Raw genomic sequence first — 72,089 nt, 5'->3', positions numbered from 1 at the left:
TGCCATACAGAGCTCAGATAAATAGTGTATACAGTGCCTAGATAGTGCCATACAGAGCTCAGATAAATAGTGTATACAGTGCCTAGATAGTGCCATACAGAGCTCAGATAAATAGTGTATACAGTGCCTAGATAGCGCCATACAGATTCCAGATAAATAGTGTATACAGTGCCTAGATAGTGCCATACAGAGCTCAGATATATAGTGTATACAGTGCCTAGATAGCGCCATACAGAGCTCAGATAAATAGTGTATACAGTGCCTAGATAGCGCCATACAGATCCCAGATAAATAGTGTATACAGTGCCTAGATAGCGCCATACTAAGCTCAGATAAATAGTGTATACAGTGTCTAGATAGTGCCATACAGAGCTCTGATAAATAGTGTATACAGTGCCTAGATAGCGCCATACAGATCCCAGATAAATAGTGTATACAGTGCCTAGATAGCGCCATACAGAGCTCAGATAAATAGTGTATACAGTGCCTAGATAGCGCCATACAGAGCTCAGATAAATAGTGTATACAGTGCCTAGATAGCGCCATACAGAGCTCAGATATATAGTGTATGCAGTGCCTAGATAGTGCCATACAGATCCCAGATAAATAGTGTATACAGTGCCTAGATAGCGCCATACCAAGCTCAGATAAATAGTGTATACAGTGCCTAGATAGTACCATAGAGAGCCCGTATAAATTGTGTATACAATACCTAGATAGTGTTATACAGAGCTCAGATAAATTGTGTACAGAATACCAAGATAGCACCATACAGATTCCAGATAAATAGTGTATACAGTGCCTATATAGCGCCATACCAAGCTCAGATATATAGTGTATACAGTGCCTAGATAGCGCCATACCAAGCTCAGATATATAGTGTATACAGTGCCTAGATAGTGCCATACAGATCCCAGATAAATAGTGTATACAGTGCCTTGATAGCGCCATACAGAGCTCAGATAAATAGTGTATACAGTGCCTAGATAGCGCCATACAGAGCTCAGATAAATAGTGTATACAGTGCCTAGATAGCGCCATACCAAGCTCAGATAAATAGTGTATACAGTGCCTAGATAGCGCCATACAGAGCTCAGATAAATAGTGTATACAGTGCCTAGATAGCGCCATACCAAGCTCAGATAAATAGTGTATACAGTGCCTATATAGTGCCATACAGATCCCAGATAAATAGTGTATACAGTGCCTAGATAGTGCCATACAGAGCTCAGATAAATAGTGTATACAATGCCTAGATAGTGTCATACAGAGCTCAGATAAATAGTGTATACAGTGCCTAGATAGTACCATACAGAGCTCAGATAAATAGTGTATACAATGCCTAGATAGTGTCATACAGAGCTCAGATAAATAGTGTATACAGTGCCTAGATAGTACCATACAGAGCTCAGATAAATAGTGTATACAGTGCCTAGATAGCGCCATACAGAGCTCAGATAAATAGTGTATACAGTGCCTAGATAGTGCCATACAGAGCTCAGATAAATAGTGTATACAGTGCCTAGATAGCGCCATACAGAGCTCAGATAAATAGTGTATACAGTGCCTAGATAGTGCCATACAGAGCTCAGATAAATAGTGTATACAGTGCCTAGATAGCGCCATGCAGAGCTCAGATAAATAGTGTATACAGTGCCTAGATAGCGCCATGCAGAGCTCAGATAAATAGTGTATACAGTGCCTAGATAGTGCCATACAGAGCTCAGATAAATAGTGTATACAGTGCCTAGATAGTACCATGCAGATCCCAGATAAATAGTGTATACAGTGCCTAGATAGTGCCATACAGAGCTCAGATATATAGTGTATACAGTGCCTAGATAGCGCCATACAGAGCTCAGATAAATAGTGTATACAGTGCCTAGATAGTGCCATACAGAGCTCAGATAAATAGTGTATACAGTGCCTAGATAGCGCCATACAGAGCTCAGATAAATAGTGTATACAGTGCCTAGATAGTGCCATACAGAGCTCAGATAAATAGTGTATACAGTGCCTAGATAGTGCCATACAGAGCTCAGATATATAGTGTATACAGTGCCTAGATAGTGCCATACAGAGCTCAGATAAATAGTGTATACAGTACCTAGATAGCGCCATACAGAGCTCAGATAAATAGTGTATACAGTGCCTAGATAGTGCCATACAGATCCCAGATAAATAGTGTATACAGTGCCTAGATAGCGCCATACAGAGCTCAGATAAATAGTGCATACAGTGCCTAGATAGTGCCATACAGAGCTCAGATAAATAGTGTATACAGTGCCTAGATAGTGCCATACAGAGCTCAGATAAATAGTGTATACAGTGCCTAGATAGTGCCATACAGAGCTCAGATAAATAGTGTATACAGTGCCTAGATAGCGCCATACAGATTCCAGATAAATAGTGTATACAGTGCCTAGATAGTGCCATACAGAGCTCAGATAAATAGTGTATACAGTGCCTAGATAGTGCCATACAGAGCTCAGATATATAGTATATACAGTGCCTAGATAGTGCCATACCAAGCTCAGATAAATAGTGTATACAGTGCCTAGATAGTGCCATACAGAGCTCAGATAAATAGTGTATACAGTGCCTAGATAGTGCCATACCAAGCTCAGATAAATAGTGTATACAGTGCCTAGATAGTGCCATACAGATCCCAGATAAATAGTGTATACAGTGCCTAGATAGTACCATACAGAGCTCAGATATATAGTGTATACAGTGCCTAGATAGCGCCATACAGAGCTCAGATAAATAGTGTATACAGTGCCTAGATAGTGCCATACAGAGCTCAGATAAATAGTGTATACAGTGCCTAGATAGCGCCATACAGAGCTCAGATAAATAGTGTATACAGTGCCTAGATAGTGCCATACAGAGCTCAGATAAATAGTGTATACAGTGCCTAGATAGTGCCATACAGAGCTCAGAGAAATAGTATATACAGTGCCTAGATAGTGCCATACAGAGCTCAGATAAATAGTGTATACAGTGCCTAGATAGCGCCATACCAAGCTCAGATAAATAGTATATACAGTGCCTAGATAGTGCCATACAGAGCTCAGATAAATAGTGTATACAGTGCCTAGATAGCGCCATACAGAGCTCAGATAAATAGTGTATACAGTGCCTAGATAGCGCCATACAGAGCCCAGATAAATAGTGTATACAGTGCCTAGATAGTGCCATACAGAGCTCAGATAAATAGTGTATACAGTGCCTAGATAGCGCCATACAGAGCTCAGATAAATAGTGTATACAGTGCCTAGATAGCGCCATACAGAGCTCAGATAAATAGTGTATACAGTGCCTAGATAGCGCCATACAGAGCTCAGATATATAGTGTATACAGTGCCTAGATAGTGCCATACAGATCCCAGGTAAATAGTGTATACAGTGCCTAGATAGTGCCATACAGAGCTCAGATAAATAGTGTATACAATGCCTAGATAGTGTCATACAGAGCTCAGATAAATAGTGTATACAGTGCCTAGATAGCGCCATACAGAGCTCAGATAAATAGTGTATACAGTGCCTAGATAGTGCCATACAGAGCTCAGATAAATAGTGTATACAGTGCCTAGATAGTGCCATACAGAGCTCAGATAAATAGTGTATACAGTGCCTAGATAGTGCCATGCAGAGCTCAGATATATAGTGTATACAGTGCCTAGATAGTGCCATACAGATTCCAGATAAATAGTGTATACAGTGCCTAGATAGTGCCATGCAGAGCTCAGATATATAGTGTATACAGTGCCTAGATAGTGCCATACAGAGCTCAGATAAATAGTGTATACAGTGCCTAGATAGCGCCATACAGAGCTCAGATAAATAGTGTATACAGTGCCTAGATAGCGCCATACCAAGCTCAGATAAATAGTGTATACAGTGCCTAGATAGTGCCATACAGAGCTCAGATAAATAGTGTATACAGTGCCTAGATAGTGCCATGCAGAGCTCAGATATATAGTGTATACAGTGCCTAGATAGTGCCATACAGATTCCAGATAAATAGTGTATACAGTGCCTAGATAGTGCCATACAGAGCTCAGATAAATAGTGTATACAGTGCCTAGATAGCGCCATGCAGAGCTCAGATAAATAGTGTATACAGTGCCTAGATAGTGCCATACAGATCCCAGATAAAGTGTATACAGTGCCTAGATAGTGCCATACAGATCCCAGATAAATAGTGTATACAGTGCCTAGATAGTGCCATACAGATCCCAGATAAATAGTGTATACAGTGCCTAGATAGTGCCATACAGATCCCAGATAAATAGTGTATACAGTGCCTAGATAGTGCCATACAGAGCTCAGATAAATAGTGTATACAGTGCCTAGATAGTGCCATACAGAGCTCAGATATATAGTGTATACAGTGCCTAGATAGTACCATACAGATTCCAGATAAATAGTGTATACAGTGCCTAGATAGTGCCATACAGAGCTCAGATAAATAGTGTATACAGTGCCTAGATAGCGCCATACAGAGCTCAGATAAATAGTGTATACAGTGCCTAGATAGCGCCATACAGAGCTCAGATAAATAGTGTATACAGTGCCTAGATAGCGCCATACAGAGCTCAGATAAATAGTGTATACAATGCCTAGATAGCGCCATACAGAGCTCAGATAAATAGTGTATACAGTGCCTAGATAGCGCCATACAGAGCTCAGATAAATAGTGTATACAGTGCCTAGATAGCGCCATACAGAGCTCAGATAAATAGTGTATACAGTGCCTAGACAGCGCCATACAGAGCTCAGATAAATAGTGTATACAATGCCTAGATAGCGCCATACAGAGCTCAGATAAATAGTGTATACAATGCCTAGATAGCGCCATACAGATCCCAGATAAATAGTGTATACAGTGCCTAGATAGCGCCATACAGAGCTCAGATATATAGTGTATGCAGTGCCTAGATAGTGTCATACAGATCCCAGATAAATAGTGTATACAGTGCCTAGATAGTGCCATACAGAGCTCAGATAAATAGTGTATACAATGCCTAGATAGTGTCATACAGAGCTCAGATAAATAGTGTATACAGTGCCTAGATAGCGCCATACAGAGCTCAGATAAATAGTGTATACAGTGCCTAGATAGTGCCATACAGATCCCAGATAAATAGTGTATACAGTGCCTAGATAGTGCCATACAGAGCTCAGATAAATAGTGTATACAGTGCCTAGATAGTGCCATACCAAGCTCAGATAAATAGTGTATAAAGTGCCTAGATAGCGCCATGCAGAGCTCAGATAAATAGTGTATACAGTGCCTAGATAGTGCCATACAGAGCTCAGATAAATAGTGTATACAGTGCCTAGATAGTGCCATACAGAGCTCAGATAAATAGTGTATACAGTGCCTAGATAGCGCCATGCAGAGCTCAGATAAATAGTGTATACAGTGCCTAGATAGTGCCATGCAGAGCTCAGATAAATAGTGTATACAGTGCCTAGATAGTGCCATACAGAGCTCAGATAAATAGTGTATACAGTGCCTAGATAGCGCCATGCAGAGCTCAGATAAATAGTGTATACAGTGCCTAGATAGCGCCATGCAGAGCTCAGATAAATAGTGTATACAGTGCCTAGATAGCGCCATGCAGAGCTCAGATAAATAGTGTATACAGTGCCTAGATAGTGCCATACAGATCCCAGATATATAGTGTATACAGTGCCTAGATAGCACCATACAGAGCCCAGATAAATAGTGTATACAGTGCCTAGATAGTGCCATACAGATTCCAGATAAATAGTGTATACAGTGCCTAGATAGTACCATACAGAGCTCAGATAAATAGTGTATACAGTGCCTAGATAGCGCCATACCAAGCTCAGATAAATAGTGTATACAGTGCCTAGATAGTGCCATACAGAGCTCAGATAAATAGTGTATACAGTGCCTAGATAGTGCCATACAGAGCTCAGATAAATAGTATATACAGTGCCTAGATAGTACCATACAGAGCTCAGATAAATAGTGTATACAGTGCCTAGATAGCGCCATACAGAGCTCAGATATATAGTGTATACAGTGCCTAGATAGCGCCATACAGATCCCAGATAAATAGTGTATACAGTGCCTAGATAGTGCCATACAGATCCCAGATAAATAGTGTATACAGTGCCTAGATAGTGCCATACAGAGCTCAGATAAATAGTGTATACAGTGCCTAGATAGCGCCATACAGATCCCAGATAAATAGTGTATACAGTGCCTAGATAGTGCCATACAGATCCCAGATAAATAGTGTATACAGTGCCTAGATAGTGCCATACAGAGCTCAGATAAATAGTGTATACAGTGCCTAGATAGTGCCATACAGAGCTCAGATAAATAGTGTATACAGTGCCTAGATAGCGCCATACAGAGCTCAGATAAATAGTGTATACAGTGCCTAGATAGTACCATACAGAGCTCAGATAAATAGTGTATACAGTGCCTAGATAGTGCCATACAGATCCCAGATAAATAGTGTATACAGTGCCTAGATAGTACCATACAGAGCTCAGATAAATAGTGTATACAGTGCCTAGATAGTGCCATACAGATCCCAGATAAATAGTGTATACAATACCTAGATAGTGTTATACAGAGCTCAGATAAATAGTGTATACAGTGCCTAGATAGTGCCATACAGAGCTCAGATAAATAGTGTATACAGTGCCTAGATAGTGCCATACAGAGCTCAGATAAATAGTGTATACAGTGCCTAGATAGTGCCATACAGATCCCAGATAAATAGTGTATACAGTGCCTAGATAGTGCCATACAGAGCTCAGATAAATAGTGTATACAGTGCCTAGATAGTGCCATACAGAGCTCAGATAAATAGTGTATACAGTGCCTAGATAGCGCCATACAGAGCTCAGATAAATAGTGTATACAGTGCCTAGATAGTACCATACAGAGCTCAGATAAATAGTGTATACAGTGCCTAGATAGTGCCATACAGATCCCAGATAAATAGTGTATACAGTGCCTAGATAGTACCATACAGAGCTCAGATAGTGTATACAGTGCCTAGATAGTGCCATACAGATCCCAGATAAATAGTGTATACAATACCTAGATAGTGTTATACAGAGCTCAGATAAATAGTGTATACAGTGCCTAGATAGTGCCATACAGAGCTCAGATAAATAGTGTATACAGTGCCTAGATAGTGCCATACAGAGCTCAGATAAATAGTGTATACAGTGCCTAGATAGTGCCATACAGATCCCAGATAAATAGTGTATACAGTGCCTAGATAGTGCCATACAGATTCCAGATAAATAGTGTATACAGTGCCTAGATAGTACCATACAGAGCTCAGATAAATAGTGTATACAGTGCCTAGATAGCGCCATACCAAGCTCAGATAAATAGTGTATACAGTGCCTAGATAGTGCCATACAGAGCTCAGATAAATAGTGTATATAGTGCCTAGATAGTGCCATACAGAGCTCAGATAAATAGTGTATACAGTGCCTAGATAGTGCCATACAGAGCCCAGATAAATAGTGTATACAGTGCCTAGATAGCGCCATACAGAGCTCAGATATATAGTGTATACAGTGCCTAGATAGCGCCATACAGAGCTCAGATAAATAGTGTATACAGTGCCTAGATAGTGCCATACAGAGCTCAGATAAATAGTGTATACAGTGCCTAGATAGCGCCATACAGAGCTCAGATAAATAGTGTATACAGTGCCTAGATAGTGCCATACAGAGCTCAGATAAATAGTGTATACAGTGCCTAGATAGTGCCATACAGAGCTCAGATATATAGTATATACAGTGCCTAGATAGTGCCATACAGATCCCAGATAAATAGTGTATACAGTGCCTAGATAGTGCCATACAGAGCCCAGATAAATAGTGTATACAGTGCCTAGATAGCGCCATACCAAGCTCAGATAAATAGTGTATACAGTGCCTAGATAGCGCCATACCAAGCTCAGATATATAGTATATACAGTGCCTAGATAGTGCCATACAGAGCTCAGATAAATAGTGTATACAGTGCCTAGATAGTGCCATACAGAGCTCAGATATATAGTGTATACAGTGCCTAGATAGTGCCATACAGATCCCAGATAAATAGTGTATACAGTGCCTAGATAGTGCCATACAGATCCCAGATAAATAGTGTATACAGTGCCTAGATAGTGCCATACAGAGCCCAGATAAATAGTGTATACAGTGCCTAGATAGCGCCATACCAAGCTCAGATAAATAGTGTATACAGTGCCTAGATAGTGCCATACAGAGCTCAGATATATAGTGTATACAGTGCCTAGATAGTGCCATACAGAGCTCAGATAAATAGTGTATACAGTGCCTAGATAGTGCCATACAGAGCTCAGATAAATAGTGTATACAGTGCCTAGATAGTGCCATACAGAGCTCAGATAAATAGTGTATACAGTGCCTAGATAGCGCCATACAGAGCTCAGATAAATAGTGTATACAGTGCCTAGATAGCGCCATACAGATCCCAGATAAATATTTCATACATTTATTTAAATAAATATTTATGAAAAAAAAATATATAGAACAATTAGTAAAGAATATGTGCAGGCCAAGCACGAGTCTTGCTCTGCCTGCATTGTTTGTGAATCCCTTCTGGCAGCGCGCCCACATAGTTTGATGAAAACCACAATTTCAAGTTTGATTTCTATATAATAACAAACTTCTCTTTCAGCAAAAGCAATTACTCACAGCGAGCTCTGCCACATTGGCTACAAAGCGATCAGAGAGCACCTTTAATTGGCATGAATATTTGCCTTGCAGCTGTTTATTCAGTAATTACAGTAACTATCTGTTCACTTTTTATTGTATTTCTAAAAAGTAACAAAATGCTTTTCACATTCTAAATAATATCAATCAATATTTTAGTACATTGTTATTTTTTTTTCCCAAATCAGTTTATTGTTTTTCCAATATATCAATAAACAAATACAATACAGCATAACCAGTAACAAAATGGTATATACTGAAGTACAAGCATCGGTATACATAAAAGTAAAAAAAAAAAAAAATGTCAGACAGCACTTCGAGAATTCGTGAATATTTAGAATATAATGATATACAGTGGATATAAAAAGTCTACACACCGCTGTTAAAATGTCAGATTTCTGTGCTGTAAAAAAATGAGACAAAGATAAATAATTTCAGAACTTTTTCTACCAATTGAAAAACAAACTAAAATCTTTTAGGTGGAGGGAAGAAAACAAAAAAAAAAAAAAAAATAATGTGGTTGCATAAGTGTGCACAACCTCTTATAACTGGGGATGTAGCTGTGTTCAGAATTAGGCCTATTGCACACGACCGTATGGCTTTTTCAGTGTTTTGCAGTCCGTTTCTCATGGATCCGTTGTTCCGTTTTTTGTTTCCGTTGTGTTTCCGTTTCTGTTCCGTTTTTCCGTTCCGTTTTTCCGTATGGCATATTTAGTATACAGTAATTACATAGATAAAATTGGGCTGGGCATAACATTTTCAATAGATGGTTCAGGAAAAAACGGAACGGAAACGGAAGACATACGGATGCATTTCCGTATGTGTTCCGTTTTTTTTGCGGATCCATTGACTTGAATGGAGCCACGGACTGTGATTTGCGGGCAATAATAGGACATGTTCTATGTTAAAACGGAACGGAAAAACGGAAATACGGAAACGGAATGCATACGGAGTACATTCCGTTTTTTTTGCGGAACCATTGAAATGAATGGTTCCGTATACGGACCGTATACGGAACGCAAAAAACGGCCAGTAAACTGGAAAAAAAAACGGCCGTGTGCAATAGGCCTTAAGCAATCACATTCAGGATCCTGTTAGATAGGAGTCGGCATACACCGGCCTTCATGTAAAGTGCCTCTGATTAACCCCAAATAAAGCTCAGCTGCTCTAGTTGGTCTTTCCTAAAATGTTCTTAGTCGCATCCCACAGCAGAAGCCGTGGTCCACAGAGAGCTTCCAAAGCATCAGAGGGATCCCATTGTTAGAAGGTATCAGCCAGGTGAAGGGGACAAAAGAATGTCCAAGGCATTAGATCTACCATGGAACACAGTGGAGACCGTCATCATCAAGTGGAGAAAATATGGCACTACAGTGACATTACCAAGAACTGGACGTCCCTCCAAAAGTGATGAAAAGACGAGAAGAAAACTGGTCTGGGAGGCGACCAAGAGGCCTACAGCAACATTAAAGGAGCTGCAGGAATATCTGGCAAGTCCTGGCTGTGTGGTACATGTGACAACAATCTCCCGTATTCTTCATATGTCTGGGCTATGGGGTAGAGGGGCAAGACGAAAGCCTTTTCTTACCAAGAAAAACATCCAAGCCAGGCTACATTTTGAAAAAACACATCTGAAGTCTCCCAAAAGCATGTGGGAAAAGGTGTTATGGCCTGATGAAACCGAGGTTGAACTTTTTGGCCATAATTCCAAAAGATATGTTTGGCGCCAAAACAACACTGCACATCACCAAAAGAACCCCATCCCCGCAGTGAAGCATGGTGGTGGCAGCATCATGCCAAGGGGCTGTTCTTCTTCAGCTGGAACTGGGGCCTTAGTTAAGCTAGAGGGAATTATGAACAGTTCCAAATACCAGTCAATATTGGCCCAAAACCTTCAGGCTTCTCCTAGAAAGCTGAACATGAAGAGGAACTTCATCTTTCAGCATGACAACGACCCAAAGCAACATCCAAATCAACCAAGGAATGGCTTCACCAGAAGAAGATTAAAGTTTTGGAATGGCCCAGCCAGAGCCCAGACCTGAATCCGATTGAAAATGTGTGGGGTGATCTGAAGAGGGCTGTGCCCAGGAGATGCCCTCACAATCTGACAGATTTGGAGTGTTTTTGCAAAGAAGAGTCAAAATGTGCCATGCTGATAGACTCAGACTCAAAAAGACTGAGCGCTGGAATAAAATCAAAAGGTGCTTCAACAAAGTATTAGTTTAAGGGTGTGCACACTTATGCAACCATATTATTATTTTTTTCATATTTTTTCTTCCCTCTACCTAAAAGATTTCAGTTTGTTTTTCAATTGAGTTGTACAGTTTATAGGTCACATTAAAGGTGGAAAAAGTTCTGAAATGATTTATATTTGTCTCATTTTTTACATCACAGAAACCTGACATTTTAACAGGGGTGTGTAGACTTTTTATATCCACTGTACATTCATAATTTCGAATATTCTAGATATTTTTTCATCTGAACCCATGATCCCTCCCTGCTTCTTGCTTGTGGGCCAATAAGAAGGCTGCAATGTCTTTGTCAGAGCTTAGCAACATCCCTAGCAACCAATAGGAAAGCTGCCCCTTACTATATAAGAACCTCCCCAGCGGCCCTTGTATGCAGTATTTTGCAGTTCTGAGCAGTGTCATTGCTGTGCTCTGTGCTTTCATCTGGATCCTATTCCTACACTGACTATCTGTATTATATATATATTAGTTAGTCAGTTATCTTATATATAATACAGATAGTCAGTGTAGGTTATTTCCTGATATAGTGGAGCTGAGAGGTTCCAGTGCAGGGTGTTAGGTAGTGTGATAGGGATTAGTGTCCATACATACAGACATAGTGCTGTGATGTCACAAGTTCACAACAATACTTGTGCACAAATCATTAATAAGTAGTCAGACCTGTTAAAATGTGAAGTTCCACGTTTTGCGACAAAATATTTGCATCATTAGTACCAATTAGCGCAATTGTGAATATATTGGAGCACTCTAACTGCATATAGAGCTATTGTAATGTTCTGCCGTGCCGACCATGTTCTCCAGTCTCAGGGAACTTCTAGCAGCTTAGAAAATGTAGCTATAGTGACCCACGCCTGTATTTCGCACGCATTACGCGAATATTACGTTGCCGATTTTTCGGAATCAAGAAAATAATCTTGAATTCCCGAATATATGACGAATATTCGCCCAAATATTAGTGAAATTTCGCAAATTCGAATATAGCCCCTGCCGCTCATCACTAGGATAGAGGGTATTTATGAATTTAGACATTGACGTAAAAGGCTTTTTCTAGCAGCCGCCGCCCAAACGTGTAATAAAGCTTAATCTCTACAGGACCTTGTTGTTCCTCAGATAATATGTTAACAATAGCCGATTGAGGATAGCAGTGAAGGTTATATTATATGTGAGATCGGACACGTGTGCAGCCCCACAGATGATGGTGTAGATCTGTGTCGGGTAGATTACATTTAGAGCAAAGTGTCACATAAGCTCTATGGAATATCATCCGAGCCTTATCTGTATATATGGCTTCTAGTAATGTTTTCACTTCTAGATTAGGGAAGTCTTTGATCCAATTCCTCGGACCTGTGGTGACTACATCCCGATCTATTGGTGGCCTGAGAGATCTGTATCTGGTACTAGCGGAAGAAATCTGGGTTCGGACTCTTTTAAGACATATGTTTAAGCAGGCCCCTCTCGAGTCTCCCGGAATATTGTTCAAACAACGTTGAACAAAACTACGGGCTTGTAGGTATATAAATTGGTTTTGATTAACCCCTGATCACCCCCCTGTAAGTCTCCATTTAGACGTCCGTATGTGTTTTGCGGATCCGCGGTGTCCGCGTTTTGCGGATCCAATCCGTGGATCCGCAAAACACATACGGACCTCGGAACGGAGCCAGCCTTACAGGGGGGTGATCAATGACAGGGGGGTGATCAGGGAGTCTATATGGGGTGATCACCCCCCTGTAAGGCTCCATTCAGATGTGTGTATGTGTTTTGCGGATCCGATCCATGGATCCGTGGATCCGCAAAACACATACGGACCTCTGAATGGAGCCAGCCTTACAGGGGGGTGATCAATGACAGGGGGGTGATCAGGGAGTCTATATGGGCTATATGTCATTGATCACCCCTCTGTAAGGCTCCATTCAGACATCCGTATGTGGTTTGCGGATCAGCGGATCCGCAAAACACAGACACTGTGGATCCGCAAAACACATACGGACGTCTGAATGGAGCCTTACAGGGGGTGATCAATGACAGGGGGGTGATCAGGGAGTCTATATGGGGTGATCAGGGGGTTAATAAGGGGTTAATAAGTGACAGGGGGGGTGTAGTGTAGTGTAGTGGTGTTTGGTGCGACTTTACTGAGCTGCCTGTGTCCTCTGGTGGTCGATCCAAGCAAAAGGGACCACCAGAGGACCAGGTAGCAGGTATATTAGACACTGTTATCAAAACAGCGTCTAATATACCTTTTAGGGGTTAAAAAAATCTCATCTACAGCCTGCCAGCGAACGATCGCCGCTGGCAGGCTGGAGATCCACTCGCTTACCTGCAATTCCTGTGAGCGCGCGCGCCTGTGAGCGCGCGTTCACAGGAAATCTCGCGTCTCGCGAGATGACGCGCCGGCGCGTCAAGGAGGAATGAATCGACCACCCCTGGAACGCAATCCTGCGTTAGGCGGTCCGAAGGCGGTTAAGGACCCTGGGATTTTCCATTTTTGCGTTTTCGTTTTTCGCTCCCCGCCTTCCCATAGTCCTAACTTTTTTTTTTTTCCATTCACATAGCCCATTGGGGGTCATTTTTTGATGGACAGGATGTACTTTCTAATGGCACCATTCCATACCATGTAGTAGGGAGCGGGAAAAAAATTCCAAATGGGGTAAAATTGGGAAAAAACGCAATTCTAATAAAGTTTTTATTTCATTTTTACACTACACTATGCGGTAAAATTGACCTGTTATCTTCATTCTTCAGGTCAGTACGGTTCCAACGATACCACACTTGAATAATTTTTCTTGCGTTTTAATACTGAAATCTTTTTTTAAACCTTTGAGGAACAATTAATTTTTCTTCATAACCATATTCTGACCCCTATAACTTGTTTGTGTACAGGGCTGTGTGAGGGCTCATTCTTTTCTTGACGATCTGTTCTATTCAGTGATACCAATTTTCAGTGTGTGCGACTTTTTGATTGCTTTTTCCAAAAAAAAAAATGGGTAGTTGAATTAACAAAAAATGGCAAATTGGCAGATTTTTTTTTCTCGCTACGCCATTTGCCGTATGCCATTAATATTGTTATATTTTAATAGTATGGGCATTTTCGCATGCGGCGATGCCCATGATGTTTATTTTTTTTTTTGTTTAAGTCGTTTTAAGGAAAGGGGGGTGATTAGAACTTTTTTTATTTATTTTTTTATTTATATTTGTAAAAACTTTTTTTACTCTTTTTTTTTTTTGTACTTTTTTTAAGTCACCTTAGTTGACAATAACTGGCAATCATTAGATTGCCCATAGTATTCAGCCCATGGGGCTTCGGTCAATTAGATCGAGGTAACAGGTTCCCCGATCTCTGCCGGGGAACGCTGTTACCGGAAGCGCGCGGCTTCGAGTTCCGGTCTGCGCAGATGCCGCGGTCACATTTGACCACGGCATCTGAAAGGTAAGATGTATGCGATCAGCCTTATGGATCTAACATATCGAGAATCCAAATACATCCCTGTGACTCTAGGGTGGTATATATCCTGGGCGTTCTGCCCCCCAAAAACCCCAAGTGACCCAGAAAGGGCTGAAATAAATTGTGTGCGCTATCTAATTTACTGAGTTTCCTTACTTTATGCCAGGCCTGAATAGTATTCCAAAGAACAGGGAAATCTCTTATGTTCGGAGGGAGCGTAGCTTTCTGTATCTGCAAGAGTGCTACAAGGGAGATGTGAGGGGAAAATAGTTTTTCGATATCTACGTTAGCAAAATGGGATTTCCTTCGCATCCAGTCAATAACATCCCAAAAAGTTTATATAGTGAAATGTCAGGGAAATTAAGACCTCCCAATATTCGAGGTTGCTGTAGTTTATAAAAACTAATACGACTCCTCCGTGAGGAGCTCCAAATGAATCGTCTAAAAGTCCTCTGAAGAAGTTTAATGTCCGATGAGTGGAGCAGTGGAGTAATTTAGGGAAGGCCACCATTTTAAGGAGGGGACATCGGCCAAAAAAGGACGGTGTAAAATGTTGCCAAGATCGGATTAGAGAAACGGTTGAGGCAATGAGGGGACGGTAGTTCAGCTTATACAACTGGGCCGGGTTGGCAGCCAATTTAACCCCTAAATAAGTGATGGATTTGGGAAGCCATTGAAATGGTAACGAAGCACCCCAGTGGTTTATGGCCGTTCGGAAAATGGGAAGTAACTTTGATTTATGAAAATTGACCTTAAATCCGGAGATAGCGCCAAAAGAGGCTAAAATTGACATTATCTCTGGGACAGCCTGACATGGGTTCGAGATGAATAACAATATATCGTCAGCAAAGGCTAGTAATTTAGTCTCAACTAGTGATGAGCGGGAGGTGCCATATTCGATTTCACAAATATTCGATTGAATATTCGTCTTATATTCATCGAAATCGAATATTCGTCATTATTCTATTTATCGCAAATAATCTGCGATTTAATTATTTGCGTATTGCGTTTTTTTTTTTTTTTTTTACTTTCCTATCGGTTGGCTATGGCTATATCTAATATGTGTATTTTAGGAATGTTCGCTATATTGCTATATATATTTTAGTTTTACAATATGACGAATATTCTAAAAAACAAAGTTATGGCAATATAGTGAATATTCGTAAAATACACATATAGACTGCAATTTAGCTAATATAGTGCCATAGTATTTTTTTTATAGTCAAATTTTTTTTGTCTCTTCTGAACTTCAGATTTAGAAAAAATGTACACTATTAAAAAAAAATACTATAGCGCTATATTAGCTAAATTGCAGTCTATATGTGTATTTCCCGAATATTCGCTATATTGCTATAACTTTGTGTTTTAGAATATAACGAATATTCTAAAAAACAAATATATAGCAATATAGGGAATATATTCGTTATTTTGAATATTCATTTAATTATTTTTTTCAATCTGTACGGTTGTTCACATACTGCTCCCCGACAAGCGTCCCCGTCACCATGGGAACGCCTGTGGGTTACAATATACCATCGGATCTGAGTTTTCACGATCTCAGGGAAAACTCAGATCCAATGGTATTTTCTAACCCACAGGCGTTCCCATGGTGACGGGGACGCTTGTCGGGGAGGAGTATGTGAACAACCGTACAGATTGGAAAAAAAAATACGAATATTCTAAATAACGAATATATTCCCTATATTGCTATATATTCGTTTTTTAGAATATTCGTCATTTTATTTTCCAATGACCCACAAGAAAGAAGCAGGGAGGAATCATGTTTTCAGATGTAAAAAAATGACGAATATTCGATATGGCGAATATATAGCACTATATTCGTAATATTCGCAAATTAGCGAAGTTGCGATTTTCGCAATTAATATTCGCTATTCGAATATTCACGCTCAACACTAGTGTCAACTAGTCCTGTATGAATACCCTGAAATGAAGGGAGAGATTGTAAGACTCTAATCTAGGGCTAAATTAAATAGCAGTGGGGATAATGGGCACGTCTGTCTTGTTCCTCTGCCCAGTTCAAATGAAGAGGAGCAAATAGAGTTAACCCATATTATGGAGCGGGGATTATAGTACATCACCTGGACAGCAGTACAGAACATGGGGCCAAAGTGTCTCAATCAAAGGATTTCCTGGAGATATCTCCATGAAGCTCCATCGAAAGCTTTGTCGGCATCTAGACTAACTGGGATGTTCTTAGTTTGTCGATGTTCTCTGCTTGATGATTTCGCCCCAATCGCTGTTCGGATATTGTAAGTAATAGATCTCCCTGAAATAAAACCTGTTTGTGAAGGGTGTATAATATCTGAGACAATTTTTTGAAGTCTGTTTGCCAATATTTTAGTGAATATTAGAACATTTAGAAGCGGGATGGGACGGTAAGACTCCACCAGTTGGTGGTCTTTACCTGGTTTTGGGAGAACTGATATGCAGGCATCATTAAGTCCATCAGGAATAGTGTTAGAGTCTGTGGGGCCCCAAAGACGTGTCCTCTGAGGGTGCAGTGTATAAGGGTTCAAAGAAGGATTTAAATTGCTCTCCAATCTCCATAGGGTGAGATATGAAAGACCCCGTCTGTAGCTTCAATTTGGAGATTTTTGTAGCAGTAAGAAAAGGTTTGGTCAGGGAAGCTAACAGTCTGCCCGGTTTATTACCCCAACGGAAGAATCTATGTTTTTGATCATTCATATCTCATGAGCAACTGCCTCGGCCTCCATTTTGGCATTCAAATATTGTTGTTTCAGGAGTACTGCAGAGCTTACATTTCTTCTATGCCTGAGTAAGGGTCCTCTGGGTGGAGGTTAAGGAGGCCGTTCATTTTTTCAGTTTATCAGAGACATAGGAAATGATCCGACCTCGGATAACTGCCTTAGAGGGGGCCCAAAAAAGGTTAATGTCTTCCCTATGTCCCTCATTGTCAGAGATATAATCCATCCAGAACCCGGAGCGCATGGTTTTAAATTCTTCAGAGTGGAATAAGTATGAGGGGAAACGCCATATTTTGAAAAGCGGTATAGGCGTAGTGACAGGTGCATGGTCCGAAATATAATCATCCATAATTTAGGACGATTTCAAAAGGTGAATGGATGTATGTGGGATCAGCCAGTAGTCGATTCTCGCATGAGGGTTATGGACGTGTGAATAATGCGTATAATCAGAATCTGTGGGATGTAGCAATCGCCAAGGATCTACCAGGTCTAAATGATCCATAAGCGTTTGAATAGCGTTAGCAGTAGATGTGGGAGAAGATATACGCTGGTGAGATCTATCTAGTAATATATTATGAACATCATTAAAGTCCCCCCCCCCCCACATCCCAGCTGAATATAGCCGTCAGCAGCGATGCAAAGAAGGCCCCACTGGAGGCATTAGGAGCATCTACATTAACCAAACAACAGACTGTACCTTCAACAATAACCTTTACCAGGAGATACCTGCTCGCCGGGTCCTCAATAGTCTCCAGTATTTCATGTTGGATCAAAGAACTGAATAGGATATCTACGCCCCTCACTGTCCTAGAAAAGGAAGCTTCGATGCAAGTTGGGAACCTTACGTAAAGGAGTATGATTCCCTTTGACCCGATGGGTTTCCGGTAAAAATACAGTGTGTGATTTAAGCTTATGCAGGTGGTTTAACAGTTTTTTAACTGGAGTATTAAGGGAATTAACAATCCAGGTACACCAGGCCAAGGCGGAGATGGTGGACGCAGTAACATCGGTAGTACTCGCCATTTAACCTATACCAAGAAGCGGCCAAAATTGATGTAGACATGAGGAAAAGGAGAGGGGAGAAAACCCGTCCCAGCGAGCAGGCATTAGTATCTTACGAGGTCCCCCAAAATAGTGCGCACAGGATTTCCCTTTATGTGAACAATCAAAAAGTAACAAGTCACCACCATACTGCCCGTCAGCCTGTGAGAGCACAAAGAACGAAACATACTGTAACACGGACCCCATGACCGGAGTTCAGATTAGGCAAACTAATCGAAATAGGCAAAGTATTAACTTTACACCAGAAGTTATATGTGCCCCGCATTCAAGTAGGTGAGGCGGGCGAAGCATGAAGATGGGCTAAAGCCTTCTGGGGGTCGTTGAACACCCACATTTTGTCACCCATGGAGAAACGGAGAGTGGTAGGATATAGAAGAACATTAAATCGGATTGATTTGTCCAGTAAAAGCTTGCAGACCGGGGTGCATTGTTATTTATTTATTATTATTACTTTTTATTTGACCCAACCCTTAGCAGCAAATGATGTTTACTCTATCGCGGGGAATAAAAATTCAATAAAAATGATCAAAAAGTCATGTGCATAGCAATAAAAACTACAGCTTCCTTGCAAAAAAAAAAAAGAGCCCTCACATGATGTAAAATAAAACAGGTATGGATGTCAGAACATGGTGACACAAAGCAAATAGTTTTTTTAATGTTTTACATTTTCTTATAGTGCAACATAACAAAAAACAATAAAAAAACACAGAATAAAGTAATAACATCATTTTTCTTACACTGTGTATGCCCAAAAAAATTAACCCTCCCCAAAAAATAAAAAAATAAAATGGTGGAATTTAGTTTTTCCCCCCAATATTTCACCCCACAATAATTATGTTAAAAGGGTTTTTTTAGAGACTAATACTGATGACCCATCTTCTGGACGGGTCCGACACCCAGGACCTCCGCCAATCAACTGTTTGTGAAGGCAGCGGCTCTCGCAGTAGTCTACTGGCCTTCTCTCAGCTTTTCCTAGGCCAGTGATGTCACGTTTATCGATCACGTGGCCTAGGAGCAGCTCAGCCACATAAAAGAGAATGTACAATGTACAGCGCTGTGCTTGGTGAGCACGGAGAAGGCCGCATTGCTCACAGGAGCGTCGGGGCCTTCTCCCATGTGTTGGATCCTCACTAATCAGATAGTGATGACCTATCCAGAGGATAATAAAGTCTTGAAAAAACCCTTTTAGGTTCTCAAAACATTAAATGGCGCCATTAAAAATACAGTTTGCTCAGCACAAAACAAGCCCCATGTCAACATAAAAAAAAATAATTATGGCTTTTTGAAGGCGGGAAGAAAAAAAAAATGAAAATGAAGAAATTAAAACTGGTTGCAGTACCAAGAGGGGTTGGAGTTGTTCTCTGGTTTGGAAAATGCCTACTTGTTAGAGGGATCCTTTGACAATAAGAAATTCTCCTTGCTGGGACCTCTAGCAATCATTAGAATCAGTGGGGAAATCTGGTGATACGAGACGGCACTCACCATGAAGGTCCAATCTTTGCTTTATTGGTGTCTGTGTGGCGCACTAACCTTTGATTACCTATTATACCTTAATAAAGTAAAGATTGGACCTTCATGGTGAGTGCCGTCTCGTATCTTCTTACTTTGTGCCGAACTGTCTGTGTGGAGACTGAGCACCACGAAGTCGATTGTGGGTCCCGGTGTCACAGCTGAGAGGGGGCAGTGTCCTCCCGGAATTTGAGGAGAAGCTGAAGCAGTGCCGTCCTGTCTGTTTGTCTCCTTGTGATGTTTACTTTACTCACAGTGCCTCCGTTGGGGAAATTAAGCATTACACAGTGTTTATATATATATGGGCTGTCTGTGTAATATGGACAGGTCCTCCAGAGCGAGACTCCATACTGAGAGATAGATGATGATCCTGAACAGCACACTCCACTCTAATAACTATGAATTCCCTGATAGGTTGTAAGATAGGGTGTTTTGAAGAAACGGACAACCCCTTTAAATTATCTAAGGTCTGTGTTACATATGCAGCTTCAAACTTTGATCACTAGGGAGATGTTGCAGCTGTAATCTACACCAAAATACACCCTGTTACGACTGTAGGTAGAGACACACAAGGACAGTAAGCCCTAAGGCTAGAACCCAGCATGCTAATTAGATAGACCTCAACTGGTTGACGGTCCCTACGCTATTTAAGTGCAGAGACTGACTAACAAACGAAGACAGACAAATGCAATGCTAGAGTCGTACATAAATGAGTTAGAATCAGACAAGCTATGCAGTACCAAACAAGAGACAGAGAGTGGTCATAAGACAAGCCGAGATCAAAACCACATGGACAACACAGTGTACCAAACGAGAGACTGTCACAACCAGACAGCTGAGAAGCTCTGACAGAGGCCTTTCAGAACCTCCTCTTTGAGTTTCTGTGTTGTGGTATTCAGCTCCTCCTCTCCTTAGCCTCTCTCAGCTGTCATGTGTTGGACTAATTGCTTCCCTTTAAATTCTTCCCCAGAAGGCTTTTCTGGGCGGCTTATATTTCTTCCTGGAGTATGTGTGCATGCCAATCTGGTTCTCCTCTCCTCTACAAAGTTAAGTGTTAAACTGTTATCTGTTATTTTCTGTTTGCTGGATCCCAGGTGACCCTGACTCCCTCCGTGTCTGGTGTAGGGAGCCGGTGGTCGTGTCCCCTCACTATTGTAGGGTGCTCAGGGGTTATATAGTCAAGGTACGTGGATATGCATACCTCCACCATTCGGATCTATGCATAGGCTAAGCAGCCAGGGAAAGTGCCAGGTCTTCTGCAGGGGTCTCCCTTTTGTTCCTTAGCTGTTGGATCCAGCGAGTCATTTATGCATGTTGTTTTGCCTTGTTTCCTGTACACCGTCCGTGACATTATAAGCCGCCATAACCGTCTTAAGCTGTGATCCGGTTTCACTTTTGGCTGAACGCTTCCAGGGTCTTTCATTGGAGGTAGCTGACCTCCGTAAGACTTTTTCTCAGCTTCAAGTGACCGGTTCAGCTTGCGTTCATGGAGCTTGTTCTGAGCCTAAGATCTCGCTCCCGGATACGTTCTCCGGGGGTAGTGAGAATTTTGTGCGTTTTAGAGAGGCTTGCAAACTCCATTTTCGCCTTCTTCCCCTTTCCTCTGGAGATGAGGAACGGAGGGTGGGGATCATTATATCGCTGCTCAGAGGTAACGCTCAGTCCTGGGCCTTTTCGCTGCCAGAGGGGGCACGGCCTCTCCGTTCAGTGGATGAATTCTTTTTAGCCCTGGGTCAGATATATGATGATCCGGATCGTATTGCTCTGGCGGAGTCTAGACTACGTCTCTTATGCCAGGGTAAACAATCCACAGAAATATACTGCTCAGAATTTCGGAGATGGGCAGCTGATACTGGTTGGAATGATGCTGCACTCCGAAGTCAATTTTGCCATGGTCTTTCAGAGGGATTGAAAGATGCATTTGCCTTTCATGAAAGGCCTATTTCTTTGGACTCTGCTATGTCTCAGGCCGTTCGTATTGACAGGCGTCTTAGAGAGAGAGGAGAGATCTCTCCTTCATGTCATACTCGGTCCCAGGACTGTGCAGCGGTCCCATTCTGTGCGCAGGGGTCTCAGTCGCTGTCAGCCCCTTCTGAGCAGGAGCCCATGCAGCTGGGGTTGATTGCTTCTGACAATAGAAGATTCAGCCCGCATGGGACGGTTTGTTTTTGTTGTGGAGGTATTAATCATTTGGCAAATATTTGTCCCTCTAGGAGATTCAGGCAGTTCTCTGGGTATAATAAAGAAACAAAGAGGAAAAAATCTTTGAAAAATGTTCCGTCTGTTACTATTGGCAGGGTTGAGGCGGAAATTGAATGTTTTCCGTTTGCTTGTAGTTCCCGTTTTGTCCTGCCGGCTAGGGTGGCGCTAGAGAGCAAGAACATTTTTTGTGAGATTTTTGTGGATAGTGGAGCAGCGGTCAATCTCATTGATAATCAATTTGCGATAACTCATGGTTTCCAGGTGTGCGCTTTGAGAAAGGATATTCCTGTTTTTGCTATCGATTCCGCTCCACTTTCTCAGAAATCATTAAAGGGCATAGTTCACAATATCCGTTTGATTGTGAGTGATGCTCATGTCGAGGATGTGTCATGTTTCGTCCTTAGCGGTTTGCCCACCCCTCTGGTGTTGGGGCTGCCCTGGCTCACTAAGCATAACCCCACCATTGATTGGCAAGCGAGGCAAATAAATGGTTGGAGTGACTTTTGCAGAGAGAATTGCCTCATGACATCTGTTTCTGAGGTTGCTACTAAGACTATACCATCTTTTCTCTCTGAATTTTCGGATGTCTTCTCTGAGAGTGGAGTTCAGGATTTGCCCCCGCACAGGGAGTACGATTGCCCTATTAATCTCATCCCAGATGCCAAGCTGCCTAAATCTCGTTTATACAATCTTTCCCAACCTGAGAGGATCGCTATGCGTGCTTATATCTCTGAGAGTCTGAGAAAGGGACACATACGACCCTCGAAGTCACCTGTTGCCGCTGGTTTTTTCTTTGTTAAGAAAAAAGATGGTTCTTTAAGACCTTGTCTGGATTTCAGGGAGCTGAACAATATCACAATTCGTGACCCTTATCCGCTTCCTCTGATCCCGGACCTATTTAACCAGGTTGTTGGGGCTAAAGTCTTTTCCAAATTAGATTTAAGAGGGGCATACAACCTGGTCAGGGTCAGAGAAGGGGACGAATGGAAGACGGCCTTCAATACCCCTGAGGGCCATTTTGAAAACTTGGTTATGCCTTTTGGTTTGATGAATGCCCCAGCCGTTTTTCAGCATTTCGTGAACAGCATTTTTTATCATTTGATGGGAAAATTTGTATTGGTGTATTTGGATGACATTTAGATTTTTTCTCCCGATTTCAAAACTCATAAGGAACATTTACGTCAGGTCTTGCTCATTCTGCGGGAGAATAAATTATATGCGAAACTGGAAAAATGTGTGTTTGCGGTTCCAGAAATTCAATTTCTGGGGTTTCTTCTCTCCGCTTCTGGTTTTCGCATGGACCCCGAGAAGGTCCGCTCTGTGCTTGAGTGGGAGCTTCCTGAGAATCAAAAGGCGCTGATGCGTTTTTTGGGCTTTGCCAATTATTACAGGAAGTTCATTTTGAATTATTCTTCTATTGTTAAACCACTCACTGATATGACCAGAAAGGGGGTAGATTTTTCTTCCTGGTCGGTAGAGGCGCGTAAGGCTTTTGCTAATATCAAGGAGAGTTTTGCTTCCGCTCCCATCTTGGTGCAACCTGATGTTTCTTTACCCTTCATAGTTGAGGTTGATGCTTCTGAGGTGGGTGTGGGGGCGGTCTTGTCTCAGGGTTCCTCTCCTGCCAATTGGCGACCGTGTGCCTTTTTCTCAAGAAAACTCTCCTCCGCAGAGAGAAATTACGATGTGGGAGATAGGGAATTGTTGGCCATCAAGTTGGCTTTTGAGGAATGGCGCCATTGGCTAGAGGGAGCCAGACACCCTATTACCGTATTTACTGACCATAAAAATCTGGCCTACTTGGAGTCAGCCAAGCGTCTGAACCCGAGACAGGCCAGATGGTCGTTGTTCTTTTCTAGGTTTAATTTTGTTGTCACGTTCCGCCCTGGAGTTAAGAATGTGAAGGCAGATGCCCTGTCACGTTGTTTTCCAGGAGGCGGGAATTTTGAAGACCCGGGTCCCATTTTGGCTGAAGGTGTGGTGGTCTCTGCTCTTTTTCCTGAATTGGAGGCAGAGGTGCAGGCAGCCCAGTCAGAGGCTCCTGATCTTTGTCCTCCTGGGAGGTTGTTTGTGCCTCTCGCTTTAAGACACAAGATTTTTAAAGAACACCACGATACGGTCCTTGCTGGGCACCCGGGGGTAAGAGCCACACTGGATCTCATCGCTCGGAGATTCTGGTGGCCTGCGCTTCGTAAGTCGGTTGAGGGTTTTGTGGCAGCCTGCGAGACTTGCGCTCGTGCCAAAGTCCCTCATTCACGGCCATCAGGTCCTCTCCTTCCCTTACCCATTCCTTCCCGTCCTTGGACACATCTGTCCATGGACTTCATAACGGACCTGCCTCGTTCCTCGGGGAAGACTGTGATTCTGGTGGTGGTGGACCGTTTTAGCAAAATGGTGCATTTCATCCCTTTTCCTGGTTTGCCCAATGCTAAGACGCTGGCGCAGGCATTTGTTGATCACATTGTCAAATTGCACGGTATTCCTTCAGACATAGTCTCTGATAGGGGCACGCAGTTTGTTTCCAGATTCTGGAAGGCTTTCTGTTCTCGCTTGGGGGTTCGGTTGTCATTCTCTTCTGCTTTCCACCCGCAGTCGAATGGTCAGACAGAGCGCGTCAATCAGAATCTGGAGACATATCTGCGTTGTTTTGTGGCGGAGAATCAAGAGGATTGGTGTTCTTTTTTGTCCCTTGCTGAGTTTGCTTTAAATAACCGTCGTCAGGAGTCCTCTGATAAGTCACCATTTTTTGGTGCATATGGGTTTCATCCACAGTTTGGGACTTTCTCGGGAGAGGGGTCTTCTGGTTTACCTGATGAGGACAGATTCTCCTCGTCTTTGTCATCTATTTGGCAAAAGATTCAAGATAATCTAAAGAGCATGAGTGAGAGATATAAGCGTGTGGCTGATAAGAGACGTGTGCTTGGTCCGGACCTGAATGTTGGTGATCTGGTGTGGTTGTCTACCAAGAATATCAAATTGAAGGTTCCCTCCTGGAAGTTGGGTCCTAGGTTTATTGGGCCTTACAAAATCCTGTCTGTCATCAATCCTGTTGCATACCGTCTTGATCTTCCTCAGACTTGGAAGATCCATAATGTTTTTCATAAGTCCTTATTGAAACCTTATGTTCAACCTATTGTACCCTCGCCTTTGCCTCCTCCTCCGATTATGGTTGATGGGAATCTTGAATTTCAGGTCTCTGGGATTGTGGATTCTCGTCTTGTCCGCGGTTCTCTTCAGTACCTTGTTCACTGGGAGGGGTATGGTCCTGAGGAGAGGATGTGGGTCCCAGTGACGGACATTAAAGCCTCTCGTCTCATCAGGGCTTTCCATAGGTCCCATCCTGAGAAGGTGGGTTCTGAGTGTCCGGAGTCCACTCGTAGAGGGAGGGGTACTGTCACAACCAGACAGCTGAGAAGCTCTGACAGAGGCCTTTCAGAACCTCCTCTTTGAGTTTCTGTGTTGTGGTATTCAGCTCCTCCTCTCCTTAGCCTCTCTCAGCTGTCATGTGTTGGACTAATTGCTTCCCTTTAAATTCTTCCCCAGAAGGCTTTTCTGGGCGGCTTATATTTCTTCCTGGAGTATGTGTGCATGCCAATCTGGTTCTCCTCTCCTCTACAAAGTTAAGTGTTAAACTGTTATCTGTTATTTTCTGTTTGCTGGATCCCAGGTGACCCTGACTCCCTCCGTGTCTGGTGTAGGGAGCCGGTGGTCGTGTCCCCTCACTATTGTAGGGTGCTCAGGGGTTATATAGTCAAGGTACGTGGATATGCATACCTCCACCATTCGGATCTATGCATAGGCTAAGCAGCCAGGGAAAGTGCCAGGTCTTCTACAGGGGTCTCCCTTTTGTTCCTTAGCTGTTGGATCCAGCGAGTCATTTATGCATGTTGTTTTGCCTTGTTACCTGTACACATTCCGTGACAGAGAGTGGTCATAAGACAAGCAAGGGTCTGCGGAATGAGAAATCCAATAAGCACAGGTGCAAGTCCGAAGAATACAGCTAGTGAGTCAGAGACTATCACTGGTGTATAGCTAGAAAGAGTCCCAGGATCAGAACCTGAAAGCTCCATGACTCGGCGCTCCATTAGTCGAAAACACTAACACACAGAAATAGAACAGCTGAGCAATCAGCCCACTGCTAGTCTCCTCCACACACGCCCGCTGTGCAGAGAAACAGACCGTGTAAGATCATGTGCAATTTTTATAGAGCAGGTTGTTACGGACGTAATGATATCAAATATGTCTACTTTCTATGATGTTTGTTTCAGTTTTACATAATAAAGAATTTTTGAAAACAAAAATTAGGTTTTTGTATATCCATTTTCTGAATGCCCTATTTTTTTATTTTTCTGCCAATCGTCTTGTGCAGGGGCTCGTTTTTTGCAGGAAGAGTTGACGTTTCTATTGGTACCATTTTTGGGTCCATAGGATTTTTTTGATCATTCATTATTACACTTTATGGGGCAAGGTGACCAAAAAATTGGTTGTTTTGGCGCAGTTTTTATTTATTTATTTTTACAGTGTTTACCTGAGGGATTAAATCGTGTGACTTTTTTATAGAGCAGATTATTACAGACGTGGCAATACCTAATATGTCTACTTTTTCTTATTTATTGAAGTTTTACACAATAATAGCATTTTTGAAACCGAAATAATGATATTTTAGTGTATCCATAGTCTGAGAGCCATAGCTTTTTTATTTTTTGACCAATTGTCTTAGGTAAGGACTCATTTTTTTGTGGGATGAGGTGACTGTTTGATTGGTACTATTTTGGGGGGTATATGCCTTTTTGATCGCTTGGTGTTACAATTTTAGAGATGTAAGGTGACAAAAATAGCTTTTTTTTTACACATTGTGACGTCACTGCGTGTATAATCCCTGCGCTGTGACGTCACTGCGTGTATAATCCCTGCGCTGTGACGTCACTGCGTGTATAATCCCTGGGCTGCGACGTCACTGCGTGTATAATCCCTGCGCTGCGACATCACTGTGTGTATAATCCCTGCGCTGTGACGTCACTGAGTGTATAATCCCTGCGCTGTGACGTCACTGCGTGTATAATCCCTGCGACGTCACTGCGTGTATAATCCCTGCGCTGCGACGTCACTGCGTGTATAATCCCTGCGCTGCGACGTCACTGTGTGTATAATCCCTGCGCTGCGACGTCCCTGCGTGTATAATCCCTGCGCTGTGACGTCACTGAGTGTATAATCCCTGCGCTGTGACGTCACTGCGTGTATAATCCCTGCGCTGTGACGTCACTGCGTGTATAATCCCTGCGCTGTGACGTCACTGAGTGTATAATCCCTGCGCTGTGACGTCACTGCGTGTATAATCCCTGCGCTGTGACGTCACTGTGTGTATAATCCCTGCGCTGTGACGTCACTGCGTGTATAATCCCTGCGCTGTGACGTCACTGCGTGTATAATCCCTGCGCTGCGACGTCACTGTGTGTATAATCCCTGCGCTGTGACGTCACTGCGTGTATAATCCCTGCGCTGTGACGTCACTGTGTGTATAATCCCTGTGCTGCAGCTGACAGAATGGAGATCCCTTCCCCAGGATATTTGGTCCGGGCTCATTCATCTCATAGAACTGCAGCTATGAAATCCACAGCGTATTGCAGCAAATACCAGCAAAATGGATAAGATTTTACCAAAAATCCTCACACTTCATAAAATCCACACGGAAATGAACGTACTGTGCACATTTCCAATCCGCACCGTGGTAATATAGGATTTCACTACGTGTAACTGATCGTGGCTGAATTCCACAGCAAATCCACACGCTACATGTAGAGTTTGATAAAAATCCACAACAGGTAATCCTCTGTGGAAAATATTTCCATTGGAATTACCCGAGGAATACTGAGGGGCCTTCCAGCTCTCTCATGGATGGTCACCAATCTTTCCTGGTCTCCTAGTCCTGAGGAGAACATATCTCAGTACGGGAACATATAGAGAAGTCATCAGATGATTTGGCCATTCAGGAGTCTTAGTTCTCCTAGGAGCTGCAACCCGGCTTTCCAAGACTCCTGAATGGGTAAATCATATGATAACGTATCTAAATGTTCCTATACTGAGATATATTCTCTTCAGGAGACCAGGAAAGCTGGGTGACAGACAGCCTGTATACCACACAGCTCTCCTAGGGGCTGCCACCCGGCTTTCTGTGTGGTATAGAGGCTGTCACCCAGCTTTCCTAGAAAGCTCACTGCATACCTGCTGCCGTCATTAGGCCGGAGCTCCTGCTAGCCACAACTGGTGGCCATTCCTGCACCGTCCTCCATCCCTGCAGTTACCATGCGGCCATTTCTTCATGGCCGTAGCAGGCAGACATTACAAACTTTGAGCCTGGCGGATAAGTGCAGAGCGCACCATTTACCGCCGCAGAGCTGGCAGCACAGGGACCTGGCAGCACTTAGTGCCCTGGGATGTTGCGCTGCTGCTGTATACAGCACTTGGAATGATGATGGGCTGATTGTCTTCCCTCCACTTGTCAGCGAGTGTCTAGCGCCGCTACCTGGGCTCCCGCTCTGCCTCCCCTGCAATAACTCCTCTTCTCCCGCCAAGGCTCACCGGGACACGGGCTCCGATGTCTGCCGGACATTTATCACATAAGTACCGGCCGGCTTCCGGGAAAGGCTTCACCATTTTCAACTACCCTGGAGATGACACACAGCGACTTCAGCGCGCTGCGACCGCTAGACGGTGAGAGTGGCCAAACCACGATGGAGCTGAAAGCTGAGGGGTCCGGGCAGGGTGGCAGTCCGAGTCTGGCCGCACGTGATAAAAAAATAAGTTTAGTTTTGCTCGCGGTCCTAACCCTCCAGTGGCTGCGCCCGGCTGCTCGTGCGCTGGGCCTATTTTCAAGCAGGGGCAAATACCCAGGCGCCAGGGATTTGTCGAGCCCTGTTCTAAGAGCTATATTTTTTTTTTTTGGCGGCGATTGTCTTATTTTTGGCGGGATGAGGTGACGATTTTATTAATACCATTGGTGTTGCACTTTTTGTGATGTAAGGTGACAAAAAAGGCTTTTTGTTCTTTACACCGTTTTTATATATTTTCTTGTTGTTTATCGGACCAGATGGATCCTGTGATATATTTATAGAGCCGGTCGTGATGACGCTTCGTATTTAAACCATTTGGAGCTATTGTATTGCATTGGAATATCCAATATGCCTCCCTGTTATGCAACAGGTCTTTGACAGAAGCCTATTTTTTCCATACCAATCACTTTAAACCCCATTAGCGAGCCTTTATGTGCCTGTAAAAAATGTTTGGATACACTTGATATATTCCTATTTGTTTTTGGATTAGAAATATCATTAAGATGTTCTAGAATACGGATTTGCAATTTTCGTGACGTGCAACCTATATATTTTTTATTGCAAAGAGAACAAAGAATCATGTAAATGACACATGTAGTATTACAATTGATGTAATTCCTGATGGTAAAGGCTACAGCATCATCTGCATTTGAATACTGTTTACTTGATACTACATGGCCACACGTGCGGCAAGGATGTCCATTTTGACCATGGCACCTAAGGGGTTTCATAGAAGGAGGGAACTTCCTCTATTAACTCAACAGCTCCTACACAATGGTGCCACTAAATAATGCACTCACAAACACACATGAAGTATGACCGTGTCCAATGACTTATATGGTGAGATGCTGCAGAATATTTTTGAACTTGAGATTTTTCGCAAATGACCCATCTATTGAACAAACATGAAACACACAGCAAGTGACTGTTCAGCCAATCAGTGGATGAAGTGAATCACCGCTGTGGTCAGTAGTTGGCTGTCATTTCCTGTATATGGAGAGGGTCCAGGAAGTAGAGTATTATAGTAGTTATATTCTTGTACATAGGAGCAGTATTATAGTAGTTATATTCTTGTACATAGGAGGCAGTATTATAGTAGTTATATTCTTGTACATAGGAGCAGTATTATAGTAGTTATATTCTTGTACATAGGAGCAGTATTATAGTAGTTATATTCTTGTACATAGGAGCAGTATTATAGTAGTTATATTCCTGTACATAGGAGTAGTATTATAGTAGTTATATTCCTGTACATAGGAGCAGTATTATAGTAGTTATATTCCTGTACATAGGAGCAGTATTATAGTAGTTATATTCTTGTACATAGGAGCAGTATTATAGTAGTTATATTCTTGTACATAGGAGGCAGTATTATAGTAGTTATATTCTTGTACACAGGAGCAGTATTATAGTAGTTATATTCTTGTACATAAGAGGCAGTATTATAGTAGTTATATTCCTGTACATAGGAGGCAGTATTATAGTAGTTATATTCTTGTACATAGGAGGCAGTATTATAGTAGTTATATTCTTGTACATAGGAGGCAGTATTATAGTAGTTATATTCTTGTACATAGGAGGCAGTATTATAGTAGTTATATTCCTGTACATAGGAGCAGTATTATAGTAGTTATATTCTTGTACATAGGAGGCAGTATTATAGTAGGTATATTCTTGTACATAGGAGGCAGTATTATAGTAGTTATATTCTTGTACATAGGAGCAGTATTATAGTAGTTATATCCTTGTACATAGGAGGTAGTATTATAGTAGTTATATTCTTGTACATAGGAGGCAGTATTATAGTAGTTATATTCTTGTACATAGGTGCAGTATTATAGTAGTTATATTCTTGTACATAGGAGGCAGTATTATAGTAGTTATATTCTTGTACATAGGAGGCAGTATTATAGTAGTTATATTCTTGTACATAGGAGCAGTATTTTAGTAGTTATATTCTAGTACATAGGAGTAGTATTATAGTAGTTATATTCTTGTACATGGGAGGCAGTATTATAGTAGTTATATTCTTGTACATAGGAGGCAGTATTATAGTAGTTATATTCCTGTACATAGGAACAGTATTATAGTAGTTATATTCTTGTATATAGGAGCAGTATTATAGTAGTTATATTCTTGTACACAGGAGCAGTATTATAGTAGTTATATTCTTGTACATAAGAGGCAGTATTATAGTAGTTATATTCTTGTATATAGGAGGCAGTATTATAGTAGTTATATTCCTGTACATAGGAGGCAGTATTATAGTAGTTATATTCTTGTACATAGGAGGCAGTATTATAGTAGTTATATTCTTGTACATAGGAGGCAGTATTATAGTAGTTATATTCTTGTACATAGGAGGCAGTATTATAGTAGTTATATTCCTGTACATAGGAGCAGTATTATAGTAGTTATATTCTTGTACATAGGAGGCAGTATTATAGTAGGTATATTCTTGTACATAGGAGGCAGTATTATAGTAGTTATATTCTTGTACATAGGAGCAGTATTATAGTAGTTATATTCTTGTACATAGGTGCAGTATTATAGTAGTTATATTCTTGTACATAGGAGGCAGTATTATAGTAGTTATATTCTTGTACATAGGAGGCAGTATTATAGTAGTTATGTTCTTGTACATAGGAGCAGTATTTTAGTAGTTATATTCTAGTACATAGGAGTAGTATTATAGTAGTTATATATTATAGTAGTATATTCTTGTACATAGGAGGCAGTATTATAGTAGTTATATTCTTGTACATAGGAGGCAGTATTATAGTAGTTATATTCCTGTACATAGGAGGCAGTATTATAGTAGTTATATTCTTGTACATAGGAGCAGTATTATAGTAGTTATATTCTTGTACATAGGAGGCAGTATTATAGTAGTTATATTCTTGTACATAGGAGCAGTATTATAGTAGTTATATTCTGTACATAGGAGCAGTATTATAGTAGTTATATTCTTGTACATAGGAGGCAGTATTATAGTAGTTATATTCCTGTACATAGGAGGCAGTATTATAGTAGTTATATTCCTGTACATAGGAGCAGTATTATAGTAGTTATATTCTTGTACATAGGAGGCAGTATTATAGTAGTTATATCTTGTACATAGGAGCAGTATTATAGTAGTTATATTCTTGTACATAGGAGGCAGTATTATAGTAGTTATATTCTTGTACATAGGAGGCCAGTATTATAGTAGTTATATTCCTGTGACATAGGAGGCAGTCATTATAGTAGTTATATTCCTTGTACTATAGGAAGCAGTATTCTCGTCGTTATATTGATTGTACATAGGAGCCAGCTATTATAGTAGTTATATTCTTGTACATGGGAGCAGTATTATAAGTAGTTATATTCTTTGTACATAAGGAGGCAGTATTATAAGTAGTTATATTCCTGTACATAGGAGGCAGTATATAGTAGTTATATTCCTGTACATAGGAGGCAGTAATTAATAGTAGTTATATTCCTGTCCATAGGAGGCAGGCTTATAGTAGTTATATTCATTGTATCTAGGAGCAGTATGATAGTAGTTATCTTCTTGTACATAGGAGCAGCTATTATAGTAGTTATATTCTTTGTACAATAGGAGCAGTATTTATAGTAGTTATTATTGTTACATAAGAAGGCAGTATTATCGTAGTTATATTCCTTGTAAACAGGAGGCAGGTATTTATAGTAGTTATATTCCTGTACATAGGAAGCAGTAGTATATAGTAGTTATATTTCCTGTAGCATTCGGATGCTAGTATTATTAGTAGTTATATTCTTGTACATAGGAGCAGTATATTAGTAGTAGTATCTTCTTGTCATAGGAGCAGTATTATAAGTAGTATATTCTTGTACATAGGAGTAGTATTATAGTAGTTATATTCTTGTACATAGGAGGCAGTATTATAGTAGTTATATTCCTGTACATAGGAGCAGTATTATAGTAGTTATATCTTGTAATAGGAGCAGTATTATAGTAGTTATATTCTTGTACATAGGAGCAGTATTATAGTAGTTAATTCTTGTACATAGGAGGCAGTATTATAAGTAGTTATATTCCTTGTACATAGGAGCAGTTATTATAGTAGTTATATTCTTGTACATAGGAGGCAGTATTATAGTAGTATATTCTTGTACATAGGAGGCAGTATATAGTAGTTATATTCTTGTACAATAGGAGGCAGTATTATAGTAGTTATATTCTTGTACATAGGAGCAGTATTATAGTAGTTATATTCTTGTACATAGGAGGCAGTATTATAGTAGTATATTCTATGTACATAGGAGGCAGTATTATAGTAGTTATATTCTTGTACATAGGAGCAGTTATTATAGTAGTTATATTCTTGTACATAGGAGGCATAAGTATATCTTGTTCCATAGGAGCAGTATTATAGTAGTATATTCTTGTACATAGGAGGCTAGTATTATAGTAGTTATATTCTGTACATAGGAGGCAGTATTATAGTAGTTATATTCCTGTACATAGGAACAGTATTATAGTAGTTATATTCTTGTATATAGGAGCAGTATTATAGTAGTTATATTCTTGTACATAGGAGCAGTATTATAGTAGTTATATTCTTGTACATAGGAGGCAGTATTATAATAGTTATATTCCTGTACATAGGAGCAGTATTATAGTAGTTATATTCTTGTACATAGGAGCAGTATTATAGTAGTTATATTCTTGTACATAGGAGGCAGTAATATAGTAGTTATATTCCTGTACATAGGAGCAGTATTATAGTAGTTATATTCCTATACATAGGAGCAGTATTATAGTAGTTATATTCTTAATCAATTTTCCTTTTATATATTCTTGTACATAGGAGCAGTATTATAGTAGGTATATTCTTGTACATAGGAGGCAGTATTATAGTAGTTATATTCTTGGACATAGGAGGCAGTATTATAGTAGTTATATTCCTGTACATAGGAGCAGTATTATAGTAGTTATATTCTTAATCAATTTTCTTTTTATATATTCTTGTACATAGGAGCAGTATTATAGTAGGTATATTCTTGTACATAGGAGGCAGTATTATAGTAGTTATATTCTTGTACATAGGATCAGTATTATAGTAGTTATATTCTTGTACATAGGAGTAGTTGTCACGGCCACGGTTATGGTCGTGACTCCTTGGGAGCCGCATACGGTTGCCCGCGGTTGTGGTTGTTGTGTCAACCGCAGCTGAGGCATTATGTTGTTGGCCTCAGTGCGGTTGCCGCGGACAACAGCCTTGTGTGCGGTTCCCGGGGAGTTGTGTTGTGTGTATGCACTACGTTTGTGTGTGTGGTGTGCACTGTGTTTCATGTTTTGTGTGCACTTCCCCTTATATGTTTGTTTTCCCTTCTGTGTACTGGAAGGGTTAACTTCCTTCCCAGTGTGTGTGATGTCACTGGGTGTGGTTGACCGGTGGGTGTGGCCTTTAGGCCTATATAACCTCTCTCTGTGGCAGGGCTCAGTAGGTTGCTGCAGCCTTGCTAGCTGGAGCAGCCGCCTGTGTTTTTCCATCTGCCTGTGAGAGCCACCACTGTGGTCATAAGATTTATGTATGCTAGGTCTATGTAAAGGTTTTATGTATGCCTATGTCTTTATGTGTGTGTTGGTGGATGTTTTCTGTTGGGACCTTTATATGTTTCTGTGCAGTATACGGTTCTGGATCCCTGTCTGTTTAGGGATCCAGTCAGCAGGGCTGTGGCAGGTTGGTGAACTTCCGTTCGCCTGCCATTTCCGTATTGCTGTTTCTGTCCCCCTTTTCCCAACAGCTTGGCCATTGAGGCTCCTGCTCCTCCGTGTCAAGGAGGAGTAGGTTGCCTTACCCAGCTCCTAGCGCAGGGATCTGCGGAGGGTAAGATAGGGCTCCGAGGTTCCTGCGCATGGGCCCTCCTACCCTAAAGGTCGGCCCATGCAGGTTAGGAGTTAGGGTCAGGGTAGGGATGCGTGAGGAGGTGACCTGCTCCCTATCCTGTGGCCTCATGGCCAGTAGCCATTATAACACCTGGCATCTCACGGCTGAGGGTTTTCCCCATCCTCAGCCGTGACAGTAGTATTATAGTAGTTATATTCTTGTACATAGGAGGCAGTATTATAGTAGTTATATTCTTGTACATAGGAGCAGTATTATAGTAGTTATATTCTTGTACATGGGAGCAGTGTTATAGTAGTTATATTCTTGTACATAGGAGTAGTATTATAGTAGTTATATTCTTGTACATGGGAGCAGTGTTATAGTAGTTATATTCTTGTACATAGGAGTAGTATTATAGTAGTTATATTCTTGTACATAGGAGCAGTATTATAGTCGTTATATTCTTGTACATAGGTGCAGTATTATAGTAGTTATATTATTGTACAAAAGAGCAGTATTATAGTAGTTATAATCTTGTACATAGGAGCAGTATTATAGTAGTTATATTCTTGTACATAGGAGCAGTATTATAGTAGTTATATTCTTGTACATAGGAGCAGTATTATAGTAGTTATATTCTTGTACATAGGATCAGTATTATAGTAGTTATATTCCTGTACATAGGAGCAGTATTATAGTAGTTATATTCCTGTACATAGGAGCAGTATTATAGTAGTTATATTCTTGTACATAGGAGCAATATTATAGTAGTTATATTCTTGTACATAGGAGCAGTATTATAGTAGTTATATTCTTGTACATAGGAGCAATATTATAGTAGTTATATTCTTGTACATAGGAGGCAGTATTATAGTAGTTATATTCTTGTACATAGGAGCAGTATTATAGTAGTTATATTCTTGTACATAGGAGCAGTATTATAGTCGTTATATTCTTGTACATAGGTGCAGTATTATAGTAGTTATATTATTGTACAAAAGAGCAGTTTTATAGTAGTTATATTCCTGTACATAGGAGCAGTATTATAGTAGTTATATTATTGTACATAGGAAGCAGTATTATAGTAGTTATATTCTTGTACATAGGAGGCAGTATTATAGCAGTTATATTCTTGTACATAGGAGGCAGTATTATAGCAGTTATATTCTTGTACATAGGAGCAGTATTATAGTAGATATATTCTTGTACATAGGAAGCAGTATTATAGTAGTTATATTCTAGTACATAGGAGGCAGTATTATAGTAGTTATATTCTTGTACATGGGAGCAGTATTACAGTAGTTATATTCTTGCACATAGGTGCAGTATTATAGTAGTTATATTCTTGTACATGGGAGCAGTATTATAGTAGTTATATTCTTGTACATAGGAGGAAGTATTATAGTAGTTATATTCTTGTACATAGGGGGCAGTATTATAGTAGTTATATTCTAGTACATAGGAGGCAGTATTATAGTAGTTATATTCTTGTACATGGGAGCAGTATTACAGTAGTTATATTCTTGCACATAGGTGCAGTATTATAGTAGTTATATTCTTGTACATGGGAGCAGTATTATAGTAGTTATATTCTTGTACATAGCAGCAGTATTATAGTAGTTATATTCTTGTACATAGGATCAGTATTATAGTAGTTATATTCTTGTACATAGGAGCATTATTATAGTAGTTATATTCTTGTACATAGGTGCAGTATTATAGTAGTTATATTATTGTACATAGGAGCAGTATTATAGTAGTTATATTCCTGTACATAGGAGCAGTATTATAGTAGTTATATTCTTGTACATAGGAGAAAGTATTATAGTAGTTATATTCTTGTACATGGGAGCAGTATTACAGTAGTTATATTCTTGTACATACAGACGTGGACAAAATTGTTGGTACCCTTTGGTCAATGAAAGAAAAAGTCACAATGGTCACAGAAATAACTTTAATCTGACAAAAGTAATAATAAATTAAAATTCTATAAATGTTAACCAATGAAAGTCAGACATTGTTTTTCAACCATGCTTCAACAGAATTATGTAAAAAAATAAACTCATGAAACAGGCATGGACAAAAATGATGGTACCCCTAACTTAATATTTTGTTGCGCAACCTTTTGAGGCAATCACTGCAATCAAACGCTTCCTGTAACTGTCAATGAGACATCTGCACCTCTCAGCAGGTATTTTGGCCCACTCCTCATGAGCAAACTGCTCCAGTTGTGTCCGGTTTGAAGGGTGCCTTTTCCAGACTGCATGTTTCAGCTCCTTCCAAAGATGCTCAATAGGATTGAGGTCAGGGCTCATAGAAGGCCACTTTAGAATAGTCCAATTTTTTCCTCTTAGCCATTCTTGGGTGTTTTTAGCGGTGTGTTTTGGGTCATTGTCCTGTTGCAAGACCCATGACCTGCGACTGAGACCAAGCTTTCTGACACTGGCTAGTACATTTCTCTCTAGAATTCCTTGATAGTCTTGAGATTTCATTGTACCCTGCACAGATTTAAGACACCCTGTGCCAGACGCAGCAAAGCAGCCCCAGAACATAACAGAGCCTCCTCCATGTTTCACAGTAGGGACAGTGTTCTTTTCTTGATATGCTTCATTTTTTCGTCTGTGAACATACAGCTGATGTGCCTTGGCAAAAACTTCGATTTTTGTCTCATCTGTCCACAGGACATTCTCCCAGAAGCTTTGTGGCTTGTCAACATGTAGTTTGGCATATTCCAGTCTTGCTTTTTTATGATTCGTTTTCAACAATGGTGTCCTCCTTGGTCGTCTCCCATGTAGTCCACTTTGGCTCAAACAACGACGGATGGTGCGATCTGACACTGATGTTCCTTGAGCATGAAGTTCACCTTGAATCTCTTTAGAAGTCTTTCTAGGCTCTTTTGTTACCATTCGGATTATCCGTCTCTTAGATTTGTCATCAATTTTCCTCCTGCGGCCACGTCCAGGGAGGTTGGCTACAGTCCCATGGATCTTAAACTTATGAATAATATGTGCAACTGTACTCACAGGAACATCTAGTTGCTTGGAGATGGTCTTATAGCCTTTACCTTTAACATGCTTGTCTATAATTTTCTTTCTGATCTCTTGAGACAGCTCTTTCCTTTGCTTCCTCTGGTCCATGTCGAGTGTGGTACACACCATATCACCAAACAACACAGTGATTACCTGGAGCCATATATATAGGCCCAATGGCTGATTACAAGGTTGTAGACACCTGTGATGCTAATTAGTGGACACACCTTGAATTAACATGTCCCTTTGGTCACATTATGTTCTGTGTTTTCTAGGGGTACCATCATTTTTGTCCATGCCTGTTTCATGAGTTTATTTTTTTACATAATTCTGTTGAAGCATGGTTGAAAAACAATGTCTGACTTTCATTGGTTAACATTTATAGAATTTTAATTTATTATTACTTTTGTCAGATTAAAGTTATTTCTGTGACCATTGTGACTTTTTCTTTCATTGACCAAAGGGTACCAACAATTTTGTCCACGTCTGTAGGTGCAGTATTATAGGAAAAATTCTTACCTGGGATTTTACTTTCCTTGAGTCCGTAGGCAGCACAAGTATACCCGCCCTAATAAATTTCTTATATTGTTTTTTGGCATAATTCTTGGTCTGAGTCTATTTGTATTAACACAAGGAGGTTCTGGAGGAAGTAGCCTTTATAGGTCACTACTAATGATTTAATTGTTTTAATCTGTACCTATTATCTAGGTGGGCGGTCCGGGGATCGGATGAGAACAAAGTTAACCCATTCTGTGCTGCCTACGGACTCAAGGAAAGTAAAATCCCAGGTAAGAATTTTTCCTTTCCCATCTCGTCCTACGGCAGCACAGAATGGGATTTTCATAGATCACAAGGGGGGGTCTCTTCACTCAGAGCTGCAGACAGAACCCCGGTACCAAAGGCTGAGCTCCTAGCGTTAACATCCAAACGATAATGCTTGACGAAGGTCAGGGATGAGGACCAGGACGCTGCATTGCAGATTTCCTCCATCGAGACTTGTGCGACCTCTGCCCAAGAAGTAGCCGTGGCCCTGGTGGAATGCGCTCTCACTGGAAATGGAGGAGGTATCTCTTCCAGAGAATAGGCTTCCAATATTGTGGTCTTGATCCATCTTGCCAACGTATCCTTAGAAGGAGAAGAACCCTTTCTTGGCCCAGAGAAGAGGACAAATAGGTTTTCCACTGTCCTGAAATCCCTTGTTCTTTGTAAATAGATAAGCAGGGCTCTTCTAACATCCAAAGTATGCAAGAGTTTCTGGTTCTCATCCAGAGGCTCAGGAAAGAACACTGGGAGGAATGATTCTCTATTTTTGTTCGCTGCTGAAGGGATTTTAGGCAAAAAAGCTGGCATAGTACGGAGTAGAACCCCATCTGGCAGAAAACGTAGGTACGGAAACTTTGAAGATAAAGCCTGGAGTTCGCCCAGTCTTTTGGCAGACGTTATTGCTGTCAGGAACAGAGTCTTGCAGGAGAGCCATTTGTAGTCCACTTCCTGTAAAGGCTCAAACGGAGGAGCTGCAAGCCTTCTTAGTACCAGAGAAAGATCCCAGACCGGAACCGGGTCTCTATGAACAGGTTTGAGCCTCTTGATTGCTTTAAAAAAACGGAATATCAAGGGATGATGAAGGAATTCATTCTCCGTTACCGAGTTTATTGCTGTCATATGGGATCTTAACGTATTCGGCTTGAGCCCTTTCTGGAACCCGTCTTGAAGGAACTGCAAGATGGAAGAAATATTGATGGTCTCATGGCCGTTCTGCGACATCCAGGATAGAATTTTCGCCAGACTTTGGCGTACTTCCTGTTGGTAGAGTCCTTCCTAGATGCCAGCAGGGTGTCAATCACCGATTGTGACAAGCCCCTTCTCTCCAGTCTGCTTCTTTCAGCCTCCAGGCCGTAAGGTGTAGATGCTGCAGATTCTGATGATACAGGTTGTCCTGTAGCAGGAGATCCGGCCGCAGGGGAAGTCTCCAGAAGTTCTCCCTGCACAGGTGAAGTAGAAGGGGAAACCACGACCTTCTTGGCCAGAAAGGTGCGATCACAATGTCCTGAGGCTTCTCCTCTGCTATCTTCCGAAGAACCCTCGGGATGAGAGGTATCGGGGGAAATATATAGATGAATAGGCGTTCCCAGCTCATGGAGAAGGCATCCACCACTGTTGGATTGTTGAAGCTGTTCAGTGAACAAAACTGGCTCAATTTCCTGTTCTCCGCTGTTGCCATTAGATCCCAAGCAGGAGAGCCCCACTTCTCCGATATCTGGTGAAAAACTGACTGATTGAGCTCCCATTCGGCTTGGTTCACCATCTTCCTGCTCAGACGATCCGCTTGCATATTGCAGCAGCCCCTGATATGCGCTGCTCTTAGTTCCAGCAGGTGTGATTCCGCCCAGCTGAAGATAGTCTTGCACAGCTCCAGAAGAAGTCCGCTCCTCGTACCTCCCTGTTTGTTCAGGTAGAATACGGTAGTCAAGTTGTCCGAACGGATCAGAACTGATCTCTCCAAAATATCGGCCTTGAAGTGGCGAAGAGCCAAAAGAACTGCCTTCAGCTCTTTGTAGTTTGAAGACTTCCCCCTGTCCTCGTGCGACCAGAGGCCTTGTGTCCACTTGTCCAGAAGATGGGCTCCCCATCCTTGACCGGAGGCATCCGTAGTAATGATGACCGGGGACAGGAACCGGAAGTTCTTTCCTCTGACTAAGTTCTCCGTGCGTAACCACCATCTGAGGGACCGAATTGTCGCTGGTTCCAGCCTTATCCTGGCGTCCAATCTGAGTCTGGAGAGTCGCCAAGCCCGTAGCATATTCAACTGGAGATCCCTGCTGTGGATACTCGCCCAAGGGACAGCCTCTGAAACTGATGTCATATGACCCAGAGTCTTCATAACCCTTCGTACTGAAGGGGAGTGGAGGGACATCAGGGTTCTTATCTCCTTCTTCAATGCTTCCACCTTTGGCATAGGAAGATAGAGCTTCATGGTGACAGTGTCTACTAGAAACCCCAGGAAGATTTTGGATGTTGCTGGGACTGTATCCGATTTCTCCCAATTTATCAGGAAACCTACAGATTGTAGGAGGCCCACTGTCTGCTCCAGATGTTGATGCAGAAGCTTCTCCGTACCGGCCACCAGCAACCAGTCGTCTAAGTATGGGAAGATCTGAATCCCCCTGAGGCGAAGTTCTACTGCAACGAGTACCGCTATCTTCGTGAATATCCTCGGGGCTGAACATAACCCGAAAGGAAGAGCTCTGAACTGGTACCGTAGAATGGTTCCACCTCTCTTGATGGCAACTCTCAGGAATCTTCTTGACTGTGGATTTATCGGAATATGCAAGTAGGCGTCTTTGAGATCTAAAGAAGCCATGAATAGGTTCTTTCTGAGGACGGCAGTAATGGACCTTATAGTCTCCATCTTGAAATGGATCTTCTTTAGATGACGGTTTAAGTAGCGCAGGTCTATAATTAGTCGACTCTTCCCATTTCCTTTGGGAACGCAAAAAATTCTGGAGTAGATCCCAGAGTCCTTTGAATCGTCTGGAACTGGCTCCAAAGCTCCTTTTTCTATGAACTCCCTTAACAAAAGGAAGATCTGTGGGTCTCTCGGTTTGTTTATAGTGAACCTGTCCCTTGGTGCGTGATGGAACTCCAGACTGTAGCCATTTCGAATGATGTCCAGCGCCCAGCTGTCTGATGTAATCTGAAGCCAGTTCTGGTAGAAACGGGATAAACGACCTCCTACTCCTACAATTCTGGCGTCAGAATTCCTGTTTCTGAGGCCTATTCTCCTCCGTCTTCTTCTTAGTTTTCTCCGAGGAACCCCAAGTTCTACGGTCAGGTCTTCCTCGGTTTGAGCGACCTCTAAATCCTGATCTTCTGGGATCCTGTCTGTAGGAACGAAAACTCCTGGGTTTCTCCTTCCGTTTGGTCTGAGGAAAATTCAATACTTTATCCTCCATATTTGCTTCTAACAGTTTATCCAGGTGAGACCCGAACAATTCTCCCGTCTCAAAAGGGAGGGAACATAAATTGTTCTTTGAAGATGGATCCCCAGACCAGAGTTTCAACCAAAGCGATCTTCGTATGGAGTTGGTGAGAGCCATATTCTTCGCCGTAAACCTTATCGTATCCACTGGGAAATCACAGAGGAACTCTGCTGCCAGTTTCAGGTTAGGTATCTGTTTCAGGAGTTACTCTCTGGAGACACCGTCTTCAATGTCCCTACCAAGATGGCTTAACCATACTCTGAGGGCTCGAGCCACTGGGACTGATGCCATGGCAGCTTTATTAAGGGATGCAAGGTAGGTGTGTGACCTCTTGAGGAGGCCGTCCGCCTTCCTCTCCATGGGGTCTTTCAACAAGGCCGAGTCGTCAGATGGAAAAAAGGATTTCCTGGCTAACCTCGTCACCGCCGGGTCTACCCTAGCAGGGCCTTCCCAGCTTGAGGATTCTGCCCGATCCGTCTTATACACTGCTCTGAATCTGGAGCCTAGGTTCAGCCTTGCCACCGGATGTTCCCACTCTTTACGCATCACCGCATCCAGAACAGGGTGACCTGGAAACACTGACGCCTTCTTCTTTGGGAAGTAGAAGAGATTATCCTCATCATGGCTACTGGCCTTTTCTTTACTGGTCTCCATGATACCTTTCACTTCCTTGATTAGATGATTCGAATCAGACTTGTTGAAAAGAAACAGGAGCCTCAGAACTAGAGGAGATCTCGCCTTCTGATCTTGAATCCACTGAGGAAGAAGACGGAGACCGACGTCTCCTCTTTTTTGACGACTTCTTAGACTTAGTTTGCTTGAGGAAGGCCTTAAATAGGGACATCATTTCGGTGGTGTCGTCATCCGACGCTTCACCTGGATGGGAGCATTGCTCACAGATGTTAGAGGTATGATCCCCCAGAAATGGCTGTAAACAGGAGATGCAGCGTGCAGATTCAGTTCTCTGTTTCTTCTTTACAGGTACAGGTTCCTGTGTGTCCTGGAAACACCTGAGGCAGAGATCCTGCAGGAAGTCATCAGGGAGAGGCTGTTCACAACCCTGACACAATCTGTGTCTGCTCTTGCGAGCCCTCTTGCTGGATGTGGAGGACATCTAGGAAGACAAAAGAAGGAGGCATAAATCACTCAAGCAGAGTACAAGGCAGTCAGGGGGTTAAGTGCCTGGCAATAGGACAGGCGATACCTTAAAACCGCTAGAGCTCAGCTGCCTAAGGACCAGGGCAACTGAGCTCTGCAAAAACCCGCTTTTTATACCTAGAAGTTTGAATTTGGCGCCCAAAGAGCGGGGGCGCGTACCTATGACGTCAGACGCATCGCGTCTGCGTTCCACGATGCGTTCCAGGAGGAAACCGGAAGTCACTCTCCTCTGCTACAGCGGCACAGCGATCCTCAACCAACGCAATGGCCGGACGCTGGAGAACGCAGGGGGAGGTAAGCGGGACGAGAGTGAAGCCAGGGAACATACATGGCTGTAGGAACACTCTCTGGCCTTGACCTGGAAGAACCAGGTACAAACGGCCATCTCCAACAGGGATCATAGGTGGGCTTCATCCTTCCGATGAGGACAATAAAAAAACACAAGGAGGTTCTGGAGGAAGTAGCCTTTATAGGTCACTACTAATGATTTAATTGTTTTAATCTGTACCTATTATCTAGGTGGGCGGTCCGGGGATCGGATGAGAACAAAGTTAACCCATTCTGTGCTGCCGTAGGACGAGATGGGAAAGTAGTTATATTCTTGTACATGGGAGCAGTATTATAGTAGTTATATTCTTGTACATAGGAGGCAGTATTATAGTAGTTATATTCTTGTACATAGGATCAGTATTATAGCAGTTATATTCTTGTACATAGGAGCAGTATTATAGTAGTTATATTCTTGTACATGGGAGCAGTATTATAGTAGTTATATTCTTGTACATAGGAAGCAGTATTATAGTAGTTATATTCTTGTACATAGGAGCAGTATTATAGTAGTTATATTCTTGTACGTAGGAGCAGTATTATAGTAGTTATATTCTTGTACATAGGAGGCAGTATTATAGTAGTTATATACTTGTACATAGGAGGCAGTATTATAGCAGTTATATTCTTGTACATAGGAGCAGTATTATAGTAATTATATTCTTGTACATAGGAGGCAGTATTATAGTAGTTATATTCTTGTACATGGGAGCAGTATTACAGTAGTTATATTCTTGCACATAGGTGCAGTATTATAGTAGTTATATTCTTCTACATGGGAGCAGTATTATAGTAGTTATATTCTTGTACATAGGAGGCAGTATTATAGTAGTTATATTCTTGTACATAGGAGGCAGTATTATAGTAGTTATATTCTTGTACATAGGAGCAGTATTATAGTAGTTATATTCTTGTACATAGGAGGAAGTATTATAGTAGTTATATTCTTGTACATAGGATCAGTATTATAGTAGTTATATTCTTGTACATAGGAGCATTATTATAGTAGTTATATTCTTGTACATAGGTGCAGTATTATAGTAGTTATATTCTTGTACATAGGAGCAGTATTATAGTAGTTATATTCTTGTACATAGGAGCAGTATTATAGTAGTTATATTCTTGTACATAGGAGCAGTATTATAGTAGTTATATTCTTGTACATAGGAGGAAGTATTATAGTAGTTATATTCTTGTACATAGGATCAGTATTATAGTAGTTATATTCTTGTACATAGGAGCAGTATTATAGTAGTTATATTCTTGTACGTAGGTGCAGTATTATAGTAGTTATATTATTGTACATAGGAGCAGTATTATAGTAGTTATATTCCTGTACATAGGAGCAGTATTATAGTAGTTATATTCTTGTACATAGGAGCAGTATTATAGTAGTTATATTCTTGTACATGGGAGCAGTATTACAGTAGTTATATTCTTGTACATAGGTGCAGTATTATAGTAGTTATATTCTTGTACATAGGATCAGTATTATAGTAGTTATATTCTTATACATAGGGGCAGTATTATAGTAGTTATATTCTTGTATATAGGTGCAGTATTATAGTAGTTATATTATTGTACATAGGAGCAGTATTATAGTAGTTATATTCTTGTACATAGGAGCAGTATTATAGTAGTTATATTCTTAACCAAATTTCTTTTTATTGAAAGAAAAATCAAGGCCGTAGCCCACACATGACAGTACAATAATGGCAATAGGATACAAGATAGACATCCAGCATACATGTCAAGTGCAAACAGTACCAGCTGTCACTGACAATAATCATACAAAGAAATCAAAGAAAGAGAAAGAAGGGGGGAAAGAGGACCTCAGGAGGGGAGGGAGGGGAGGGAAACAAGGAAGGGATACACATCTGCTCCATCAAGTAAAATTTCTGTAGACTTTCCATGGAGACCACAATTTCAAGAAGCGAGAGCGTGAGTTAGTCTCCCAATGCGCTAGCTCCTCGAAACGGTAGATCTGGTCCACCTTCTCAGACCACATAAGGGCAGTCGGCGGGGAATCGTTCTTCCACAAAAAGGGTATGATCAACCTAGCCGCCGTGAGCAACATCGTTGGAAGGTCATGTTTGGTGGGTGTAAGGGACTTGTTTGGGCACCATAATAGAATGAGCTTAACATCTAGTGATATCTCAGTATCGCATATTTGGTTGATTAGGGCCTCAACCTCGCTCCAGAACGGCCGGATCTTAAGGCAAAACCACCAAATATGCGATAGGGATCCAGTGTCTGTGCCGCATCTCCAACATTTTTCGGAGACCTCTGGGTTCAGTTTATGCAAAAATTCAGGTGTTTTATACCACCTGCAAAGAAGTTTAAATGAGTTCTCCTGGATTCTCACACAACGGCTGAAACCGTGCGAATGAGCCAGGATAAACGCCCTCTCTGGATCCGTGAGGGCTACGGAGAGTTCACGTTCCCATGACGCCATGAAACGAAGCTCCGGGGGCAGGGAGGAGAGCAACTCTTTATACATCTGAGATAACGGCCGGATAGGAGGCTTAGTAGTCAGAACCTTCTTTTCAAGCCAGGAAGGGGAGCCACTGCTCAAAAGGAGTCCAACACAAAGTTTGGTGTCCCTCTGGAAGTTCGCTAGATGGAAAAAGGGTGCAGCTTTGACCTCAGGGAGGTCCATTACTGAATCCCAGTGCCAGCTACCGTCCGGGAGAAGGACATCCCGCAGAGCAGTGTCAGCGAGCTTAGACCAAATCCCGGAGGGGCGTGACACGGCAGGGTGTAGGTGACATTGAAGAAGTCTAAGCGGCATACAAGCGTTCGGGAAGCTAAAAGTACGGGATTGGATCATTTTAGACCACTCCACCAACATGCCCTTCCAAACCGGGGATGTATAACAATGATTAGCTGAAACAGGCCTTATACCCCACATAGCTAACAGTTCCTGGTCAGTCAAAAGAGCATTTTCAAGACGGGAGCAAAGGGAATTGGACTGGCGAGACATAATGTTCACACATCTACCAAGCTGCACAGCAGTGTAGTAAAGCTTGACATCTGGCATCCCAAAACCCCCTAACTTCTTATCCCTTGTGAGCACAGAGTAGGCAATGCGTGGCGATTTGCCATTCCATAGGAAGCGTGTGAACACCCTGCGGACTTCAGTAAAATATGAATTCGGAAGCCAAATGGGGAGGGATTGCAGCAAGTATAAAAATTTGGGGAGAATAAAGGTCTTGATGTAGTTTTTACGGCCAACCCAGGAAACAAACGGGAGTTTCAGGTCCTGTAAATGTGAGCGAACAGTTTGCAGGAGCGGCATAAAGTTAAGGGAAATGAGATCCTGAACATTAGCTGAAATATGCGTCCCCAAATACACAATGTCTCTAGAGGCCCAAGAAAAAGGAGTTGCACGCTTAAGAGCAGTGATCACCGTTTGTGGACATGATATGTTAAGAGCCATGGACTTCCCATAATTAATTTTAAAATTCGAAACGAACCCAAAATCTTCAAATACATTCAGCAACCTGGGCAAGGCCTCCTTGGGGTTCGATGTCATGACTTAGGCCTCTTTCACACTTGCGTTGTCCGGATCCGGCGTGTACTCCACTTGCCGGAATTACACGCCGGATCCGGAAAAACGCAAGTGTACTGAAAGCATTTGAAGACGGATCCGTCTTCAAAATGCTTTCAGTGTTACTATGGCACCCAGGACGCTATTAAAGTCCTGGTTGCCATAGTAGTAGTGGGGAGCGGGGGAGCGGTATACTTACAGTCCGTGCGGCTCCCGGGGCGCTCCAGAATGACGTCAGAGCGCCCCATGCGCATGGATCATGTGATCCATGCGATCACGTCATCCATGCGCCTGGGGCGCCCTGACGTCACTCTGGAGCGCCCCGGGAGCCGCACGGATGGTAAGTATGCTGCTCCCCTCTACACTTTACCATGGCTGCCAGGACTTTAGCGTCCCGGCAGCCATGGTAACCATTGAGAAAAAGCTAAACGTCGCATCCGGCAATGCGCCGAAACGACGTTTAGCTTAAGGCCGGATCCGGATCAATGCCTTTCAATGGGCATTCATTCCGGATCCGGCCTTGCGGCAAGTGTTCCGGATTTTTGGCCGGAGCAAAAAGCGCAGCATGCTGCGCTATTTGCTGCGGCCAAAAAACGTTCCGTTCCGGAACTGAAGACATCCTGATGCATCCTGAAGGACGGACTGTCCATTCAGAATGCATTAGGATAATCCTGATCAGTATTCTTCCGGCATAGAGCCCCGACGACGGAACTCTATGCCGGAAGACTATAACGCAGGTGTGAAAGGGCCCTAAAAGGTCATCCGCGAATGCTGCAGCAACGTGAGTACAGGAACCGATACGTAGACCCTCAATCTCTGGGTCCGACCGAATCTTACAAAGTAGGGTCTCCATCACCAGAACGAACAATGCAGGAGATAAGGGGCACCCCTGCCTCGTCCCGTTAGTGATGCGAAATGATGGCGATAGTGTACCATTCACTTTGACCATAGCAGAGGGGGCCGAGTATAACGTATAAATAGCTTTAATAAACTGGTCCGGTAAACCGAACCTCGACAGGGCCTCGGACATAAAGTGCCAACTGACCCTGTCGAAGGCCTTCTCCGCATCCGTGCTCACCAACACCAAGGGCTTAGCTGATCGTTTGGCCCAGTTTACAAGCTGAAGGAGCCTTATGGTGTTCTCAGACCCTTGTCTGCCATGGACAAAACCCACCTGGTCCTCATGAATGATGTCGGGTAACACATCCTGGAGCCTAGTAGCTAGGATCCTCGCCCACCACTTCACATCACAATTAAGCAAAGAGATCGGCCTGTAGTTGCTGCAGCATGTCGGATCCTTATTCTCCTTTTGCAAGATCGTAATATGCGCCATCAAGGAGTGTGGAGCCAAAGAGCCCCCAGTAAGGAGGTGGTTGCACAGGACCCTGAAACGAGGAATTAAAACATCTTTAAAGGACTTAAAATAAGCGATAGAAAACCCATCCGGGCCTGGGCTCTTGCCCGAGGGGATGGACATGAGAACCTTATGGATCTCTGAATCGGTGACTGGCCTAGTTAGCTGAGATGCCTTTAGAGAGGATATGAAGGGGAGGTCTAAATTCTGCAGGAATTTATTTGTGGCTTCAGAAATATCAGTAGCAGCAGCGCCCTCTGGGGGGGGGGCAGGTTGTAGAGCGCCTCATAAAAAGTACAAAAGGCCTTAGCTATATCTGGGGTAGATTTATATACTTTGCCTTTGGGGTCCTTAATAGAGGAAACAAAGGAGTCAGAGAACTGCTTCTTAGCAATCGCCGACATCAGTCTGTTTCCTCTATCCCCATGTGCATAGGCTTTAAATCGGGAGCGTAGGATCAGCTTAGCAGAGGTTACATTTAAAAGATTTTTCAAATGCACTCTAGCCTCAGTGAGTTCCGTCAGAATGGCCTTAGCCTGGGATTCCTTGTGAGAGGATTCCAGGCGAGCAATTTTCGCAAGTAAAGCATCTAGTGCCTGTGTCCTTCGCTTTTTCACATAAGCCCCTAACGCTATTAGTTCCCCCCGTATAACTACCTTATGCGTCTCCCATAAAGTGGAAGGGGAAGGAGGCGACTCTGTTGTGTCATTGAGCACAAAAAACTCAGCAAGCGAGGCCCTGATTTTGCGAGCGTGGGTAGGATCCAAAATCAGGGTGTCGTTCAGACGCCAAATGCGCTCTTTTCTCTTTGATCCGGACAGGGAGAAATTAATGATGACAGGCGCATGGTCGGACAATGTGATACTACCAATCCGGGCCTCAGAGACATTGCGTATATGTGAGCCAGACAGGAACAGATAATCTAACCTATGGAATGACATCTTAGCATGCGAATAAAAGGTATAATCACGGCCATTAGGGTTCATAGTACGCCAAACATCAAGGACCTTCAATTTCCGTAGGGAAGATTTAAGCCTTCTCAAGAGCCTGTAGGATACAGACGGTCTCCCCAACGATGTGTCAACAGCTGGTTCTAGAGCCACATTGAAGTCGCCCCCCAGAACCAACAACCCATCAGTGAAAGCTGATAAGGAGGCCAGGGTCTGAACGAGCCATGGTACTTGGCCTCTATTAGGCGCATAGAGATTGGCGAATGTAACCGGCGAGTCACCAATTACACCCTTTACAAAAATGTACCTGCCCTCAGGGTCCGCTGAAGTATCTGCATGTTTAAAGGGGAGGTTTTTGTGTATAGCTATACTAACTCCTCTACTAGCGGAATCATGTGTACTATGGAACCACTGAACAAACCTCTTAGGAGGAAGCCGAGGGATTTTATTCGTTCTAAAATGCGTATCCTGGAGGAAGACCACCGAGACCCTACCCTTCAGAAGAAGGGATATGGTGTGAGACCTTTTGCATGGCTCGTTCAGCCCGTGCGCATTCAGGGAGGCGACTACAATTGATGACATGATACAATCCGTATTAGGCAGAGAAAGCACAAATTACCCATAGAAATGTCTAACAGAGTATAGCATATACGAGCAGGATGAGGGAAGGAGGAAAAGGGAAAACATGTAAAATAAAATAAATTAAGAAAAATAACCAACAACATAGTGGGCCGGTAAAAAACCAGCTCAGATGCAATATACATCTAAAAGAAAGGTAGGTGTTCACCTATCACCATCCAAGACAGGGTTGGAGTGGCGAGGGGGCAAGTGAAGCACCTCTAGGTCTACTACAAAAACAGAGACCAAAAACATAAAATACTTCCAGCACCGGAAACGATCCGGCCATTCCCCTGCAGTTGGGGGGGAAAGAAAAAATGCCCACTGAGAGGCATAGTCCCAAAACATGAGAAAAGAGTCCCAATTAAAACGTGACTTGTTGTAAAAACTCTAGGACCAAAAACATCATACTTTGTGAAAAGCAAAGCGAACCAAAAGGAAGGCCTCAACCTTCCATGTAAACACTAGGCTGTGAAGCCGGGAGACAGTCATCTCTCACATATGAACAGAAGGCAAGGCACGATAACGGCAGCCTTTGCTAACAGGCAAAAATAATCAACGGCACCTTGTTCTGGGCTCAAGTAAGGGCCCTGTCCATCTTGCTGCGACTCATGCGATCCGACTTGCTTGCGGAGGCCGTCTGCCAAGGAGACACCCGCGGCGGAACAGGTAAGGGGCCATCTTGGTCGGCTGGTAGCCACGAGGGAATCTCCACCGGAGGGACATCCAGGGACCTCCAAACTGATTCCAGGTCCGCAGGTGACCGTACTGTAAGCAGCTTCCCATTCCTGGAGACAGCCAGTCCAAACGGATAAAGCCACCGGAACGGAGTCGATGTCTTCCTAAGAACTTCTAGGAGAGGCTTGAATAGGCGTCGCTTAGCCAGGGTGGATGGCGCCAGATCCTGGAACATCTGTAGCTGCGCGTTTTCGTACTCCAGCACCTCCATCTCACGTTGCCTTTTTAAGAGGGCTGCGGTATCAATATAGCTCAATAGGCCGCAAATCACGTCACGTGGTGGCTCTTGTGGTTTAGGCCTAGGGCGCAGCGCCCTGTGTATGCGTTCCACCACGATCCCTTCCGCTCTATCTGGCCCCAGCATGGAGGAGAACAACTCACGCGCCACAGTCGGTAAGGCCTCTGCTGCTATCGATTCAGGTAGGCCGCGTATGCGTATGTTGCGCCGGCGACTCCGGTTCTCCTGGTCCTCCAGTTTCAGGAATGCCTCATTTAGTAGAGCTTTATGGGACGCTAGCACTTCTGACGCTTTACCTTCATAGGTTAAGATGGCGTCCTGCGTACCCTCCAGCGTGACCACTCTCTGGCCTAAGTGCTTCATATCGTCCTTGATGTCCGCCAAGTCCTGCTTAAGAGGGGTAAGGGCCGATTCAAGGACCCGACGAAGGGTCCGCTCCGACAGAGGCGGATCTCTGGGCCTCCTGTCTGAAGTATCGGAGCCGCTGCCCGCATCGGATAGCTCTCCTGCATCAGAGTCCTGTGCAATAGACGCCGCCATATTGGCGCCTTTCTGTGCGGCAACTCTCGGCGTTTTCCGGAGAAATTTCTCCATTTCAGGCTGTCTGGAGCGCTGTGGGGTAGACTCTGAGCTTCCTCTTGTCTTTTCTTTGCCAGGTTTCCCCATAATCAGGTAAAATCCAAGCTTTTATAGGGTAAATGCGCCGGAATGCTGGAGGAGCTCAAGCTCGTGCGGCCATTCAGCAGCGTGGCTCGGCTCCGCCCCCAGCAGTTATATTCTTGTACATAGGAGCAGTATTATAGTAGTTATATTCTTGTACATAGGAAGCAGTATTATAGTAGTTATATTCTTGTACATAGGAGCAGTATTATAGTAGTTATATTCTTGTACATGGGAGCAGTATTATAGTAGTTATATTCTTGTACATAGGAAGCAGTATTATAGTAGTTATATTCTTGTACATAGGAGCAGTATTATAGTAGTTATATTCTTGTACGTAGGAGCAGTATTATAGTAGTTATATTCTTGTACATAGGAGGCAGTATTATAGTAGTTATATACTTGTACATAGGAGGCAGTATTATAGCAGTTATATTCTTGTACATAGGAGCAGTATTATAGTAATTATATTCTTGTACATAGGAGGCAGTATTATAGTAGTTATATTCTTGTACATGGGAGCAGTATTACAGTAGTTATATTCTTGCACATAGGTGCAGTATTATAGTAGTTATATTCTTCTACATGGGAGCAGTATTATAGTAGTTATATTCTTGTACATAGGAGGCAGTATTATAGTAGTTATATTCTTGTACATAGGAGCAGTATTATAGTAGTTATATTCTTGTACATAGGAGCAGTATTATAGTAGTTATATTCTTGTACATAGGAGCAGTATTATAGTAGTTATATTCTTGTACATAGGAGCAGTATTATAGTAGTTATATTCTTGTACATAGGAGGAAGTATTATAGTAGTTATATTCTTGTACATAGGATCAGTATTATAGTAGTTATATTCTTGTACATAGGAGCAGTATTATAGTAGTTATATTATTGTACATAGGAGCAGTATTATAGTAGTTATATTCCTGTACATAGGAGCAGTATTATAGTAGTTATATTCTTGTACATGGGAGCAGTATTACAGTAGTTATATTCTTGTACATAGGAGGCAGTATTATAGTAGTTATATTCTTGTACATAGGTGCAGTATTATAGTAGTTATATTATTGTACATAGGAGCAGTATTATAGTAGTTATATTCCTGTACATAGGAGCAGTATTATAGTAGTTATATTCTTGTACATGGGAGCAGTATTACAGTAGTTATATTCTTGTACATAGGTGCAGTATTATAGTAGTTATATTCTTGTACATAGGATCAGTATTATAGTAGTTATATTCTTATACATAGGGGCAGTATTATAGTAGTTATATTCTTGTACATAGGAGCAGTATTATAGTAGTTATATTATTGTACATAGGAGCAGTATTATAGTAGTTATATTCTTGTACATAGGAGCAGTATTATAGTAGTTATATTCTTGTACATAGGAGCAGTATTATAGTAGTTATATTCTTGTACATAGGTGCAGTATTATAGTAGTTATATTCTTGTACATGGGAGCAGTATTATAGTAGTTATATTCTTGTACATAGGAGGCAGTATTATAGTAGTTATATTCTTGTACATAGGATCAGTATTATAGTAGTTATATTCTTGTACATAGGAGCAGTATTATAGTAGTTATATTCTTGTACATAGGTGCAGTATTATAGTAGTTATATTCTTGTACATAGGAGCAGTATTATAGTAGTTATATTCTTGTACATAGGTGCAGTATTATAGTAGTTATATTCTTGTACATAGGAGCAGTATTATAATAGTTATATTCTTGTAAACAGGAGCAGTATTGTATTACTTATATCCTTTTACACATGTACCAAATATCCTGCTCTAAGGTCTTTAAGAGTGCCTTGATTTCAAGGTCCCAAAAGAAATGACTCTTATGTGATATTTTCTTCTGCTGTTCATCTTCCTTTGTGCATATTTTAGACTGTGAACTTTAAAGCAAAGGAATGAAAAAACGGTATTTAGAAGCTATAAAATGGTGTACTAAAGGGCAGAATATGTTGAAATAAAAAATATCTTTTGACCAGAGTCACCTTGTAAAGTAGTAGAACTGGAGCACTGCTGTAGATGAATGTAAATGATGGAAGTCTTGAAAATTCTAAACTCTCAAGAAGCAACATTATAAAGATTAGTGAACCAGTTTGGACCGAACTGGGTTTGGTCTGAACTTTGCTATTTTTGGGACAGCAGAAGAACTCAAATATTTTTAGGTTCGTTTCTGACAAATCCACTAAAACGGCATGTAGCGCCATTTTAGTGCACATGTCGGCAGGAAAAAAGCCCTAGGGAGAAAGAAGAAGGAAGAAGGGTTCTCACATGACCCTTAGAGGAAGTGTGGGGGGTGGCGCTTGCCCTGATTGGCTCCCATGCTGACAGACATCCTGGATAAAGACCCGCATTTATCTCTGGAATAGGGGTTCCCCAACTCCTATCTGCTCAGGCTACTGTTGGCCACCGCATCCAGGCATAGTCTGGTTTATTGATTAGCTAGTTAGAATGTGACACCATGTGTCTACAAGATTTACATTTTTCACAATATTCTAATTTTCTGATATACTGACTCATGGGTTTTCCTTAGGTGTAAACCATAGTCATCAACATTAAAAGCAATAAATGCTTGAAATAGATCCTTCTGTGTGTATAATGAATCTATAGAATATATGAGAGATCACTCTGTATAATGAATCTATAGAATATATGAGAGATCACTGTGTATAATGAATCTATAGAATATATGAGAGATCACTGTGTATAATGAATCTATAGAATATATGAGAGATCACTGTGTATAATGAATCTATAGAATATATGAGAGATCACTGTGTATAATGAATCTATAGAATATATGAGAGATCACTCTGTATAATGAATCTATAGAATATATGAGAGATCACTCTGTGTATAATGTGTCTATAGAATATATGAGAGATCACTGTGTATAATGAATCTATAGAATATATGAGCGATCACTGTGTATAATTAATCTATAGAATATATGAGAGATCCCTCTGTGTATAATGAATCTATAGAATATATGAGAGATCACTGTGTATAATGAATCTATAGAATATATGAGAGATCACTCTGTGTATAATGAATCTATAGAATATATGAGAGATCACTGTGTATAATGAATCTATAGAATATATGAGAGATCACTGTGTGTAATGAATCTATAGAATATATGAGAGATCACTGTGTATAATGAATCTATAGAATATATGAGAGATCACTGTGTATAATGAATCTATAGAATATATGAGAGATCACTCTGTATAATGAATCTATAGAATATATGAGAGATCACTCTGTGTATAATGTGTCTATAGAATATATAAGAGATCACTGTGTATAATGAATCTATAGAATATATGAGAGATCACTGTGTATCATGAATCTATAGAATATATGAGAGATCACTCTGTGTATAATGAATCTATAGAATATATGAGAGATCACTGTGTATAATTAATCTATAGAATATATGAGAGATCCCTCTGTGTATAATGAATCTATAGAATATATGAGAGATCACTGTGTATAATGAATCTATAGAATATATGAGAGATCACTCTGTGTATAATGAATCTATAGAATATATGAGAGATCACTGTGTATAATGAATCTATAGAATATATGAGAGATCACTGTGTATAATGAATCTATAGAATATATGAGAGATCACTCTGTGTATAATGAATCTATAGAATAGATGAGAGATCACTGTGTATAATGAATTGATAGACTATATATTAGCTACACTTTTTTAATTGAAATACTGAAATAAATTAAGTTTTTCAGTGATATTCTAATTTATTGAGATGCATTTGTGTAGTTAATTTGACAAAACTCAGTATTTTTATAATTTTACAATCAATTTACAACTATTCATCACACTTCCTATTTGCAAAGTTGATCATCTTTCATGCCGCTGATGGCGCTCCTTGGAGTTCATAGTACTGGATTTGTCCCTACAGGTATGCGCTTCAGATCATGTGGACATTCCTGCACGGTCAATCTTCAGTCTCCTTAGACATGATCCCTCCACTTGGCCGGCTCTCTGCAAACCAACAGAAAGTTGAGATTGTGCCTTGTGCAGAGCGGGTGTAGGAGGAGGGCTCATACAGGTAACATTGTTGCCCCTTGTATTTTGGGTTTTTGTCAGTAACTAAACAATCCTGGCTCAGATAAAACAGAATCCTCCGCACTAAATAATGTAACAACCTAAGACTACATTTACTGTGTCAATGCGACAATGTAGGAGCAGGGAACATGCGATTAGACTAATGCAAAGAGGAGAAAGGATACATTGTATGGAAGAGAGGCAAAGCCTTGATTCTGCGGTAATTGTTTGGAAATATAGCGGTGTTGGAAGCAATTAACATCCTCCGCTTCGGAGGAGCAGATGCAATGAAAAGCATTCGAGGTCTCTGCAGTGAATGGACTAAATGGATGACATCTGAAAAGGACAGATGCGCGCAGAACATTTCTCTGCATTGTCAAAGCCTCCCGATGCATTAGTTGAAAAAGCTTTAATACAAAATGTCAAGGCCGGAGACACTTCATGACTTCCCACTATTCCATAAGAGGCGGCAGAGAAAAATCTTAGTGCTCAAGTGTTGTGACAGGAAGATAAAAAGAATACAAGGACAGAAAAATGTTCTATTATCTATCTATCTATCTATCTATCTATCTCTTATATCTATCTACCTCTAATATCTATCTATCTATCTATCTATCTCTCATATCTATCTATCTATCTATCTATCTATCTATCTATCTATCTATCTATCTCTCATATTTATTTATCTATCTATCTATCTATCTATCTATCTATCTATCTATCTATCTATCTCTCATATCTATCTATCTATCTATCTATCTATCATATCTATCTATCTCTTATATCTATCTACCTCTAATATCTATCTATCTCATATCTATCTATCTATCTATCTATCTATCTATCTATCTATCTATCTATCTATCTCATTATCTTATATCTATCTCTCTATCTATTTATCTCATTATCTTATATCTATCTCTCTATCTATTTATCTAATAGAGAAGAAAAAAATTGTTATTGGCAGCACAGCAATATTTAAGTAAATGTGGAGTTCTAGCGGCTGAAGAGACGATCCATCAACCAAAAAACGATAATAAAAATAAACTCCACGGCACTTCCAAAAGAAAGAGAGTACTGGTTTAATCAGCAGATAGCAACGTTTCAGTCCCCTCAATGGGACCTTTCTAAAGCAGTGACAAATATACAATGGTGCCAAGTGCAAATATGCAGTGCCTTGCAAAAGTATTCACCCCCTTGACTTTTTTTGTGTTATGTTGCCTCACCCCCTGGAATTAACATGGATTGTTTGAAGATTTGCATCATGTCATTTACAGAACATGCCGACAACTTTAGAGATGTTTTTATTTATTTATTGTGAAGCAAACAACAAATAGGACAAAATAACAGAAAAAGTCTGTAACGGATCTCCTGGCACCCCGACCGGGTACCTCCGTTGATGGATGCTCCCAGTGCCTCCCGAGGACTCCAAGCACTCCACTCAACACTGATACCACCACAGGAACCAGGAACAGGAACAGCTCTTACAAGAGCTAGTAGTAATAGCCAGGGGAGTATACACGTATAGCAATCCCCACACACATGAGACGAGGCTCTATGTTGAATGTAAAAACAGGAACTCTTTATTTGAACACACAACATTGATTTATACACATCTTCCAACAAGGTTACCACCCACAGGATTTTTGTAAAAACAGCCAATCACATGCATTTACAGTATTGACACCTTCCCAGCAATTGTACACAAAACCCCCTTCCCTCTGTCTGTACCGCAATCAACAAGATACAATGAGCATTGTCTTTGACGCAATTAACTAACACACTGGCATTGTCTGAGACACAATTAACTAACACACTGGCATTGTCTGAGACGCAGTCAACAAGATACAATTACCAAACGTAATGGGCTAACTTAATCACTACCAGACAGAAACCACACATTTTTCCCAAAACACAGAAAACACCTCAAAACCCCACACATCCCCATAATGTATACATCCATGGATAGCTCTGATCTGGGTAAACAACATATCCAAAAATCAACCAGATCCGAGCAGGGGTTCCCAAATTACATGGAAGTCACATTTGGCCGGCCGCAAGCATGGCTTTCCTGCTCAAAACAGTTCCACAGATTTAAGCTGTGCGGCTGGTCTGTCTTCTCCTTCAAAGTTAGTATGGGCCATAATCCTGGGGCAAGAGGCTGGCAAACAGGCCCCTCCAAAACCCAGTGGCGAGGTTGGTTTCGCCACAAAGTCAATGTGCATAACTATTCACCCCCCTAAAGTCAGTACTTTGTAGAGCCACCCTTTGCGGCAATCACAGCTCCAAGTCGCTTTGGATAAGTCTCTATGAGCAGTCGCCACATCTTAACGCTGGGATTTTTGCACATTCCTCCTTGCAGAACTGCCCCAGCTCCTTCAGGTTGGATGTTTGCGCTTGTGAACAGCAATCTTTAAGTCTGACCACAGATTTTTTATTGGATTGAGATCTGGGCTGTGACTCGGCCATTCCAACACATTTACATGTTTCCCCTTAAACCCGTCAAGTGTTGCTTTAGCCGTGTGTTTGGGGTCATTGTCCTGCTGGAAGGTGAACCTCCGTCCTAGCCTCAGATCACACACAGAGTGGTCAAGGTTTCGCTCAAGAATATCCCTGTATTTAGCACCATCCATCTTTCCCTCCACCCTGACCAGTTTCCCAGTCCCATCCCCCAGCATGATGCTGCCACCACTATGTCTCACTCTGGGGATGGTGTTCTTTGGGTGATGTGATGTGTTGGGTTTGCGCCAGACATAGCGTTTTCTTTGAAGGCCACAAAGTCATCAGACCAGAGCACCCTCCTCCGTACATGTTGGGAGTCTCCCACATGCCTTTTCGCAAACTCATAACGTGCCTTGTTGTTTTTAGCTGAAAGTAATGGCTTTCTTCTGGCCACTCTGCCATAAAGCCCAACTCTATGGAGCATACGGCTTATTGTCGTCCTATGTACAGATACTCCAGTCTCTGCTGTGGAACTCTGCAGCTCCTCCAGGGTTACCTTAGGTCTCTGTGCTGCCCTCTCTGATTAATGCCCTCCTTGCCCGATCCGTCAGTTTTGGTGGGCGGCCGTCTCTTGGCAGGTTTGCTGTTGTGCCATGTTCTTTCCATTTGGTTATGATAGATTTGATGGTTCTCCTGGGGATCATCAAAGATTTGGATATTTTTTTATAACCTAACCCTGACTTGTACTTCTCAACAACATTGTCCCTTACTTGTTTGGAGAGTTCCTTGGTCTTCATGGCAGTGTTTGGTTAGTGATGCCTCTTGCTTAGGTGTTGCAGCCTCTGGGGCCTTTCAAAAAAGGTGTGTATATGTAATGACAGATCATGTGACTCTTAGATTGCACACAGGTGACATCATGTCACTAATTATGTGACTTCTGAAGGTAATTGGTTGCATCAGAGCTTTTTATGGGCTTCCTAACTACGCACATGCCAATTTTCTGTTTTCTATTCCTAAACAATAGTTTTATTTATATATTTTTCTTATTTCACTTCACAACAACAACAACAAAACATTTGTAAAGTGCTTTTCTCCCGTAGGACTCAAAGCACATAAGCTTGTCTCAGATCAGTACATAGTGATATGTACACGGGGGGGGGGGGGGGGGGGAGAAGCTATGTGATCGCAAATGCCAGGCTAAACAGGTGGCTTTTCAGTTTTGATTTAAATGTGTCCAGGGTTGGAGCTGTCTTGATTGCGTTTGGCAGGGCATTCCGCAAGGTAGGGGCAGCGTGACAGAAACCTCTGGCTTCAAAGGTTTTTAGTTGAATTCTGGGGGTTGTCAAGTTATTGGATCCTTTTGATTTGAGGTTGTGTGAGGTGTGACGCAGATGCAACAAAAGCTTCAGGTATCCAGGGCCTAGGTCGTGAAGGGATTTGAAGGTTAGCATGCCAATTTTGAAAAGGATTCTCCATTTTATGGGTAACCAGTGTAGTGAGCAGAGGATTGGTGTTATGTGACAGTGGCGGGGTTGGCTTGTTAACAGTCTTGCGGCAGCATTCTGAATGAATGAATAACTTGTATAGCACTACAATTGCGTACTAAATCGCCTCAAGGCACTTTTGCAGCCATTGTCCGCCTGTCACGGAAGGTGTACAGGAAACAAGACAATACAAAATGAATATATGACTCACTGGATCCAAAACTAAGGAACAAAAAGGGAGACCCCTGCATAAGACCTGGCACTCTCCCTGACTGCTCAGCCTATGCGAACATCCCAATGGTAGATGATCGCATATCCTCGTACCTCGACTGTATAACACCTGAATACCCTACAATAGTGAGGGGACACGACCACTGGCTCCCTACACTAGACATGGAGGGAGTCAGGGTCACCTGGGATCCAGCAAACAGAAAATCACAAATGAATGTACAACACTTATCTTGTAGAAGACTGGGAAACAGGATCAGCATGCACACACACTCCAGGAAGAACTATAAACCGCACACTAATGCATTATGGGGAGGAATTTAAAGGGATGCAATCAGTCCAACTACATGACAGCTGAGAGAGGCTAACGAGATGAGGAACTGAAAACCAAAACAAAGAAAGCTCAAGGAGGAGGTTCTGAAAGGCATCTGTCAGAGCTTCTCAGATGTCTGGTTGTGACACCGCCTGTGCCTTCAGAAGAGGTAGGTCTTGAGCTTCTTCCTGAAGGCCAGATGGTTTTCTTCTGAGCGGATCTCCGGGGGTAAAGTGTTCCATAGCCGGGGTCCTTGGACTGCAAACCTTCGTTCGCCTTTTGATTTGTAGCGGGTCTTAGGGCTATGGAGGAGGTTCTGGTTAGCTGACCGAAGGGGGCGACCTGGGGTGTAGTGCTTTATTTTGTCGCAGAGGTATTGGGGGGCTTTTCCTTGTGTACATTTGTGGGTGAGGCAGAGGGTCTTAAATGTAATCCAATCCTTCACGTGTAGCCAATGGATAGATTCCCAAGGTTTTTTCCCGTTATTAGTCTGGCGGCTGTGTTCTGGACGAGTTGTAGACGTGAAATTTGGTATTTGGGAAGTCCTAGGTAGAGGGAATTTGCGTAGTCGAGTCGGGAATTGATGGTTGTTCCAACTACTGCTGCTGCGTCTCCTTCAGGGATGAAGGGGATGAATCTACGCAGCAGGCAAAGAAGGTGGTGGGATCCGCTGACTACTGATCCTATTTGTGCATCCATTGTCATGTCTGAGTCAAAGATGACTCCGAGGCTTTTAGCTTTGGTGCTGGGAGTGATGGTTTGTCCGAGGATGGTGGGTGGCATGCACGTCATGCTAGGGTTTTTGTTTTGGTTTGCACGGAGGAAAAGGAGTTCTGTTTTGGAACCGTTGAGTTTGAGGGAGTTCTCAGTCATCCATTCTTTACTAGCTGCAGGCGGTGTAGGTCTTTATTAGGAAGGCCTACATAGAGGGCATTATCCAGCCGTGATGTAATGAAGGCCTGAACTAGGGTTGGAAGATCTTCTGAAGGAATAAGGTGCTTAATTTTTGCAATATTCCTTAGGTGAAAAAAGGAGTGTTTCACCATAACTGAAATTTGGTTCCTGAGGTTTAACTCCTTATCCATCAGTAAACCCAAGCTGGGCACAGTGTTGGAGCTAGTAAGGTCTGAGTTCCCTGCCCTTAGTGGTGTTGACTGTGTCTGGAGCTGTTTTTCTGTTAGGCGCTGGCCTCCGATGACAAGAACCTCTGTTTTGTCAGCATTTAGTGAAGATACGAGATGTGCAGCACATGAAACTACGGATACTGGAAGCCTGTGCCAGCATTTCTCCTGCGGTGTTGCTATCAGTGTGTGAAGAGTGGGAGAAGAAGGTTGCATTGACAATCCAACACAATGGGCAGCACATTGAACACATTTTATAAGTGGTCAGAAACTTGTAAATAACTCAGGAAAAAATAAAGTTACGTTAAAACCAAGCACACCATTGTTTTTCTTGTGAAATTCCCAATAAGTTTGATGTGTCACATGACCCTCTTCCTATTGAAAAAACTAAAGTTGGATTCAAAATGTCCGACTTCAAAATGGCAGCCATGGTCACCACCCATCTTGAAAAGTTCCCCCCCTCACATATACTAATGTGCCACAAACAGGAAGTTAATATCACCAACCATTCCCATTTTATTAAGGTGTATCCATATAAATGGCCCACCCTGTATTTATTTCACTTTACCAACTTTTGTTCTGATCCATCACGTAAAATTCAGATTAACAAAACATTGAACTTAAGGCTGTAATATAACAAAATACGAAAAAAGTCAAGCGGGGGTAAATACTTTTGAAAGGACCTGTAAATACAGCTTCATGATAATTGATAATTAATAATTGGAAATACATACATAATTTAGACACAATGACCTAGTAACACAAAGTGCCATAGTGCATATACAGTGAGGAACAGAAGTATTTGAACACCCTGCGATTTTGCAAGTTCTCCCACTTAAAAATCATGGAGGGGTCTGAACTTCACATTGTAGGTGCATTCCCACTCTGAGAGACAGAATTTACACACAAAAAATCAGGAAATCACATTGTCTAATTTTTAAATAATGTATTTGTCTTGCACGGCTGAACATAAGTATTTGAACACCTGAGAAACAGCAAGAATTCTGGCTCTCAAAGACCTGTTACTGTGCCTTTAAAAAGTCCACCTCTGCTCCACTCATTAATCTAACTTAGAAGCACCTGTCTGAGCTCTTTACAGACCCCTGTCCACCCCACAGTCAGTCAGACGCCAACTACTACCATGGGCAAGACCAAAGAGCTGTCAAAAGACACCAGAGACAAAATTGTGGACCTCCACAAGGCTGGAAAGGGCTACGGGGCAATTGCCGAGCAGCTTGGTGAAAATAGATCAACTGTTGGAGCAATTGTTAGAAAATGGAAGAGGCTAAAGACGACTGTCAGTCTCCCTCGGACTGGGGCTCCATGCAAGATCTCACCTCGTGGGGTATTACTGATGATAAGAAAGGTGAGGAATCAGCCCAGAACTACAAGGGAGGAGCTGGTCAATGACATGAAGAGAGCTGGGACCACAGTTTCAAAGGTCACTGTCGGTGGAACACTACGCCGTCATGGTTTCAAATCATGCATTGCACGGAAGGTTCTCCTGCTCAAGTCATCACATGTCCAGGCCCGTCTGAAGTTTGCCAATGACCATCTAGATGATCCAGAGGAGGCCGGAGAGAAAGTCATGTGGTCAGATGAGACCAAAGTATAACTTTTTTGTCTAAACTTTACTCGTGTTTGGAGGAAAAAGAAGGATGAGTTGCATCCCAAGAACACCATCCCTACTGTGAAGCATGGGGGGGGGGGTAACATCATGCTTTGGGGGTACTTTTCTGCGAAGGGGACAGGACGGCTGCACTGTATGAAGGAGAGGATGAATGGGGCCATTTATTGTGAGATTTTAAGGCAACAACCTCCTTCCCTCAGTCAGAGCATTGAAGATGGGTCGTGGCTGGGTCTTCCAACATGACAACGACCCGAAGCACACAGCCAGGATAACCGAGGAGCGGCTCCGTAAGAAGCATATCAAGGTTCTGGAGCGGCCTAGCCAGTCCCCAGACCTAAATCCAATAGAACATTTTTGGAGGGAGCTGAAACTCTGTGTTGCTCAGCGACAGCCCCAAAACCTGTTGTTTTATGTATATATATTTGTGTATCAAAACTAAAGTCCCTTTGGAGACCCTCGGGATATAATGCAATATACTCAACGGTCTGTCAGACTAGTAATAAAATATATCTTTATTTCATCCAATTAAAATATACTCAATAAGGAAACTTTAATGTTAAAATGATCAGGGTTCCAGTGAAATATCAAGTTTGTAAATTCCTATCTGCTGATGGTTGCTAATAGCAACTCATGGAACTAGTCCAAGATCAGCCCTTTGACTAAATGTGCCTCACTCATGCATTAGCTATGAGCGTGTTGGAATTGGGAGACTGATAGGTATATGGTATACACCATTTAACAGGGCAATTTTAATCAGCCAACATTGAATGTTTCCGAGATGTAGATTTTGGTTCTTATTTTATTTTTATTTATTATTTCTTATTTGTTTATTATTTTTTATTTATTAGTTTTATATTTTATTATTTATTTATTTTAAATGTTTGTATATTCATCTCATATTTATTGATCCCACCAGCTTGCACACAATCCAAATGTATCAGCCTAACAGGGCATTCAATAACTCTTGATATGCCTGTGTCCTGAGGAGGTTGCAACTTGAGCAACAGAATATCAATTCTTATCTCCTTTGCAAGCCGATACAAATCATTGTGAGTGGCTACTTTCCTGCTGCCTGCTAGTCATCTGCTACATTCAAATTGCTCTATTCTCTGTAGGAATTTTATTTAATTTAACTCATAGTGGTCAAGCTATCCGCTTATACACCACCAGTCACACTGCCTGTAGCCTACTGATGAACACTCCTAATGCTTGTGGGTCTCTGTCACTGGTCACTGTCTAAAATGGTGAGCGCTAAACTAATGTACCCCTCCTGACATGTTTCGCCACTAGCGTGGCTTCGTCAGGGGGAGTGGGGGCTTCGTCAGGGACCTCTATTTCTATGCCGCTTGTTCCCTCCCATCTCACATTCCTAGCCTATTCAACACTCTGCTATCCTTTGATCGACTGCCTTTTTCCCTATTAGGTGCGAGCGCTTCATCGGACGTCTATGTTGTGCGCTCCTTGTGCCTTTTGACCCGTCGCAGGCAAGCCGGGTAGTTAAAGTTTCCTCCCCTCCACATGACATGACATGTCAATCGCTCTCAGTCTACTGGTCCGTCTTATGAAATATATCATTGTTTAAGTAAGCCCCATAGACAGCAGAATAGAATATGCGGTCACTCCTTAGTTCCCTCGGCACCTTTTATTTTATAGTCATATTATGAGCTATATATGACGATCGCTCTTTACTATTTTTCCTCCTCAAGATGTAATAATCCATACCATATTGTTATGTCGAGGGTATTATGGGTTCTATTGTCATTATGTTTTATAATCATATTATGAACTATATATAACGTAATATGCCTGTAGAGTGACGTGTCTTTTTCTGTATTGATGGCCCTGATATGTCCTGATATCTTCCGTGTGGTTTTACCCACATATCATTTTGGACAATTACAAGATGCAACCTAAATAATGCAGCTGGTGCGGCAATTGAAAAAAAATCCCTTATCGTGTATTCACGTCCATCTGTTGGATTTTTACATTTCTTCATTCTAGGTACATATTTGCACAGTGTGCAATTACCACACGGAAAGGAACCAACAATGCTAGATTTTAACCAATTTTCACTTGTTGTCTCTCTTTTAGGGAGAAAACTGTGAACAAGCTTATCCCTGAGATTCTGTCCCCTTCTATACGTGACGCTCGGACATGGTGACAAGACCGCGCTCTGTTCTTCATCGCTGGTAAGTATCTTCCAATGTTTTTTTTAGAATCATCATTATCTGTAGGTTATTGCAGTGCATCTTATCCTTTTCACATCCTGTATGGGGTTTTTACTGTACTTCTTAGATATTAAATCCTCTCTATTTGCGCCTTTTGCACAATTAAACGCTCTTTTTAGGCATTTTCGGGGGGGGGGGGGGGGGTAACCTCTTGCTCTAAATCGCTTATAAAGCTCATCCGCTTCCTTTTTGAAAGTTATTATTATATTTGTGTATGGAATAATAAGTTGTATTGTAATAGGACGATGTACGGAGGTGGGTGTATACTTACCTATGAGTTTAAAAGACCGCCCCGGAATAGGTGGATTAGATGCCCCTGACGAAGCTTTTTTCGAGCGAAACTCGGGTCAGGTGTTTTATCTGTCTGTACGCTGCTTGTTATCGAACCGCGTTTGTGAGTCTAATAAATCCTTTTATCTCCACTCATGTGACGGCGCTTCACTATTGTCGCAATCTTTGGTTTTTCACAGAAGCTCAGAAGAAAGAGAGCGGTAGGCGAACTTGTGTGGCTTGAATGCTTTCCCATGTCCAATTTTTCTGAATGGTTCTGGCGCAGGAACTTCCTTCCGTGATCTCCTGAAGCAGCGCGGTCCAACCAAAAACGCAACTCCTGAATGAGATCCAACGGATTTCGCATCTCTTCAAAGCCAAGTTTCTATTGCCCCCTTTACGGGAGACTGGGACATGATCTAATAACATACATTTGAGATCACCTTCCTTGTGACCAAACTCCGAAAAATTCTTGGAAACCGGAAGGTCCATCCGCTTTTTCCTAATTGTATACCTATGCCGATTAACGCGAGTCTTAAAATCCAAAGAGGTTTCACCTACGTATAACACGTTGCAAGAGCACCAAAGAACATAAGCTACAAAGTGTATTTATTGGTGGTGACAGGATGAGGGAAAGCCCTTCCCTTCTGTATACAGCGACAATTCACACAATTCAGACATGGAAAACAACCCATTTTTTGAGTACGCAAAAAACCCTGTCCCAATTTTTTTTTTGTGTGCCTATATCCGCAGGCACAAGCTTATCTCTCAGGTTTTTTGGCCCTCTGAATGACATAAGGGGAGGCAGATTAAAATCTTGAATATTGTCATGTCCCTTTTTTTTTTTGTGATATACAGGTCCTTCTCAAAAAATTTGCATATTGTGATAAAGTTCGTTATTTTCTGTAATGTACTGATAAACATTAGACTTTCATATATTTTAGATTCATTACACACCAACTGAAGTAGTTCAAGTCTTTTATTGTTTTAATATTGATGATTTTGGCATACAGCTCATGAAAACCCAAAATTCCTATTTCAAAAAATTTGCATATCATGAAAAGGTTCTCTAAACGAGCTATTAACCTAATCATCTGAATCAACTAATTAACTCTAAACACCTGCAAAAGATTCCTGAGGCTTTTACAAACTCCCAGCCTGGTTCATTACTCAAAACCGCAATCATGGGTAAGACTGCCGACCTGACTGCTGTCCAGAAGGCCATCATTGACCCCCTCAAGCAAGAGGGTAAGACACAGAAAGACATGTCTGACCGAATAGGCTGTTCCCAGAGCGCTGTATCAAGGCCCCTCAGTGGGAAGTCTGTGGGAAGGAAAAGGTGTGGCAGAAAACGCTGCACAACGAGAAGAGGTGACCGGACCCTGAGGAAGATTGTGGAGAAGGACCAATTCCAGACCTTGGGGGACTTTTGGAAGCAGTGGACTGAGTCTGGAGTAGAAACATCCAGAGCCACCGTGTACAGGCGTGTGCAGGAAATGGGCTACAGGTGCCGCATTCCCCAGAAACAGCGGCAGAAGCGCCTGACCTGGGCTACAGAGAAGCAGCACTGGACTGTTGCATGTCATTCGGAAATCAAGGTGCCAGAGTCTGGAGGAAGACTGGGGAGAGGGAAATGCCAAAATGCCTGAAGTCCAGGGTCCAGTCCCCACAGTCAGTGATGGTCTGGGGGCCATGTCAGCTGCTGGTGTTGGTCCACTGTGTTTTATCAAGGGCAGGGGCAATGCAGCCGCTATCAGGAGATTTTGGAGCACTTCATGCTTCCATCTGCTGAAAAGCTTTATGGTTTTCAGCACGACTTGGCACCTGCTCACAGCGCCAAAACCACTGGTAAATGGTTTACTGACCATGGTATTACTGTGCTCAATTGGCCTGCCAACTCTCCTGACCTGAACCCCATAGAGAATCTGTGGGATATTGGGAAGAGAAAGTTGAGAGACGCAAGACCCAACACTCTGGATGAGCTTAAGGCCGCTATCGAAGCCTCCTGGGCCTCCATAACACCTCAGCAGTGCCACAGGCTGATTGCCTCCATGCCACGCCGCATTGAAGCCTCCTGGGCCTCCATAACACCTCAGCAGTGCCACAGGCTGATTGCCTCCATGCCACGCCGCATTGGAGCATCCTGGGCCTCCATAACACCTCAGCAGTGCCACAGGCTGATTGCCTCCATGCCACGCCGCATTGGAGCATCCTGGGCCTCCATAACACCTCAGCAGTGCCACAGGCTGATTGCCTCCATGCCACGCCGCATTGAAGCAGTCATTTCTGCAAAAGGATTCCCGACCAAGTATTGAGTGCAGAACTGAACATCATTATTTGAAGGTTGACTTTTTTTGTATTAAAAACACTTTTCTTTTATTGGTCGGATGAAATATGCTAATTTTTTTAGATAGGAATTTGGGGTTTTCATGAGCTGTAGCCAAAATCATCAATATTAAAACAATAAAAGGCTTGAACTACTTCAGTTGGTGTGTAATGAATCTAAAATATATGAAAGTCTAATGTTTATCAGTACATTACAGAAAAAAATGAACTTTATCACAATATGCTAATTTTTTGAGAAGGACCTGTATATATCATTTCCAGCTAGTTGGTCGCATCGCTGTGAGCTTGCAGTTCACTGTGTTTTTCATGCGATCATATGACTGCATTGCTAGGTACACTCTTGCGGGTCATTGTGCGTTCCAACTACGGCGCGATCATGTGACCTGCTGTTGCATAGTTTGGGTTGCGGAATGCGCGCCTCCTCTACAAACACTCCATAGACATGCGCAGTCTGTAACTTGAGACGCCAAACACATATGTACCGGATCCATGCTGGTCAGTGCTCCTCCTAAGGCTACTTTCACACTTGCGGCAGAGTGATCCGGCAATCTGCATCCAAAACGGACAGCATTTGTAGACGGATCCGGATCCGTCTCACAAATGCATTGCAAGAACGGATCCGTCTCTACGTTTGTCATATGGACAAACGGATCCATTTTAAAAACCGGTCTGCAAATGCGGTATTTTTAATGCCGGATCCGGCACTAATACATTTCAATGTAAATTAATGCCGGATCCTGCATTCTGGCAACTGAGCCGGAATTTTGGACGGAGATAATACCGCAGCATGCTGCGGTATTTCCTCCATCCAAAACGCCATTTAGTGACTGAACTGAAGACATCCTGATGCATTCTGAACGGATTGCTCTCAATTAGGATAAAACTTTAGGATAAAAAGTTTTTTTTCGGTATAGAGCCCCTAGGATGGAACTCAATACCGGAAAAACAAAAACGCTAGTGTGAAAGTAGCCTTATTCATTTATGTTTTTAATTCTGCACCTGGGTAATCACAACTGTGTTACATTTTTAATTATGATCAATTATGTATGTGTTATGGAGATACATAAACTATTATGAATTTTTTTCTATCTCTGTTTATTTGCATTTGGGTTTTATAACACGCACTTTACAATAATCTGAGTATGAAAAGAAACTGAAAAGTGCATAAAACAACATTACTGAAAATATTTAAAGGGCATCTGTCAGCAGTTTTGTCCCTATGACACCGGCTGACCTGTTACATGTGCTCTCGGCAGCTGAAGGCATCTGTGTTGGCCCCATGTTCATATGTGCCCACACAGCTGAGAAAAACTGTTTTAATATATGCAAATTAGCCTCTAGGAGCAACGGGGGCGTTACCATTACACCTTTAGGCTCTCTCTGCAACTGCCACGCCCTCTGCAGTTAGATTCACAGGGTGACATTTTCACCGCCTGCTTCTGCCAAACTGCAGTTGCAGAGAGAGCTAAGCCTCTAGGTGTAATGGTAATGCCCCCGTTGCTCCAAGAGGCTCATTTGCATATTGTAAAACATATTTTACATGGCAGATATGAACATGGGACCAGCACAGTTGCCTACAGCTGCTGAGCGCACATGTAGCAGGTCAGCCAGTGTCATAGGGACAAATCTGCTGACAGATGCCCTTTAAATATTCCTTTATTATAAATATATTCCAAAATACATTCATTAGTTATAATGGCTCGTTTTGCCTGAGGAGCAATCATCAGGAAAAAATTTAAATGACTGCCATCCGCTTAGTATACAAAAATATAGGATCAGTACAGGATAAGTAATGTAATGTATGTACACAGTGAATGCACCAGCAGAATAGTGAGTGCAGCTCTGGAGTATAATACAGGATGTAACTCAGGATCAGTACAGGATAAGTAATATATGTATACAGTGACTGCACCAGCAGAATAGTGAGTGCAGCTCTGGAGTGTAATACAGGATGTAACTCAGGATCAGTACAGGATAAGTAATGTATGTACACAGTGACTCCACCAGCAGAATAGTGAGTGCAGCTCGGGAGTATAATACAGGATGTAACTCAGGATCAGTACAGGATAAGTAATGTATGTACACAGTGACTGCACCAGCAGAATAGTGAGTGCAGCTCTGGAGTATAATACAGGATGTAACTCAGGATCAGTACAGGATAAGTAATGTATATACGCAGTGACTGCACCAGCAGAATAGTGAGTGCAGCTCTGGAGTATAATACAGGATGTAACTCAGGATCAGTACAGGATAAGTAATGTAATGTATGTACACAGTGACTGCACCAGCAGAATAGTGAGTGCAGCTCTGGAGTGTAATACAGGATGTAACTCAGGATCAGTACAGGATAAGTAATATATGTACACAGTGACTCCACCAGCAGAATAGTGAGTGCAGCTCTGGCGTATAATACAGGATGTAACTCAGGATCAGTACAGGATAAGTAATGTATGTACAAAGTGACTGCACCAGCAGAATAGTGAGTGCAGCTCTGGAGTATAATACAGGATATAACTCAGGATCAGTACAGGATAAGTAATGTATGTACACAGTGACTGCACCAGCAGAATAGTGAGTGCAGCTCTGGAGTATAATACAGGATGTAACTCAGGATCAGTACAGGATAAGTAATGTATGTAGACAGTGACTCCACCAGCAGAATAGTGAGTGCAGCTCTGGAGTATAATACAGGATGTAACTCAGGATCAGTGCAGGATAAGTAATATATAAACACAGTGACTGCACCAGCAGAATAGTGAATGCAGCTCTGGAGTATAATACAGGATGTAACTCAGGATCAGTACAGGATAAGTAATGTAATGTATGTACGCAGTAACTGCACCAGCAGAATAGTGAGTGCAGCTCTGGAGTAAAATACAGGATGTAACTCAGGATCAGTACAGGATAAGTAATGTAATGTATGTACACAGTGACTGCACCAGCAGAATAGTGAGTGCAGCTCTGGAGTATAATACAGGATGTAACTCAGGATCAGTACAGGATAAGTAATGTATGTACACAGTGACTGCACCAGCAAACTAGTGAGTGCAGCTCTGGAGTAAAATACAGGATGTAACTCAGGATCAGTACAGGATAAGTAATGTAATGTATGTACACAGTGACTGCACCAGCAGAATAGTGAGTGCAGCTCTGGAGTATAATACAGGATGTAACTCAGGATCAGTACAGGATAAGTAATGGAATGTATGTACACAATGACTCCACCAGCAGAATAGTGAGTGCAGCTCTGGAGTATAATACAGGATGTAACTCAGGATCAGCACAGGATAAGTAATGTACAGTATGTACACAGTAACTGCACCAGCAGAATAGTGAGTGCAGCTCTGGAGTATAATACAGGAGGTAACTTAATGATTTTCCTAGTCTATGACGTAAAGTCATGGTTTTATTAAAGACACGGAGGCGAGTATTGCTATCTCTTCCTTTACTGTCCACCAATAGCAGCAAAGAAAGAATTTACATAACTATAACAATCATGGACCCTCCCCTGTCATCCCCTATAACATGCAGCTCCTCTGTTGGATCTTCCTCTTTCTTTGGATCTGTGACACCATCATTAGAACCTCAACTGGAACCGGAACTGGAACCGGAAACGGGAAGCAACAACCATTCCGCTCCAACCAAACTGTAGAACCAAGCCAACATGGCTAATACTCCTGGAAACCCAGAAGGATGTAGATCTCCAGACACTGCGGGAAATTAACCTGAAACAAAATAAATAATATAGCCAGTGTAAGAACCAGGCAGAAAAATGCACAAAATCAGACCCTCGGAAACGTCAATAAACCGTAAGGTCGCAATTAATAAAATAACGAGAATAAATATACACAATAAATAACCAGAAACTTACAGCATAAATAGACAAATAATCACAATCATAAATGGGCCGGAAGAACAAACCCGGGTGGGCAATACTCGCCGCTGTGTCTTTAATAAAACCATGACTTTACGTCATAGACTAGGAAAATCATTAAGTTTTACAGCAAGACACGGAGGCTCATATTGCAAGTTCAAAGCTGATCAATAATAGACGAGAACACATGAGGAGGCGGACGAAAGTAAAATTCTCTAAACATCGTGGCCCTAGACCAGTCAGCCAAACGCAAAATGTCCTCCAAACGAGCCCCTTGAATCTCCAGCGAAGTGGCCGTCGCGCCTCTGGCCGAATGTGCAGGAAAGACAGCGGTATCAACTCCCGAAAGGGACATGACCCACTTCATCCATCTTGCCAGAGTTGGACTGGAAACCGGTCCAAAAGGATGACGAATAGAGAGAAATAGTTGCGGGACGTCCAAAGAGCGGTGCGTCCGCGTCCGAGACTCATATTCCCTCAAACAGGCCACTGGACAAAGCGCCGGTGTAGCCGAAAAGCAGGGATAGGATACTGACCTAATATTAGTCTTGGTGCGTCGCAAAATGTTATACGTGACTCCCTCAGGAGAAAAGGATCTCGCGTCATGATCAAGGGTCCTCACATCGGAAACCCTCTTACAGGAAATGAGACAAAAAAGGGTCAGCAACTTAGCCGACAGCTGACAGAGGGAAAGATTCGAATTGTCCGGCCACGCGGAGAGGAAGGAGAGGACCAAGGAGACGTCCCACGTTGAGGTGAAGCAAGGACGGGTGGACGAGCTAAGCGCGAGCCACGCAACAAGCGAGAAACAGAAGGATGCTGTCCT

This window comes from Bufo gargarizans, chromosome 5 (genome assembly GCF_014858855.1).
Source record: "Bufo gargarizans isolate SCDJY-AF-19 chromosome 5, ASM1485885v1, whole genome shotgun sequence".
Lineage (NCBI taxonomy): Eukaryota > Metazoa > Chordata > Amphibia > Anura > Bufonidae > Bufo > Bufo gargarizans.
This window is presented reverse-complemented; position numbering follows the sequence as displayed.